At 52.5% G+C, this 70355-nt stretch overlaps 1 protein-coding gene across 1 annotated transcript; it reads right to left on the minus strand.

Annotated features, from left to right (window-relative positions):
• Positions 1 to 4450: 4450 nt before the first annotated feature.
• On the minus strand, positions 4451 to 43043 carry LOC111154914 (von Willebrand factor A domain containing 5B1). Its single transcript, XM_022514870.1, has 21 exons — positions 42905 to 43043; positions 41002 to 41154; positions 39527 to 39797; positions 35903 to 36048; positions 34866 to 34997; positions 34099 to 34223; positions 30607 to 30783; positions 25946 to 26056; positions 23824 to 24026; positions 23236 to 23350; positions 21597 to 21782; positions 19249 to 19432; positions 18189 to 18379; positions 14631 to 14832; positions 13823 to 14137; positions 11870 to 12007; positions 9016 to 9129; positions 7726 to 7800; positions 7061 to 7130; positions 6401 to 6518; positions 4451 to 4957 (listed from the first exon to the last, which is right to left on the minus strand). The coding sequence occupies exons 1-21, from the start codon at positions 43041 to 43043 to the stop codon at positions 4451 to 4453; spliced, it is 3672 nt and encodes a 1223-aa protein (XP_022370578.1).
• Between the last annotated feature and the right edge of the window lie 27312 nt (positions 43044 to 70355).

Consider the following 70355-nt stretch of genomic DNA (forward strand, 5'->3'; position numbering starts at 1 on the left):
GTAAGCTCAAGGCAGCTGGCCACAAGCCAAGGTTTGCAGCATGAACAGGAGGAATCCCACTTTGTCAGGTGATCTGGGAGGCAGTTTAGAGGTCAACGTCAACAGGCGGGGGGGGGGGGGGGGGGGGGGGAGTGGTGGTGAACACGCAGGTCAGGGAGCTCCATGGTAGGGAGTACTGGGGAGCCTGGCTGGGAGATGCTGCCAAGGTCCTGACTTTAGGACCTGTCTCTGCAGATCAGATGTTCCAGCTGTGAAATACCACATATATCCCCTGCCCTGCTTATTTTTATATGATGGTGGGGGGGCATGCTCCCGCTGAGGGATGCACCCATGGTGGTGGGGGGGTTGATCTCCCTTATCCCTGCTAGATTGGTGGGAAAAAAACCTTGCAAATGCCACGGCAGTGAACACACAGCCCATTCCTGGGGTAGAAAAGCCCTTATCTCTCCCTTTGCAGGAAGGATGCAGAAGCATTTGTGTCTGGGGACCACTTGGGAGAGGTTCCAAGATGCACATAGTGAAAAGCAGCCTTTGTACCCTACACGAGCAGGTCCTTGTGTGGTGGGTTCTAGCGGGGCCGGTGAACGGTGGAGGCTGCACACAGATCCGGGGAGACTCCTTTCCTCACTTCCTTTCAGAGGGGGTCCCTGCCAAGGGAGAGAGGAGGTTCCCCTCCTAGCGAGCAGGTGCACCCCCCTCCAACCCACAGCAGGTAGTCTGAGAACTCGTGACTCTATTCCCCTGGTCACAGCAGCAGAGGACAGAGGATGTCGTTTGTTCTGTCCGCGGGCAGGGGACAGATGGAGAAAACGACGCTTATTTTCAAATCCAGTGCAAATCTGCCTAAGGGTGGGACCCAGTTTCCTGGGATCTGGAGTTGATCTCAGCGGAGGGGGCCCCAGAGGGACGATGCTGCCCTGTGTGTGGCGGGAGGTTGGACCCTTGGGACACTTAGTAGCAGACTCTCCCCCCTACCCCAAACCCCGGGGCAAGGAAGCCAACCGCAGGTGCTCGGGCCAGGGTCCCACGCTGCTGCTGGGAACCACTCTATCACACCACCGGTGTCCGAAAGCTCAGGGGCTGGCCTCTAGCGCCAGCGATGCCTGGACAGCTCAGTCTGAAGCCACCCTGACATATGGCAGGTTCAGAGGTTGGGGAAGCAGCAGGCGAAGACATGTCCTCCCCGGCACGCCAGGGAGGGGGGTAATGGTTCACGGACCAGAGTCGCTGTTGCTGCTTCTCACCAAGCTCTGAAAGGACAGGAACCCCAGCCGATGTGGTGCTCACTCTGCTGCCCTGGGATGCCTGGCATGCGGGAGGCTCTCAAAAAAGGCTCTTTGAATGTGAATGTCGGCGCCTGAAGATCCCTCAGGGAGATCTAGACCAGCTTTTTCCCAGCTGAATAACCCTGGGGAGAGCCGCCTTCTGAATCACCTCATGGGAGACTGACAATATACATTTACATATTCATGACTCTGAGTCTGTCTTGACCTAAAGAAATCTGTTTTCCTTGGGTTTCCCCAACATATTTGCCTGCTGGACTGTTTCTCATGAATTGCTAATTCACATATCAACCAAAGAATAGTGTTGGAAATGCTGATTGAGTGTAGCCTCCTCATACTACAGAAGATGAAACAGGGCCCAGAGAAAGCAAGCAACTTGCCAGAAGCCACACAGCATACTGATGGGAGTTCGGACCAGCACCGAGATTTCCCAGCTCTCCTCAGTGTTCTTGCCACGGGAGGCCTGCCTCTGTTGGAGGGGACCACTGGGCAGGAAGGATGCAGATCAGGGGACTCTCCTGATCCTTCAGTCAGGCAGGGCAAAAACGTTTCCTTGCATCACCTAGAAAGCAAGGGCTAGTTGAACAAAAAATCCAGATTAATCCAAGTTAATCCCAATTGCAGGAGCAATGTGTCCCTCCTTGATAATTTCTGGAACCACCTTAGCTTCAATGCCTTCGCTAATTACCTAAGGTTATTTTTTCCTTAAGCCTTTCTCTTTGGGCTTGGCAGTTCAGGTGGCAGTTTCTGGAGACTGTGTGTCATCTCATATGTCTGAAGTTCTTTAAAAAATGTCTCTTATCCAGATGTCCACCAAAGATCTTGGGTTATTTGATATCAACGAGGATTTGTTGCTCTGCTCCTTTGGATGCTAGGCAGGGGAGCCAAGGGGTGTGGAGGTCAGCGGTCCAGATTTCCAGCTGCTGCTCCTGGAGCAGGATCTAAGGACATTCCCTGGAGAAGGGGGCGGTACACCCACCACCGTGCTGGGTTCTCGGTTACTCCTTCTAGTTCCACAGTGGGCCACCTTGAACCTGCTCATTGTCCACACTTGGAGACCCAGAATCAGGTGGCTTGGGAAGCTGGATGGCTCAGTCCAACCTCATCATGTAAGAGGAGAGGGGCCCAGAAAGCACACGCAACGGGTTCAAGGTCACAGGTGGTGAGCACAAGTCCATGGTCACTAAGAGGGAACCATCTCACAGGCACAGAATCTGGGAACGTTGGGACAGGGGCAGCCTCCCAGCTCCGGTGCACCCGGCAACGGGAAGCCACTTACCCACACGAATGCCAGGTGTTCCCACTCTCGGTCTGATAGGTACTTCTGCTAATGGTGGGCCAAGGAAGGGAGGTCACACCCCTTTCTCCTTACCCTGAGGCTGGGACTGCTGGATGCACGTGTTACTTTTGTGCTGGGAGTCACACAGGGAGAGGACAAAGCTGTCCTCACACCTGCGTGAGGCCATGAGCGAGACAGCCTAAAACCCTTATCTCTCTCAGTGGCACTGATTTCAAGCCAAAAGCCCAGACTGTCATCTATGTGCAACCTGGGAACCTGGTGGCCATGGTGCTGGTGGCTACCCGGCTGGGTTCCACCCCAGAGGGTGATTCTAAAGCAGAACACCCAGCCAAGCAGCAGACCGGACTTGATACAAAGCCTCCAGCCCCTTCCCTTCCCTTGGGATTGGATCACCAGGGTTTTGGAGCCTCAGCAGGACCGGTGTCGAGAAAGCCCCTCCTGGGAGACTTTATAGCACAGGGGGAGGGTAGAGAAGGGCCCCCAACCCAGGGCCAGTGTGTGGGGGTGCAGGACACCATATCCTATCCAGGCTGCCTCTTCTCTACGCCTGAAGGGCATTCTGTTGGAGCCCCTCTCCCCCTCCGCCCCTGATGAAGACTGGTCATTTCTCAAGGCTGGGACGTGTGCCAGAGCCCACAGCACCCCCCACAGGTCACTTTGCTCTGTGGGGACCTCCAGATCTCCCTGGAGAGGGACTGGCTTTGTGCCAGGGCCCTGGGGCCCAAAGGGACCACTTGGTGAAGCGATGTTAAGGCCTTGGAGAGGGGGTGTGAGGGTTCAGCCTGGGGTCCCAGACAGCTGGGCTTCCAGAGGAGTCTTCAGGGCAGAGGTGACTGGGCCCCCAGGGTGTCCGAGGCTGCGCCCGTCACCACGGGGTCCAGGTGAGCTTGAGGGGGGAAGCCCCCAGGGGCTGTCTGCTGGACCATTCAAGCGTCCTTCATTTCTTTGAATAAAACCCCCTCCCAGCTAAAGCTGCTGGTCCCAAACGCACAGCCAGGCTCTGTCTGGTTCTCTGTTGCAAAGAGGGCCCCCGGGATCCCCAAATAGAGCTGACGCAGGGCCCCCTCGTGCCCCTCAGCACCAGCGGCCTTCGCCTTGCACAATTCCTGAAACTGTGCAAATTATTTAAGTTGTCGCCTGGTTTCTCCACCGGCTTCTGTGACCATGTCTATTCTGTTCAGACTATTTTAGCACAGACTGAAGCTTGGTTTTAATACCTCAGCGGCAGGTGTCCCTCCTGGGCCTCCCTACCTCCTCCTCTTAGACTGGAGATCACTGACAGTCTGCAAACTGACGTACACTAGGACTTCCAAGCCCTGGGAAAAGGCCCCTGAGTGACTTTGTAGCATGTTGGGAAGGGGAATTCTCCAGTGGGTTTGTGAGTGGGATTTGGGGGTGCCTGACCGTCACCACGGAGACAAGGCAGTGGGCAGAGGTGGTCTCCCGTGCTTGGACGTGAGCTTGCAGGTCTGGTTACTGGCAGTCTTTGGGTTCGCTCATATCTCCCTTTTATTTGCGGGGGGCATTGCCCATGGGATCCTCTTCCAGAGAGAACTGGGATGTAAGCTGTATTTTCTCTCTCCCCACCCCATGGCTGCCTGGGCATTCTTTGGAGCTTCTAGAGATCTCGTCCAACCTCCCTTACCTCACGCACTTATTTTACAGGTGGGGAAACTGAGGCCCAGACAGGGGGCAGGAGCTGGCCTACAATCGCACAGCTAGGTGGTAGCAAAGTTGGGATTGAACTCAGGCCTCCTGACTGCCAGTCCAGGGCTCTTTCTAGCAACCAGTATATTGGCTACAGCTGCAAAAGCTCCCCCGTGCCAGGCCCGCACCGTCCCCTTCCCCTCCGCTCTTCCCACCCCTACTACACGTAATTTGGGTTATAGCAAAGCATGTTGAACTCCAGGTTCTCGTCCCAGTGCCGCAGGAGCACGAATAGCTGGCGGCCGGCCGCCCTGAGGGTGCCCCGAGTGCGGCCCTCGGGGACCTCCTGCTGCTCCAGCCAGGAGTTCGCTTTGGCGGCCACCAGCTCCCACTCCACAAAGTAGGAGGCTGAGCTGTGCTCTAGCCACGCCAGCGCCACCACGGTGGCCCACAGCTTCCCCGTGTGTTCTACCACAGCCCTGGGCTCCCAGCCTGGCTTGCCCTCTGCCAGAGGCTCCGGGGAGAAGCTGTCGCAGGAGGGGAGCCGCGCGGAGGAGCTGGTGCACCCCTGGGGACTCGGGGTCTTAGACTCCGGCTGGCGGGCGGTGAGGGACACTCGGTGGCAGGTGAAGGGTGAGGTCCACTTGAGCTTCTCCATGGGGATGTGGACGGCCTCACAGAAGGCTTGGTTGAGCAGGAAGGCTCCGGAGGCCAGCTGCAGAGACACCTATGTAGGGGGTAGCCCCTCGGGGGGCCTCAAACTTTTTAGACTGTGGAGCCCCAGGCCGTGCAAAAGCCTGGGTCCACACAGCCCGCCCATTCATCCCCCCAGATCCCCCCAGCCTGCCCCTCCCACCTGGGAGATCTGCAGGATACTCCAGCCAACCGAGCATCTCCGAGCTTACCCCATGGGCACTTCAGGCTGATCAGGCCCAACCCAACCTCTTTACTCCACACCTGCCTCATGTCCTGTGTAGGGGGGCCCTGCTTGGGCTCTGGGGTCATCCACTGCCGTTGGGCAGACTCAGGGCAGCTCACCTCCCTGTCCCTCCCTCCACGCTGATCAGTTTCCAAGTCCGGACGGGTGTACTTTCTACTCTGCTCAGCAACCCGCCAGCTGCCTCCACTCTCCTCCCCTGTCCCCCGCTTCTCCTCTTTCCTGCCTTGGAGGGGTTCTAGTAAGGCATAAACCATGGCGCTCTTTGGAAGCCATCAGCTCAGTGACTTCAAGTTTCTCTTAGAATCAGCGATTTCCAGAGCACTGGCTTGTCCTCTCCCTGCCCCCAGACCCCAGTGCTCTGGTCCCCAGGCTCTCTCCTTTCCACACTGCCGGCCATGACTCCTCACCCTTCTGGTCTCCGTCTGACCACTGCCTGGAGTCTGTGTCTCCCCGCCCCCCCGCCCCCAGCCACCACACCTCACCGCACCAAACCCGACCTCTGCACTCACAGCACCCAAGCGTCAGGAGTGTCTTGTTCCTTGTCCATGCCCCCACTAGACACTGAGAGCCATGAGCTCAGGGACTCTGTGCATCCAGTTCAAGGTCGTCTCCCAGGGTCTAGCACCGTGCCCGGCTCCACAAACTCTTAAGCAAGCACAGAGCTCTGTGGCCCAAGAGCCTTGGAAATTCAACGTTACACTATGCCTCGGGCGTATAGGGACAGGGGCTGTGTGGGGCAGCTCACACCGTCCCCTCTCCCAGCACCCTCTGATCCCCAAGCCCCACTGGGCCTCCCATGCGGTGAGACCCCCTACCCCCTGCTTCCCCCCTCCAGACCTAGGCTTCTCACCCTGCCACAGCATGCCGGGCTGTCTACAGCGTCACTTGCTAAACACAGTGTGTGTTCCTGCGGTGTTAATTTTACTTGCTTGTGAGCTATTTCAAGGCTTATTTTTATGTATTGGAAAATAAACACACATAGATGGTGGAGTAGGACGCAAAATTCCTGTGAATTTTTAAAGCCAAGAGAGCAGATTGCAAAGAATATTCGTGATGCTGGCGCTGGCTTCTAGCAGCACTCTTAGGCCCCCAGCCCTTGCCCTGCTGCCTACTTGCGGGGGAAGGTCTCGGTCTTCTTCCCTTTGGGAGAGGGGAGGGGTGGGCAGGAGGCTCCCAGGAAGGCCCCTCAGGGAGTGTTGGAGGCTGAGGTCTGGGGTCTGGGGCACTCACCAGTGGGATGTAGTCGAAACTCTGGGTCCCTGGGCTTGACTCTGGAGCCTTGGTCAGCGGTTTGTTCAGGAAGCCCTTGGCTGCCCGAGTCAGCAACCTGGACTTGCTCAGACTCAGCCTGTGTGGGTGGAAGCGGGGAATAGTGGCCAGAGCTGTCCCCTGGTGTCCCCGGTCATCCCACCCTGCCCAGCGCCCACTCAGCTGCCCCCAAAAGTCAGGGCCAGAAGGGACGTGACAGATGGCTTCCTCCAACTTCCTCATTTGGCAGCTGGGGAAACTGAGGCCCAGGGAGGGAAGCTTGTGCTTCTTGAGTCACTCAGTGAGTTAGCGGCACCCTAGATGATGAATAGGTGAGGGTTCTTTCTGGGACCCTCTTCCAATAGCATACTCTCGTTCAGCCCAGTGGCCAGAGAAGCTTAGGCTAGCTCTCCCGGGGGATTTGCACCTGCACAGAGACCACAGTGGTGGAGGCGGGGGGCTTCCACAGTGCGGAGACCAGAAGGCAGTGTATCTGGGTAAGAGGGCCTTCTCGATACCCTTCAGATTGTTCATTTTTGTCTAAATGTCAAGTTGGGTCTGCTTTCCACCTTCCAAGCCAGGAAGGGTCCCGGGGAAGCAGGTGGTGTGGCACAGCCCACCTCGCGGGGAGACCCCACGTACCTGGATCCAAAGAGAGAGTCTGAGGTCTTGAAGGAAGAAAGGGTATTGGTGACCAGACTGCGCAGGGGACCTGGAGAGCCATAGAATGACAGTTGGGGCATGACAGACGACCCTGTCCAAGGGCTTCCTGCCCAGGGGGGAAACAGAGGCCCAGAGAGGAGCAGGGGCCTGCCTCTCTTGCACCCAGGTGGTGTGGGGAAGGATGAAATACGTATGTCCACGTGTAAGAAATAGGCCTCTGAGTTTCCGTGGCCGGTGGCTGCTGGTGTCTTCTGTTACCCGTGGGGGGCAGTGATGGCTTCACATCAGCCCCTCCCCCATCCCTGAGAGGGGGACATTGAATTTCCTTCCCTGGCACATTGTGGAGGCTTCTGAGCAGAGTTAAGTGGTAGAATGATCCCTCAGCTGGGAATCGGGAAGTCTGATTCCAGGCCTGGTGTTGTCACTAACTTGCTGTGTGACCTTGGACAAGTCACTTGACTTCTCTGAGTCTTAGTTTCCACATCTTTAGATTGAGGGTACTCCTCTATTAATCTCACGCAGGGGTGTTTTGAGGAATAAATGAACCACTGAGGACTTTGTTGAGCTAAGACACTCTCTTGGCCAGTGGGTCAGTCACTGTCCCTACCTTAACTAAGGACAGAGTCGGCTGACCGCCTACTCACCTTCGGAAGCAACGTACTTCTCGCGGCCCGGGGACGTGGCCTCACCAAAGGGTGCAGTGGGGCTTTCTTCCACATCTACAACAGATGATGAAGCCAGTGAGGCCTGAGCTCCTCTGGCTCTCCCTCTCTCACCTCTCATCCCCCAAGGAGAGTGAAGGTCCAAATCCACACTATGTGGGGGGTGGGCTGGGAAAGCCTGCTTGCGTGGGCCTTTGTCTTCTAGAGATAACACCCCTGGTCTCCCTAAGAGTCCCATGCTTGCTCTCTCTCTCTCTCAAAATAAATAAATAAATTTATTAATTAAAAAAAAAAGAAGGGATTTGTGATTTTGATGGAAGCCATGGGCCACCAAGAACTGAGCTATGGACAAATGAAAAGGTAGACAGAAGCTTCCTTTGGACGGGAAGCCCAGCTTACAACAGCGCCCCACCCCCCCAACGCCGCCGCCCCATCCCCAGTTTGGGAGGCCCTGAGGGACCAAAGAGCTGGCAGAGCTTTTTAATTCTGGTGTTACACACTTTTCTACCCCTCACACACTGTTCCTTTTTCACCCCATCAATGTCTGTGAGAACTTTCGAGTTCCTCAGGTAAAAACTTAGTACGATCTGGGTGTCTGGCCTCGCGGCCAGGTGGGACCTCTGATGTACTTCCCATGCACAGGAGGAGGCCAGAGATCCTCACTGAACATGAGAGAGCAGGAAGGAAGAAGGGATTCGGACCAGTGCAGCAGTTAGGCTGTCTTTGGAGGGACCAAAAGACATGCACACATTCAGGACACAGAGAGTTAAAACTATTCCTGTGAATGAGTGCCAGGTCACAAAAGGGTCAAATCATGGACACTTAAGGACCTGACAAAATCAGGCAAAGGCAGAAGGGAAGCTTCACGAATCCTGAAAGAAGCCGAGGGTGGGACCCAGACAGATGGAGCTGCCTCTCTGCTCCTCGCTTTCCCCCTTGCTTATTAGTTTTCCTGGCATTTGGTGCCTGAGAGGACTCAAGAGATTGGAGCTGAGAACAGCCCCGGGGCTGGGCAGACTTTGAAAGGGGAGAGGTGGAGGGATGGTGCGGGCTCGTGGCCTCCCGGCACTCTCTCAGCAAAGCTGTGTTTGGTGGTGGCACACGGAGCCTCCGAGAGTCTGTCTGGGAGGCCTGGTCTCACCTTGGCTCTGCAAGGGGACCCAGAGCGCAGACTCAGAGCCTGGCTTCTGGGAGCCTTGGACACCAGCGCGCCTCCCAGGCTTAGGCTTAGAACACACATGAGGCAGCTCTTACTTAGGTTCTGGAATTTGCCGTCTTCTGCTGCTGAGTCTTCCCCGAGCAGGGTCTGAGACCGTCCGAAGCCAGCAGCCGGGCCCCTCCTCTGTCGGGTCAGGACCTGAGAGTTGACCATCCGCCATGCGGCACCTTCACAAGGACAAGGAGAGGGGGTCAGTTGGGTACAACTGTGTCAGTCCTTTGCCTTTCCCCCAGGTTGGTCACTTGTCCAGAGGCAGAAAGACATTGTACAAGGTAAGACCATGAACTTTGGAGCCAGAATGACCTGGGTTTGAACCTCAGTCCCATCTCTTAGTAGCTGGAGGGGGTGCTAGCCCCTCTGTGCCTCAGTTTCCTCATCTGGAAAAGGGGGATAATAACCTTGCCAGGTGCATGCTATTGCCAAGACGATGCTCAGGAAGCAGTAATATTTTCTAGTTAATCAAAAGGCTGGTTTTCTCAGAACATCCCACTTTTCATTCTCTCCTAATTTGTGGTCTCAGAAACCAAGGTTCCCCTTCCCCTCCCACAGGGCAGGCCCCTGGAGTCGGAGGGCCTCAAACAGCACATGGATAAAGAGAAATGAAGCTATAGCACCCCTAAGTGAGTTTTTGGGAGCCCCACTCTTGGAGAACACAAGTCTGTAAACTATTCCTTAAAAAAAATGAGGAGTTCTACGGGGAGGTAAGTTTGGAAGAAGCTGCAAACTAGAGTCCCTTCTCTGAGCCTCGTGATGTATGTTAACATACTAAAGGCTCTGACAAGTTCTGCAATCAAGAAGCTGTTGAGCTTTATTTAATCCAGTGCTTCCTAAATGTATTTCCTAAACTGGGACTTCCTAGTTTGCGCAGAATGGCTGTGCTCAAGACATGCACTTAGGGTCCTGGTTTCCTGAACTACACTTTGGGAAGTACTGATTCAGGTCTTAGGGGGCTGTGGGACTTAGGTTAAGACATGGACCAGCTCTCTGAACCTTCCAGGCTGTGTGTGCTACAGACGCTAGGAGGATGGTCTGAAACGGGCAGGGAGGGAGAGAATGTCATTTGGGATGACAAAGCCCAGTGAATGAAAATATGCCTAGTGCAGCAATAGTCTGGGCCACTGGCCAGAACCCGAAATGAGAGCAACCTGAGGAGGGAACAGGTCATCGATGATTTTGGTGCCGTAGATAAAAAGCAGCAGGAGAGGAGGGAGACGGGAACAAGGAGAGGCACATTTTGTTTTTAAACATTCTTTCAGGAGATCTGCTAAAAAAAACAAAAAATAAAGAAAAATAAAGGAAAAAAAAGGAGCTGCAGAAGGTAGGAAAATGTAACTCAGGAGAGAAAAAGTACATATAGTTTATGTACCTATGAAAAGTATCTCACCAAAAAAACCCTAAAAAAATTCCCCAGAGAGCGATTCTTCCCTTCCTTCCCTGGAAGCATTTAGAAAGACAAGCAGCACACAGTGTTGGTGCAAAGCCGACCCCCTGAACAACCTTTGTAGTCAGGTCACTTTGAAAAACTTCAAAACTCATCCCAGTTTTAAACGGGCAGGACTTTTGATCTGCAATCTTACTTCAGAGAGTTAATTAGCCCCAAGGAGATAACCTGACAGGGGCATAAAGATGTTCTTTGGGGGTGCCTGGGTGGGTTAAGCCTCTGCCTTTGGCTTGGGTCATGATCTCAGGGTCCTGGGATCAAGCCGAGCCCCGCATTGGGCTCTCTGCTCAGCAGGGAGCCTGCTCCCGGACCCCCTGCCTACCTCTGCCTACTTGTGATCTCTGTCTGTCAAATAAATAAAATTAAAAAAAAAAAAAGATGTTCTTTGCACCATAATTTACAATAATCAAGAGGGGAGTAAAATGAAGGTCTAGTATCTGGGGGGCTCATGGAAAAGGTTCTGATAAACGTTAAGTGGTAATGGAAAGGATCAGGAGGGAGTACAGACTCTGCAGCCAGGCCACGGGATGCCAAGCCTAGCTCTGCCCCTCACTGCTGTGTGACCTTGGGCAGGGAGCTTAGCTCCCTCTGCCTCTATCTTCCCACCTGTAAAATGGGGATAATAATAGCATCTTCTTTGCAGAGCTGTGTTGAGGATTAAGACATTCGATGTAGAGGGGTGCCTGGGTGGCTCAGTGGGTTAAAGCCTCTGCCTTCGGCTCAGGTCATGATACCAGGGTCCTGGGATCGAGCCCCGCATCAGGCTCTCTGCTCAGTGGGGAGCCTGCTTCCTCCTCTCTCTCTCTGCCTACTTGTGATCTCTGTCTGTCAAATAAATAAATAAAATCTTAAAAAAAAAAAAGACATTCGATGTAGATAAAGTGCTTTGGAACCCTGTCTAATTGATGATGAACATAGAAAACCCTGTAGCTATTGAAGTGTTGATAGACATTCACCTTCGTGGAAAGATTTTTTTTTCCACACCCACATTTGGTAGAACACAGCACATATCGGTATAATCCAACTCATGAAAAATTATCTGTCTTTTGACTTCTCTACGTGTAGATATTCATAGAGAGAAGTCTGGAAAGATGGTCACGCCAAGGAGGTAATGAGTTACTCATTTCTGGATGACTGTCAAGTCCAGGCATTTTTATTTATGTCTTTCTATATTTTGGAATTTTCTACGGAGAGCACACACATTGTCCCAATTGGAAGAATACAGTCAAGTCCTATTCATTTGGTGGGAAAAAGGGAGTGGGGGTAGTTTCATTGCCCTTTGCAGAATAGTGGGTGGGGGTTCATGTACCCACCACCCTGTGGTGACCGAACCATTGGCCAGGGGCCTTTTTGCTTCTGGGCCATTCCTGTACCCCTCTCTGCGGGTCTGTGCTCCTTTGTGTCCCAGTTCCCCTCTGCCAGCCAAGGGGGGCTGCTTGGCCCTCAGAAGAGCCCATCTGCCTTACCAGAGTTGGGGTACCCCACCACAGTGGGCAGGTACCGGCTCTTGCTCACGTCCACAGGCATGAAGACTGTATACTTGCTGATGACGTTGCAGGCTTTGCTGGTGTGCACAGCGTTCACCTGATAACGGCGGCTGGACCCTGCGGAGGGAGAGGCTGGGGGTCATTGTGCGGACCCAGAAAATCCCAGCTGACCCAGGAATTCTGGAAGCTAAAAGAAGGACTAGATCAGTGGTCTCTGTCTTTGGGATTCCAGAAGCCCTTCAAATCAAGGGGTCTGTGCACTTGCCAGTTAAGGACATTAACCCCCACCCCCAAGATTATTAACCTCCATCATCATTTCATAAAATGAGGACATTTTAATGTAAAAGAGCTAAGACATCTAGGACAAAAAGATAGTTACACCCCTTAAATAACTTGAGTGTTATTTAAAAAAAATCCTCTAGGGGTACCTGGTGGCTCAGTCAGTGGCCTGAGTGTGCCACCCTCGATCTTGGGGTTGTGAGTTCGAGCCCCAGGTTGGGTGTAGAAATTACTTAAAAATAAAAGCTAAAAATACCCCCCAAAACCCCAAACCCTCTATGTCGCCCGTATTCTCTATTTTAATTTTACAGCTATCCGATAAAAACTTTGCTGCAGGATTTCACAGGTCCCCTGGCAGGGTGGGGACCACTGGTCTGGTCCATTGGGACAATCTTGCAGAGAAGATTGAAAACCAGAGAGGGAGAGCAGAAAACACAGGGTCACAGAGAGAGTTAGTAATGGCCCTGGGATCAGAACTCAGGATGCTCTGACCTCCAAACCCAAGTTCTTCCCACAAAACAGGTGAGCAGTCTCCAGAGGGTTGTGTGTTCTCTGTATCTATACCGATCTATTCTCGGTGTGCACCATCGTGATCCCAGGAATCACGGTCTTAGGAAATTTTGCCCCAATTCCTGAACTCAGTTACTTCCCCACCATCCCTGTTACAGGATTTCTTGGATCCCTGTATTTCTTAATAGGACAATCAGGCCAAACGCAGTCAATTAATTGTGCGCGCAATTATTTGATTCATGTTGGCTTCCCCGCTAGTGCGTGCATTAAGGATTGGAATTGTGGTGGTCACTGCACTGTTCAGCCTCGAGTCTGGCCCCGAAATGATCCAAAATCAATAAATGGCGTTGATGAATGAGTGAGTGGACCAACTAGGTCTAGTGGGTTCTGTAATAAGGTGTGGTCCCAGGGGAGCAGGTCAGGCGCCGATCATCTGGCAGGCCGCGTTGTTCTGTCTCTCGAGGCCTACGGGGGGGCGCTGCAAGGAGAAGCCCTGGGAAGTGAGAAGGAATGGGTACTGCAGCAGACGGGGAAAAGGAAAGAGAGGAGAGGACAGACAACCGGATCACCAGATCACCGGATCACCGGATCACCGGAAGGGATGGGAGGGGTGAAGGAACCCAGGGCTAGCCGGGAGGCATCTGGGGGCTGGGTGACCGGGCGAGGTGTGGGTAGCAGTGATCAAGGAAGGGATGGAACCCTGGGCTGTGTGTGTGTGTGTGTGTGTGTGTGTGGGGTGGGGGGGGGGGGCAGGGGAGGTGGAGGGTGGGGCTGGTTGTGCTGGGACCGAGGGGAGACACCGGGAGGCAGTGGTGCGGGGTGGGCGGGCGGTGGGGGGACGAAGAGATGGAGCACTAGACAGTGGCGGGCTGTGGGAAGAAGGAAGTTTGCTGAAGCCTGGGGAGGAGAGCAGATCACCCGTGGGTGGGCCAGGAGGAGGGTGGGGCCTTCCGCCCGACCTTATGGAGGGGGCAGGGCCCGAGGTGGGGAGGAGGAGAGAGGATCACTGTGGGGACTGTGGGATGGGGCGTTGGGCGGGGCTGCGAGGAGTGGGCGGGGCCCTGAAGTGGGGAGGGGTATGGGGTGGGGCTGCGAGGAGGGGCTCCCGGAGGCTGTCGGGAGAGCGCTGGCGACGGAGGTCACCTGGCTCGATCTCGCCTTCGCGCTCCGCCAGCTGCTCAAAGTCGCGGATGATGGCGCGGGCCGCCAGGTGGTGGAAGGTCTCGCTCCACAGGTCAGCGTCCTGTGCCCCTCCCCGCTCCGGGCCGGGGGGCCCCAGCTCAAAGGTCACTTCCCACTGCAAACGTTGGCTGTCACGCAAGCCCTTGACCACGGCCTTGCCCAGCACCGGGCCTGGAGTGGGGGGCCTGCCGGGATTGATCCGCTCCTCGGACTCTGCAGGGGGCTCCCAGTCCGAGGACGTCTCAGTCTCGAAGGCGGAAGGGTGATGGGACGGCTCTGCGGGCAGAGGGACAACCAGGCGGTGCTCTGAGCTGGGGCACAGAGGGGCAACCCTCAGGGACGTCATTCCTCCCCAGGGCGCAGATATTGCGAAGCAAGTACAGTCTTCTTCCCCCTACCCTCCACCTCGAGGAACACACGACTTCCTCCCTAGGGCAGCTGGATGGTATGGACCTGTCCCCAACATGGGGCAGACCCACCTCCAGGAATCCAGTACCTGAGGTGGCCAGATAGGGTGGGGTGGGGACACTTGGGCAGTGAAGAGTGCAGCCACAGGGACATCTGGGAGCCTCACAGCCAGCCCAAGGGCCAGGTTGATCCGGGAAGATCAGGATTGGTGAGGTTCTCTGGCACGGAGGGGCCTCTTCCCCCCACCCCACCCAAGGGCACAGACAAAGGCGTTTGCCCTCAGTCCTATCATATGAAGCTGGGCTACAGCCAAGAATTCGTCCCTGTTCCCGATCAGGTCCTAAACCCTGTAGGCACTTACCCAGGTCCCCAGGGTTACGTCTGTCTGAGGCAGGCTTCAGGCTAGACCCAAGATCTTGCTCTTTCATGGGGCTCCAGGTCTGGGTCTCCTGGCTGGAGGGCAGGCTGGGCTGGCAGCCTTGGGGCAGCAGAGAGGGCCTTCGGGCCCCTGGGCCCCGGAGTTTGGGGCCCTGGCTCAGGTCCAGACCACTGTTCAGCAAGGGCTAGGAGTTTAAGAGGGAGGGGAGGAAGCTGAGATCCTGGTGGCTGCCCCTTCCCTCCACCCCTAGCCACAGCTCTTTCTCAGGGCACCCCAGGTCCTATAGTACTGCAGGCCACATAACCTACTCTCCACTACCCATGAGAACCATCAACACAGATAATCCCAAAGCATGGATACAGCCCAAACCATGGAAAACTGTGAAAAATCACATACCAGGGATAATATTCTAAACCCACTTTTTTTTTTTTTTGCCATAAAGTCTAAAACTTTGTGTGTGTGTTGGAAGGAGGCTAAAATTATCAGCCTTTTCCTTATGTCTTCTCATATGTCATGCTTAAAAGGTCTTTCCCACTCAAAAAAAATTCTAGAATTTTTATGATTTATTTTTGTTTGCTTAAATCTTTGACTCACATGAAATTTATTTTAGTGTAAAGAAATAGGAACAAACCTTTTCCTTGGTTTTCCCAGTAGTACAGATCTCAACACCACTTATTAAATATGGTTCATTCATTGAGTTTCTAGGGTTTATCAATCCCCCACCTGTATCCTGTCAAAGCTCACATGTACATTGGTTTTATTTCTGGACTTTCTCTTCTGTATTGTGGATTTAATCTGTCTGTTCTTGTGCTGGTACAAAAAAACACCAAAAGGCATGGGATAAACTGGGAAATATAGCTGCAACACACATGACAAAGATCATTTTCAAAAAAAAGTTCTTATAAATCACTGGGGCAGGGAGGCAGAGGGAGACTATGGGTTCAGGGTATCTGTAGGCAATACACAGAAAAAGTATCCAATAAACCCATGAAAAAAATGCTCTGCCTCATGAACATTGCTCTAAAATAAAATAAGTTATATGACTTTTTTTTCCATCTTCCAGATTGGCAGTTATTTAAACATTTGATGACGCCTACTGTGGCCAAACCGGAGACAGGGTTTCTCTTGCGGACCGTTGATGGGAGTATGAACTTGAGGCACACCTGTGGGAGGACACTTTAGCTGTGTGCTGTCCAGCAACATTAAATGTGCACAAGCTCTTTTGACCCAATGATTCCATGTTTAGAAGTTCTGTGGAAATGCACAGGAAGTGAATATCTATGTGCCTGTGATGTAGATTCGTTGCAGCGTTGTTTGTAAAAGTGAATCTTTGGACATTCTCAAAATGCACATCCAGTAGGGGTTGACAAAGGAGTTATGGAAGATCCATACCATGGGATGTCACACAACACGCATTGAAATGAAAGAGTCGGGTTTCTTCATACCAGGGTGGGAAGATGTCCAAGATCAAACGTATCTTAAAAAAGTAAATTGCAACCGTTCTGTATTTTGACTGTGGAGATAGTTACAGAACTATGCGTATGTCAAAACTCACAGAACTGTTCACCAAAAAGAGGAATTTTACTGAATACCAAAAAGAGAGAAAGAGAGAGAGAGAGAGAGAGAAAGAATTAAAAAGACATTAAAAGAGTAAATTAGAGATTTGCATTTGGATTTTGGAGATATCCGGTGATAATTGGATATAATTAGAGATTTGCAATGTGATTATTCAAAACACATATGTGTGTTGTGTGTGTGTGTGTGTGTGTGTGTGTGTGTCTGTGTGTGTGTGTGTGTGTGTGTGTGTGTGTGTGTAGTATTTCTGGAAGGAAACATTGAAAATCAGAGGGTTCGGGCACAGGGAAGGGATAATTTTACTTTTACTTTATACCTGCCTGAACTGTTTGAGGGTTTTCATGGCAAACTCTGAGTATGTATTACTTCTATAATTAAAGAATATTAAATTAATTAAAAATGAATTTTGTGCCTCCGGGAGCACATATGCTTGGTAGGGGGAAGCGGGTGGGGCAGGGGCAAAAGGCACTTGCAAGGTGAAACAGAAAAAGTGCCTCTCAGGTTTTTAGGTCAACAGTTAATCATCGAGGTTTTCTCATCTCTATTAAGTATTTACTGGGAAGAGGATTGTGCCTCTCCATTAGATAGGGGTTCCTTAGGGCAAGGGCTGGGCTCCTCCTTCCTGTCTCCTCTGGGCCTGAGGTCCTAGAGATGGTACAAGGGTGTGGGAGAAGAAAGGGACTGATCACTGGTCGGATGGCCTTGGTAGGAGCTGGTATCCAGCCAGGGCTCCTGGGTTCCAAGGGGGTACTTAATCCCTGTCTCCCATCAGAGGCTGGGATTCCCCTCACCCCTACCTTACCATCATCAACACACTGAGAAACAGACGCTGCTACAGTTTCCATGGCAACGGATTAGTCTAAGATTCAGCCTTTCACCCAGCCAGAGGCTTCAGGGAGGGTGTATGTGTGTGCTCATGTGTGTGTGCGTGCGCTGGCATGTGTGTGTGCGTGTGCAGGGTAGAATTAGATTGGAGAAGAAGCTGAGCAGGCGATTAGAAAGACATGAGCAAGGATGGGCCAGGAGCAAGCAGGAGAGAACAGATGCTAAACTGCCCAGAGTTCTCACCAAGGAGAGTTGCATTTAAAGGACACCTACTGTATACCAGGGGCTGCACCAGGCATTTCCTCTCCTATCAGCCATTGCCTGCAAGTCTTCCACTTAGAGTTAGCTCCCAGTCAATGCCTGCTGATGGCAGTTAGCTCAATCCACTGTACAAACTACTCTCCCCATTTCCTAGATGGAAAAGTTGGGGCTCAGAGAGGGTAAGCAACATGTTTGAGGAGCAGAGTCCACCTGACTCCAAGGTCAGTGTCTTCCAGCTGCTTCAAGTGATTCCTGGTTAAGCACTGAGAAGGGCTTGCAGGGACAAGGTGGCAATGTCTCTCCCCTTGGGAACTATAGGAGCTTATGGAGAGGCAGGGAGGGATGGCGATGGTGGGTGGAAGCGGGAGAGCGAAAGGCTGCTTTTATGGAACCGTGACTTACAATGACAAAGCTACGTGAAACCTGATTCTTAAGAAAGTGGATAAGGTACGCAGATAACAACAAACACCAATTTGGTTTAGGACAGTGTTTCTCCATCTGGTGGTTTTACCCTCTTCCTCAGGGACATTTGGTAATGAGTGCAGACAGCTTTGGTTATCATGCTGGAAGGTGGTATTCAGCTGATCGAAGCCAGGGATGCTGCCAAACATTCTACAATACACAGGACACAGCCCCTTCGAATGAGTGTCAATGAGGCTGCTCCTGGCCAGCTGGGAAGTATTGTGTATGGAGAATGGGTGATGTCACTGAATACTGGATACAGTCACTGAATACTGGATACAAGCAGATCAAGATCCAGAAAAATGAGGAAGAAGACACTCATTTTGCAGTATAAGTAGTGGACCTTGTGGCTGAAGCAGGAGACAGCTCTCTCCCCAGCTATGGTCGCCCCAACTCCAACCCACCCTGCTCAGGTACCTGCAGATCAATCTGCCACCAAGGGGCATCTGTGATGCTCTGGTTGGTGAGGTCCTGCAGCTTTGCTTTCCGAAGTGGGTATCTCTTGGCAGGCACTGTGGGGTCGCTTGCTGTGGGGGCCCTTGGGGAGGGCTTGTGGTGGGTGATCTGGTTGGTGCTGTATGCCCGCCGTCGCTGGGAGAAGTCTAGAGCTGGGTAGGGTGGTGACAAGGGGAGCCAGCAGGGTGGGGAAGAGCGGAGAAAGAGAGAGAGGCTTGCATGCTCCTTTCCTGCTTGGAAACTTCTTGCATTACCCACTGTTTGCCTGCTGAAATATTTGTAGATGTCTCACCTCCCCTGGCATTCAAAGCCTTACATAAACTGGGGTCCTAATCCATCTACCCAGCTACTGTCCTTTCTGCTCCTTTTTCAGGGTACCCTGTGCTTCAAATGTAAGAGATGAGTAATCAATTGCGATGTGTTTTCTAGGTGTCACATTTCTACATCTTTGCTCAGCCAGTTTCTGCAGCCTGGAATATCCTCTCCCTTCCCACATCTAAGAAGCAGTGCCCTCATTATGTCTCTGTTGATATCGTCTAACAATGTGTCTTTTCTTGGGATCTCCCACAGCTTATTAAACTTCACTGTGGTCCCTGTCACTCTGCTTCTATCAACGTTAGAGCCAATTGTATCTCTTCCCCTAGGTAGAGAGCTTCTGAAAGACAAGAATTCATGTTTGCATCATCTTTGTTTCCCACGCTGTGTTTGGTACTTAGCCTTAGTAGGTGATCAACAAATACCCTATGAATGGAAATTAGCACCCTAAAGAGTGCAAGCAGCTCTAGACCTGTCTGTACCTTCCCTCTTGCTGGGTTTCATGAGCTTAGCCAAGTTGCTTAACATCCCCAAGACTCAGTTTCATCATCTGTAAAATTGGTGAACTAGGACCCATCTTCACAGGTGCTAACTATTCAGTGAGATGGGTTCTATAAAGTGCTCAGCACAGAGTAAGTGCTCAGTAAAATGTAGCAATCATGGCCTCCCTGGAAGAAGGAGTGAAGACAAGGAGCAGCAGACTAACCAGGATTAGTGGTGACATCTCCAGTGGTTGGCTGGGCATCTTTGGGCTGCTTGAGGTTGAAGTGTGACCCCATGCTCTTGGCAGAGTTTCTGGCATCTGGGCTGGGCCCCTCATCCTGGGAGTGGTAGAAGACAGAGCTACTGGACCCCTGGGAGTGAAGCATGCTGTATCGTCTCCTCTTGTCCTGGAAGGAGGCAGAGAAAAGAGGGCTGGGAGTAGATGTCAGAAAGAGCATCTGTAGGGGAGGCAGGGGTAGGACAGGAGGTGGGAGACATTCCATCTTTGAGGATCTGGAATAACAGGAAAGTTTTTCTTGCTTGAATCATTTGGGCAGACTTCCGTTTAAGAGATGGTGAATGGAACTGACTCTTCATAACATTTATATTGTTTATATTTTTAATTATCTTCTTTATTTAAAAGAATTTTTAGTGTAATTCTAAATGCCACTGCTGTCTCCAAGTAGGTAACCAAAATTAACAAAATGAACCATCTGTTCCTTCCCTTCCATTCTCCATGATATAAACACACACATATATAAAACATAAGGGCTTTGGGGGTAATTTTTATTTTACAAGAAGTAGACTATATTACCTGCATTTATCAGTATCTTGAGTTTTGCACTTAAAACATTTTGGAAGTCCTGCATATCAGCCATTCTTTTAAACTTTTGACTGTACAATATTCAACCACCATAAAAAATTGCTACAGTGAATCCTTTGACATAAATCCATTGTATCACTTTTATTTCTAGGTGTTAGTTTCTTAGGAGGGATTTCTGGGCTGAAAAGTTATGTATTTCTAATTTCATTAGTTATTTCTAGGTTGCTTTCCAAAGGAGGGAAAGTCATATTTAAACCACAATAGGCAAGGATACCCTTCCCCAAGAGCTGTGTTAGTATCAGGAGAAAACTTGGCCAGTTTCATGGGTAAGGAAAGGAGAAGGCTTTTATTTGATGGTTCCTTCCAGTGGTAGAGTCTGTTGATGATCGGATGCCTCCCAGACCTCCAAGAAGGGTCTAGATTGTTCAAAGACTGACCAACATTCTGTTTAGTATATTCTCCCTGCTTTTGAACTCCCCGCTCTCCATAACATATTAACCATTACCCTGACCATGATTCTTAGGAGATTGTATAACATTCTAAAAGTTGGAAATATCACACACCCATTCTCACTTCTCTTGCAAGATTGAAAACACCTTTAACACAGAGCCCACACTGGGGAGGGGCCACTCATTTGAGATGGCCATGTGCCATCCCGTTCACCATATTCCTCACCACCCCTCTTGCCTCTCTATGGACTCCGTGATAACTGCTATCCTTCAGGGTGTTTTCCCCTTTTATTTTTAGAAGTTCATTTTATTCATTTTATACCTGCCAGTCCCTTTAGGCAATGAGTTAGTGACTCCTGCTTGAAAATGAAGCAAGATGACAAATCCTTCAAGCAGAAGTGGAGAGGCTCAAGAGGAGGATTGGGGGAATTTCAGGCAATCCCCCACATTTTAGCATGAATTCCACCTTCCTTTGAGAAGTTCCTCACTTTTATCTCACTTCTGTCACCACATACAAGAGAATGATTCGTGTGAGTAAAACACAAACTCATCTGAGGAGACATGACCTGAATAGAGCTTTTAGGGAAAGAAACCTGAGTGCGGTTGTTCTGAACGGAGTTGTCTGTCAAAAATCACTTTGGGGAGATTATGTCAAATGTGGGTACTTGGGCCTTACCCTCAAAGACTTTTATTCAGTAGACCCAGGTTGGAGCTTGGGTTCCGCATTTTTTTTTTTTTTTGGTAAGTATTTTTAAAATCAATTTAAAATGTATTTAAATTCAATTAACATAAGACATTAGTTTCAGAGGCAGAGTTCAGGGACCCTGCATTTTACTTTATCTCTTAAAAAAATTTATGTATTTATTTGAGAGAGAGAGAGAGTGAGAGAGCGAGCTGGAGTAGGGATGGGGATGGAAGAGAGAATCCTGAGGCAGACTCCCTGCTGATCACAGACCGCCTTGTGGGATTCAGTCTCAGGACACTGAGATTAAAAACTGAGCTAAAATCAAGAGTTGGCCACTTACCCAACCGAGCCAGCCAGTTACCCCTTGGGCTCTGCATTTTAGACATGTTCTCCCAATTTTTCTTCTGCAGGGGATCTTAAGAACCACATGTTGTGAAGATAATATTTACCCAAGCAGTGTCATCCTGACTGCATGCCCACGGTCAACCAGACCCCACAACTGTAAACCTAGACCCAATTACTTCCTAGAGGCCACCAATAGCCTTTCCAGCTAAGGGTGGCTTTGTGGGCATGGTTCTGGAGCCCCACTGTTACGGAATGTCTAAGATACTTACAGATCTGGGATGGGAGATGTATAAGGAGGCATCACACACAATGCCATATCCCACCAGCCGCTCTCCGGGGAAGAGGGAGCTGGTGCTCACGGGTGATATCAAGACCTCGGTGGTCTCAGGGAAGACCCACTCCACAGTTACATCACTCAGGACTGGGGCCATGGCCTTCTTCAGAGATTTGATCATCTGTTGGGCGGGGTCAGAACACAGGTTGGGGGTATGTTGAACAGGGACGTGCACAGAGGAGGAGTACAAAGACCATAGGGGTATGAGCATGAGGGGATGTAAGCAGAGAAGAAGACACACTAGGTCTTGGGATGGCTTGTCCAGCAGTGAACATGCCTCTGAGCTTTTTAGACTACTAGAATGTCAGAGTTGGAGCAGATCTTGTTTCTCTAAGCTTAGCATTTTATAAGGAGGAGATCTAAGACCTAAAGAAAGGTTGTGACTAGCATGGGACCCACAGAAAATTTGTGTCAAAGCATGGGACTAGATAGTGACCTTGAGCAAATTAATTTGCCTTGCTGTGCCTCTGTTTCTTTTTCTGGTAAAGTGAGTAATTTTCAACTCTCAGTGTAGTTGGGAGAATTAGCTGAGATACTGGATTTGAAGTCGCTACCTCATGATAGGTGTTCAATAAGTGACAGCTGTGGTTAAGCATCACCTAGGCTGATTTCTTCAGATATACTGCAAAGTTGGGGGAAAATGATTTGGGAATTGTGAGAGCCATAAGGGTGCACTCCCACATCTCCTTGAGGAAGACTATGATCTTTTGCTGCAAGGAATGCAGTTAGGTGATAGTCTCCAGATGCAATGCCCCAGCGTTCAAGCCAAGACCACACCTCCCTGTGGAAACCCTCCCACAACGACTGAGCTGCCCAGATACTGGTGCAGGCATTTCAGCCTGATTTGACTGCCTAATGGGTAATCTTTGCTCCCGAGTTCCCTGTTGGGTTGGCTGAGACCTTGCCAGACTTGCAGTGTGAAGCTCTCCCTGCTCAGTCCTGCTTCCCTCCTTTCCTTTCACAGGTATGCATGGGTATTATGGGCTGAAGAGTTCTCCTTCCTGCTTCTTCCTCTTTTTTCTTTCACAGATATTATCCCCCAGTGGACCTCTTGTAGTTATGAATTTCTTAAATCCTGCTCTGTCTGTGGTTCTCTCATTCCTGGAGGATCTGGACTGACCCAAGGATTTTCAAAGAGTTGGGTTATTTGTGCCAACTGTGCAGAAAATGGAGACATGACTATAATTTCCTTGATTTCTGGGTCCTTTAAATGCTTCTGAGTCACCATTTGTCATCATCAGGAATGTGGCCAGAAATGACCCCAAACACAACTCCGTAACCACAGACGCAGTGACTCGGAAGCCCCAGTCCTGCCCAGCCGGTGGCTGGATCATGTGATCCAGTGGCTGGAGACCTGTGGACATAGTGCCCTCTACTGACTCCAGTACAGTGATCCTGGGGACTATCTACTCTGTGGCCCCTACCTCTCTGATTGTCATTGGGGTGTATAGTGGCCTAGTGGGGAGCTCAGACTTGGGTGAAATGAAATCCCAGCCCCACCAATGAGTTGCTGTATGACCAGTCTTGGCCTCTGAAGTACTGGCACCAGAACACACTGAGCTCCTTTTGCCTACCTTGGGTTGGAGCCGTTCCCCCTCCACCAGAAACTCAGCACTGCCCTTGGATACAGTTGCCAGCCCTCTCACCAGTCTGTGGCAGACGTTGGGTCCAATTCCAAAGCTATAGCACCTGGGAGAAGGGAAAGAAAGAGGCTGCTACTTCCCATCCTCTGTGTCCTCTTTGTCCCTTTGGTGGGGAAAGGGACAGAGCATGAGTGAGGAGAGCCATCTCAGAGCTGATCCTAGCATCAGGCAGAGAGTGAAAGAGAAGGCAGAGAGCCATCAGCGGGCACCAACATTCACAATAGCCCATTAAATCTCACCCCAGGACAGAGTCAAAGGAGCAGGAAGGACATCTTCCCCCCTAGGCTGCCCTTTGGTTGCTATACACAGAGGTGAGGTGTTATCGCATCCCATCTGAACTCTTGAGGGAAAGAGGCAAACTTTGAAGTCAGTTACACCAACCACCCTGGAAACAAAGCACTGTAGGAACTGGAATTCTCTCCTTTCCTTCTGGCATCCTCCATGATGCCCCAGTTCTGGCACCCCCCAGCCCAGGACAGCCCAGGATAACCAAGGCCTAGACCTTCAGCCTGTGCCCACCTGGTGGAGAAGGCATGGTTTCGCAGCAGTTCTAGCACCTTGCCGGTGTTGTTGACGGCACCATCAGTGATCAGGAAAAGAAGCCGTGGGTGGCCTCGGCGCACTGGCTGACGGATGATCCATTTGAGCGGGGAAAGGATGTTGGTGCCCCCCATGTCAGCACGCATTCTCTGGATGTTATCACAGGCCATGGCCACGCTCTCCTGCAGGGAAGGGCCATGGACAGGGAAGATAATCCCCAGGATCACCATATGACACCGAGACTGTAAGTCCTTGGAGGACAAGTACTTTGTTTCCCTAGATCTTAGCCAGGTTTCACTGAATTGACTCATGTTCCCGATTTCATCTCTGTCCCATGCACAGGAAGAATGATGGCCACTCATTGGGTGTGATTCTGCCCAATAACACCCCCTACGAATGCCCTAAGTGCTGTTGTCCGTGGTTTGTTAACTTACTACTGTCCTTTCTTTGTTCCTCATTAAAAATATAAACACCCGCAGAAAAGGTAGAATGGCAAGCGCTGACTGCTCAGCACAAATGAGGTGTCCTTTTCTGATGAGCGAGGCAGGAGGTCTGTAGTGGTAAGACCATTACACTAGAAATCTTAAGACTCAAATTCTAGCCCTGCCTGTGGTGCTAAATCCCTATAGTACTTTGAAGAAACCATGCGCTCAATGTGGGCTTCAGATTCCCTTCCTCCTGGATCACCATTGCGGAACCCAACTGTCCAAGGACTCCTGGCACCAGACGGATATCAGATGTTCTGCTCCTGAGTCATGAAGATGCTCTTCCAACATCTATGCTTATGCTAATGGCATGTATCAAAAGTCTTGAAATGGATATTTATCTTCTGAGCCAATAAGACTAAGGATTTATCCCAAGGGAATCATTAAGGATGGGTGTGGAGTCTTCGCTACAAAGATGACTGAATAGAAAAATATGGAAGCAACTGGCAAGCTCAAGTAGGGATTTAGTTCAATAGGTTCCAGTTTATCTGTGTAGTGAAATACTAGGCAGTCACTGAAGTTATTGTGTAGATTAATATTACTTAGATAGAAATATGCTTATGATAGACTGTTGTGTTGGAAGGTTACAGAATGGTATGGCAGATCTAATACTGTCTTTATTAAAAATGGGGGCGCCTGGGTGGCTCAGTTGGTTAAAACCTCTGCTTCGGCTCAGGTCATGATCCCAAGGTCCTGGGATCAAGCCCCGCATTGGGTTCTCTGCTCAGCAGGGAGCCTGCTTCCCCCTCTCTCTCTGCCTGCCTCTCTGCCTGCTTGTGATCTCTGTCTGTCAAAGTGATAAATAAAAATCCTTAAAAAAATAAATAAAAAAATAAAAATGTGTGTAAACACATAGAACAAGGTCTGGAGGGATTTATACTGAGCTCTTAATGGTGGTCTTTCCTTTTTTTTTCTCTGATGAGATCATGGGAGACCTTTTAATTTTTCTTTTTGATTATCTGGTTTTAAAAATTGTGGGATAATCAATATATATTATTTTTGTATTTTAAAAACCTATAAAGTTATTTTTCATGGAAACATGTTCTTCCTTTCTCCCTCCCCTCCCTTACGTTCTTTCTTCCTGTTCCTAGACCTGGACAGAATATGCTCCAGTTTTGAATGTGCTGCTAGGGCCCCCGTCCTCTTGTTCTAAATTGTCATTTGAGCCTTGTGAGTTCTATTCTTAGCCCCCCTCCCCACCCATTCACTCTGTAACCCCTTACCATTCACTCCTTTAGCTCAAACTTGCATGAGTCTATCGTTCTCTTGAAACAGAAGCAGGTATATCCTGCTTCTCTACCCTATATATCCCCTTTCTACCCCTTCCCTGTGCCTCTCTACCCCTTCCCTGTGCCTTCTCGCCGAGCACACCCATAGTTTTCCCCAAATGGTCCTTATTATAAAGAGGAGGGATGTCAGAAGATGAGATGGCAGCTAATGGCCTACCCAGAGAGAACCTCTTGAGTTCTCTGCCATGGGCATCACTGAGTTTCTACAAGGCAAGGGGTGGGGCGACAGCTGAGGCAGCCCTCAGTGCTACCCACGCTTTCTTTTTCTTCTTTCCCTCTGCTCCTCGCCACCCACCCATTCTGGACCCAGCCCTGCCCTTGCCTTACCTCACTGTAGGTCTGACTGGAAGGGAAGAGAGTCTTAAATGTGGATCCAAACCCAATGACATTGAAGAGGCAGGCTGGCATGAGGCTCTTAAGAGCTACCAGCATGGCATCCTGGCAGGCAAGAAAGGGATTTTCAGAGTTTGGGAAGGAGTTACTGGTTTTGCCACCACCCAGCAGCTAGAAGCAGCCTCCACATGGGCTTTCCCCCCTCTGCCCACACCCAACAGTGCCTTTGCCCTCAGATCAAGAAATTTGCTGACAGCAACCTGAGGCTGGACCAAAGCCATCATCATAAAACTTCTCATCCGTGTGGCAAGTCTGACTTCTCAAAGCCCTTCTATTATGCTTGCCAGTTCCATTTCACCTCCTGCTGACCCTGAGAGGTAGGGAGAGCAGGGAGCGCCCACTTCCTTCTGCAAAAACGAAATCGACATCCGAGGGGGGCACGTGGCTGGGTCCGGGGCACACTGTGGATGGAACAGGCTTTCGTCCAGGCCCTTCTGCATCCGACGTGCCCTACCTATGGCTAACGCTCCAGTTAACAAGTCTCTCAGGGGCAGTCTCTCCAGCTCGTATTTGTTAAACACCTGGGAGACAGTTTGCATGCTTTACTTCATGTCATCCTCACTGTGAGCCTTGAGGAAGGCACAATGTCATCCCCATTTTATACAAGAGGAAACTGAGCCACAGAGAGGTGGGATGACTCATTCGTGCACATTTTGAGAGTAGCAGAGCCAGCGCTCTAACGCGGGTCACCGTGCTCCAGAGTCTGGGAACATTACAGGGTGCTAACCGGCTTAACTCCGCAACACCAAGAGCCCTTGATGAGGTCTGTCGAAATAAATAACCACAAAGAGGAAAGGTGGGGGAGATGGCAGGAGGGATGAAGATGATGATGGTGGTGGTGGCGATGACAGTGGTAGAGCGCAACAATAAATATCAAGCTGTTACTCTGTGCCAAGCCCCGTGTTAAGCACTTTCCATTAATTATCTCCTTTCACCTCTGTAACATGTATTACAGCACAGTGGAGAAGAAGATACATTTTGAAGTTAGACATCTGTGGTTTTAAATCTCACTTATACCATTACTAACTAGACCTTGGACTCATTAGGTCACTCCTCGGAGCCTCAGCTTGGCACCTAGTAAATGTTCAGTAAATGGTTATGATCACCAACCCCATGAGAAACATTAATAGCAACACCTTTGTTCTACAGAAAAGGAAACTGAGTCTCAGAGAGTTAAGAAGTTGCACCGGATCACAAAACCAAAGAACAGGACAGCTTTTAAACCATAGCTCCAGGCAGGCACCTGGGTGGCTCCGTAGGTTAAGCCTCTGCCTTTGGCTCAGGTCATCATCTCAGGGTCCTGGGATCGAGCCCCGCATTGGGCTCTCTGCTCAGCAGGGAGTCTTCTTCCCCCTCCCTCTCTCTGCCTGCCTCTCTGCCTACTTGTAATCTCTCTCTCTCGTTAAATAAAAAAAAATCTTTAAAAAACCAAACAGGCAAACAAAGAACATAGCTCCGAAATCATCATTCACGTTGGCTCTCTGCCATGACACAGAGCTTGCGAAGGGCGGGGGGGGACTCTCCCTCATCCCAAGTAGTGACACACGGGGAACGGTGGGGGGGGGCTCTCCCTCATCCCAAGTAGTTTATTGATGGTACCCCAGGGACCTCAGCATGGCTTCCGAGAGACAAACTGTTTGTGTTCCAGAATCTAGAAGGAAGCTGCGGCAACTGGATCTTGGCCACTTCCATAGCATATAGCCTTGCAGGCTGCATAGACCTGCAGCCCCTCTTCCATCCCCCTCTGTAAATATCAAACATTAACATCAATGTTCCCTCAACTCTTTTTGTTGCCTGTGTCAATACATTTTGTTTCTCTACAAAAGAGGTCAATATCTGCTTATTTTTTTCATTAGCCACTAATGTATATTCCTGCTAGCGGGAGACTGCTGATCCATACAGATTGTCTCCACTCACACCTACTAGAATTTTGAAAGCCATGTTTTTGGCAGCCAGTGGCAGCTGGAGAATGAGACCAGCTGTAGGAGATTAAATTGGCTGAACTTTCCCCCTTGGTGTGGCTGTTCAGATTTCTGTTCTCTCCTATCTTCCTAAGCCTAGTTTTTCCTTTTTTTTTTTTTAAGATTTTATTTATTTACTTGACAGAGATCACAAATAGGCAGAGAGGCAGGCAGGCAGAGAGAGAGGAGGAAGCAGGCTCCCCGCTGAGCAGAGAGCCCGATGTGGGGCTCGATCCCAGGACCCTGGGAGCATGACCCGAGCCGAAGGCAGAAGCTTTTACCCACTGAGCCACCCAGGAGCCCCTAAGCCTAGTTTTTCCTTAGTCTACCGGATGGCCGCAATTAATGACCCAAGCAACACACCTATGGCCTCATTGCCAGTGGGGAAAGGAATGTGTGTCCTAGGTAATTTCTGCACCTTTCTCTAAAAGGGGGCATGTGTAGCAGAATGTGTTGTGCCAGAGCAAAGCCATCCATGAAGGGATGACCTTGAGCTCAGTGAGCTGAACTGGACAAGAGAGCAGGAGAGACTCCAAAAGGGAAAGGGACTGAGAGGAGAGCCAGAGGAAGTTATTGTCTGAAAATTCTGGAAGGTAAAGTTGGAAAGGTCTTTAGTTCAGGAAATGGATTTCCATTCATAAACTAACTCCATTTAATGGCAGTAACAGCCTGGAACCCAGAGATGACAAGGATAAAGAGAATGAGTCCAGGCTCAGCATGAGAAAAAAATGCCATGGTCAATTATTGATGTCTGTCTGGCCTTGGGAGAGAGGAACAAAGGGACATGTGACATATGTTTGCCCTCCCTGAATTAATCTCTCCTTCTCATTCTACAGAAAGGATAACTGAATCCCAGAGTTGAGAATCAACTTGTCCAAAGCCACATAACAAATCAGTGGCAGAATGATTCCCAAACCCACACATTGCTCTTTCTACTAAGCCATGTGGCAGAAATGACATAATCAGAGAAGAGAGGTTTTCTCCGTAGAGGAGTATTGTCGTTCCCCATCAGCAGGGTAAGGAAAATGAGCACTGATCCAAGATAGGGCAAGCTTTGATTTCCTCATTAGCCCTGTGATGCTGGGGGAAACAGGCTCTTGGGGACTCAGTTTCCTTACCTGGAAAGTGGCAGGGAAAATAGCTTAAATGCTCTCCAAGAGACATCATAAGATCCCATGATACTTGAGAGCAACTGAAGAGCTATCTTACAAACTGATAACAGCTGTGGAAAGAAATACACATGGCCACACAGGCCTGGAGTGTGTCTCAGCAGGACTATGGACAGCTCCCCAGTCTAATTCTTGTCTTCGAAGAACGGTAGAGGCCAGTCTAGCACTTCAGTGTCATGAGGCTTCAAACGGGGAACTTTGGTCTCATACATGATTGCTCAGTCATACTTCAAGACTAAACCCAGTCATAGCAAGCCCGAGGAGATGGCGGATATCACAGATCCCACCCATTCCCTTCCTTCCTTGCCAGTCCTATTGCCCTGGAAACAAGAGTTTGCTCCAGGGACAAACTAGAGGGATGAAATTTCAGGTGATGGCAGACCCTTCTCTTCTTGTTCCTGCATCCTTCATTTCCTTGAACGATGCGCCTGTACCCAGTTTAATAAACAGCAACTGGGGGCTTTTTATGCATAAGTACAGAGCCAGGCTCCATAGGGAGAGAGAGATGAAAAGTATCTGGTCCTTTCCCTTAATGAGTTCATAACTCCAGAGGAGGAGACACACATCTACACAACCAAACAGGCAAAGAAGAGCTAGATAATGCCATAATCGAGGCAAATAATCTCCTGAGGGAGATGAAACACTTGGGGGTACACGGGGAGGAAGGTTTATCCCTCTTCTGAACTTCCCACTGCAATGAGGCCATGCTCCCAGCTATGGCTGTTTAGCAGGGCTGCCCTCGCACTTGACTGTGAACTCTTGGAGCGCAGGAACTATGTTTACAACCTGCTGTCTTTCCAGTCGGCCAACCACGGCGCTTGAGAAAAAGAAAGAATGAACTAAATATTTTCTACTGGATTATACACACTCCTCAAGGCCATGTGCAATGGATCTCTGATGTCAAGTGGTAGGAATTCGACAGACAAGAGTTTGATCTTAGACCACACCGGCTGTGTGACCTTGGGGAGGTTACTGAAATTTTTAGGATTGGCTTTCTCATGTGGAAAATGGTGACAATAGGGCCAACCTCGAAGGATTACTGTCCAGATTAAACATCAAGCTGTGCATTAAATACCTAGGGTCGTATCTGATACATAGTAAGCGTCAGCAAATGTTGGTTCCTTCCCCTTTTCTGGGCCCCTCTCCTCCCAGGACCTGGTGAGGTGTTTCAGCCAGAGCACGCACTCAACAAAGGTTTGTGGGGTGCCAAGAAGAGGTCTAGATGACTTTCTCTCTTGGACAATAGTTCTACCTCCGTTCATACCACTTCAAAGTTTTATTTTGGGAACAGTTGAGTTTGGGTGTCTCTGGTTAAGTTGTTCCATATAGTCATTGAGGAAAGTAGTTCAGGTGTGGAAGGAGGGCTGCTTGGAGCACAAGAGTACTGAGGAAGCTGGTTTGGGGGAGCACAGCTGATTTAGTCTGGAACCCTAAGTCCCCGGGGGCAAGGGTTCTCTTATAGTACCTTGACACGGTGGATGTTGGTCCCACTCATGCTGCCGCTCCTGTCAATGAGGAAGATAAACTCTCCATGGGTCTTTCTCAGGTTCGGCTGGACTGACTGAAGGTCAGGGCAGAAGTTGAGCATGATGACGGAGTGGTGGGGAATGTCCTTGTGGAGGCGTTTCCGGATGATTTCTGTCTGGAGGAGAAAGGAAAGCTCTCTCACTTGGGCATCCCAGGGGTCCAGAGCCACTCTTGGGGGCCCACTCTTGGGGGTCCCCCCACTACTCACCAAGCTTTGTCAAGACCCCACTCATGCTTTGTAGAGAGAGCCCAGGTCGACTGCACCTGGCTCTTCCGTGTGCTAGACTTTCCCAGTTGCTTGGACTTTGGAGGCAGAAAGACCAGGGTTTAAATCCCAGCTCTCACCATCCAGCTGTGTGATCTTGGGCAAGTCCCTCCTCTGGGTCTATTTCTTCATTTATAAAATGGGGCAAATGACATCCCCTTCTCAGGGAGGTTAGAAGATGACCCTGAGCAGGAAGTCCCTGCACAGGTGCAGGCTGGAAAGCATCTTTCTGTCTTTTGCTCCCAGTGTCTAAGCCGCTGGCCTGCTGCTGCTGAATGTTGTTTCCGGATGCACCCATTCTCATTTCCTCGCCCTGCCCCTCTCTTCCCCTCTCCACCCCGATTTCCTCTCTCTGTCTCTGACTGTGCCTGGGTACCAGCTTCTCTGTGTCTGTTTCTCTGTTTTTATGGGAGTCCCTTCCTCAACTCAATCGATGACATCATCACACATGCAGGTGTTCAAACCCAAGACCTAGGGGTTGTCCTTGGTTCCTCTCTGTCCCCACCCCATAGATCCACCGTTCAGCAAAGGACTGTTAGTTCTGCAGCTAAGATGCATTCTGAACGTGTCTTCTGCTTTGTTTCCACTGCCACCATCCCAGTGCGGGACAGTACCATTTCTTGTCTGGGGCCTGAGTGTCCTCTTTCCACCACTTTAATCTCCCTATGGTCCATCCTTTTTTTTTTTTTTTTTTAATTTCATTTATCTAAGAGAGAGGAGGGGGAGAGAGAGGGAGAGCATGAGCAGGGAGGGGGCAGAGGCAGAGAGGCAAGCAGGTTCTCTGCTGAGCAGGCAGCCAGAGGCAGAGACGGATCCCAGGACACAAGATCATGACCTGAGCTGAAGTCAGATGCTTAACTGACTGAGCCACCCAGATGTCCTTTCCTGTGGTCCCTTCCACATAGAGCGGGAAGCGTGATCATCCATCCTTGTCATCCCATTGTTTAAACAATAGCTTCCCCTCATACTTTGGATCATGGGTATGAGGCCCCCAAATGCCTGTCCCCTGGCTACCTGTCCACCCCATCTTTGCCCACTCTGCGTGACATTTCAACAACTCCGACCACCTGTTTCCTGAACATGTCACCATTGTCCTGCTTCCGGTTCTGTGCATGGCTTCCCGTTCCTCACCACTCACCAGGTCTCATTCTCAGACAGACTTTCTCTAAACCCCGGGCTTAGAGCACCCACACTTATCACTCATTAGCGTATCATCCTGCTTTGTTTCCTTCATGGACCCCAGCCCTCTTCACACTCATCTTGCTCATTCATTTACTCTTGTCTGTGCTAGAATGCAAGCTTCATGAGAAAAAGGACATGCCATTTTTAGTGTTGTCTCCCCAGTGCCTAGAACAGAGACTGATATCTATGGGGGACCTAGTATTTGTTGAAAGAATAAATGAGAGGCTGAATCTGTGTGGGTCTTTTTATCTGCCACTGACCTATGTGTGCATCTCTGGGGTTCCTGCCCCCTCGCCTAGTCTCTCTGTTGTCTCTACTTGTCTCTGCTTCTGTCTGCATCTCTGTCTCTTGAACATGGTGTCTTCCTCTATGTCATTTGCCCCCTCTTCCTGATTGCTGTTCACGCTCCAGATGCTTGCCTCCTTCCTTGGTGAGGGATTGTGCTCTCCCTCCCACGTGGAACTCTCTTGCCAAAGGCCACTGCCCAGGCGGGCTTTCTGGAAGACAGAGCCCAAGGCAGCAACAGCCCCATCTGCCTGTGCAAGAAGACTCTTCTGGGAACCTGATTTTACCTCTCAGAGAGGTGGCGTGGGGGCCCGGCTCGGAATTCTCCAGTGTCTTCTCCAGCTGCCCTTATCCAATTACAATAAACTCATCACTTCTTAGCAGCTTTGAGTGATCACTATCGGTCCTGGAGCTCATGGGAATACAGGGTATTTGCATAACCAACCCAAGATGGCAAATTCTCATTTGCCTCAGGTGTCCTAGAGCTAACCGAGAAGTGCTGGCAGGTAGGGGAGACAGCCCCAGTCCTGACAGCCCCAATGACCCCCACCTGCTGCTCACATGCTATAGTTCTCAAAGCCCAGGGACACCCCCACTCTGGCCCCAGTCTCTTCTCCCAGTTAACTCATCTGGGTGAGAGGGTCCCTCTGGAAAGGCAGGTATATCCCTAAACATGGGATGATATGAGCTACTAACCCTTTATCTCTGCCATCCCTTCTATGCCCCACCAGGCCCCTCCAGTGGGATATCTAACAAGGGGGAAGACATGAGCAGGAAGCCATCTACACATTCCCATACCTCCTCCCCGCCCCCACCCCATGATCCTCTGCCACTCAGGGAAGGGCTCTTAAATCCAGCAAAGCTGCCCCCCCAGATGGACTCTAAGTCCTTAGCCTCATGTCACCGAAACCAACTCCCGAGGGAATAGTCTTCCCTCTCCTCCCAGCTTACCAGTTCTTTTTGGGTGCTAAACCTCAGTGTTCTCATTTAAAAAGGGGAGACCAGAAAAAGAAGTATGAGATCGTTCTTAAACCTGCCTTGGTCTTCAGGGCCCATTTTGGTGTGCAGGGCCATGAGCAGGAAAGATTGCTGGTAGAGCTTACAGCCTGGGTCCCAGCCTCCTACCAGGCTTCCCCAGCCCCCTAGTCTGCTGAAGCCACCTCGTACTGGTACTTCATACGGGAGGGGGCGGGCCGAGAAAGGGTCTTCATCAGGCTTTCTCCACTCTGCCTTTATTCTTTACATAATAGCAGCAAGGATCTCAGAGACAGGATGAGCAAGAGACCCATTTAGCAGGTAGGGAAAGGGAGGGCCAGAGGTAAACACGGGGCTGGGAGGGCACCTGCCTATAGGGTCCTGGGAGCCACTTGGGGTGGATTAACATGGAGAGGACTAAGGTTGTTTCTGCCACCAGCCTAGAAATGCCACCTGGCTTAGGCCCCTTGGTGGCACCAGGAGCAAGTGGCCTGGTAGGAAGTGGGAGGACAGAGTAGCTGCCGCATTTGGATATCCACCTTCCCAGAGGTGCCCCAGTCCATGGAGGGAAACATGGACAAGGATCTGCCACCAGCTCGCTGTGAGAGTGACCAAGCAAGCCACCCCCTTCCCCTGCTCAGTATCCTCATTGGGGCAGTGATGACCCAGTTCCCAGTGTCGCCCCACTTCTGCCACCACGGACGCGGCCCCAGCCACCCTCACCTGTCTCTCTGCCCTGCTGTCCTTCTTCATTCCTTTAATGAACTCCGTTCTTCCTTTCAAGTGCTGCTCAAACTCTCCCAGGGTCATGTCCCCTTTCTCCATCAGGACGTGTGGCATGTGGGGCTCTGCAGAGATGAGATCAACTCTTGGCGGTTGTCCGAATATGAGGGCAATACCAGGGACCTTGGTTTAAGAACAGGATCTTCACAGTGGGGAGGAATCCCGATTGGAAGAGGGGAATAGAATTCTTGACTGTCTGGAGCAGTGTGGGGCCATGGGAAGACTACTGAGCTGGTAGGTAGGAGAGCCTAGTGGTCTTGGATAACTCACTGACCCTCTCTGGGCCTCAGTTGGCCCATCTGTAAAATGGAAGACAGACCAGGCTCTGATCTTTTCAGATCCTGACATCTTAGGAATCCTTAAAGAGACAGAACAGTTCCTCCCTGAGTGTTCAGAGCTGGGAGGGTCCCCTTGAGCTTAGGATTTCAAAGGTCATCTGCTCAGCTACCCTGGAGGCAAAGTTCCCTAATGGGTGAATGAGACCCTAGGGCCTCTGGAGCTAGAATCTGGGCACTCAGTTCTGCCAGCTAGACTCATTTTCCAGGAGTCACTTAGTTGGTCTTCTCTTTCTGCCATATGCTCCTGCGCTCCCCCTGGTCTGGCCCACCGGACGAAGGGCCACCACTGTGTCTGCTCCCCATAGGATCAGCATCTCTTTCCTCCCATAGGCCACCCCCCCACCCCGGGGCCCGCCTGGTGCCCCCTACCGCTGGGATGGATGAGGATCTCCACGGGCCGGTCGAAGGTGTGCCTGTTGGCCAAGGTGATAATGATGCTCTTGGCCGATCGTGCAGACGGGGCGGCGTCGGCTCGGATCTCATGGGTGGGACTCTCCACCCCTGGGTGGCACAGAAATGTGGCAGAGGCTCAGCAGTCTTGGGAGAAATAGGGGCTCAGTGGGGGAACATGGAGACCCAGGTCAGCGATGAGGGACCCCCAACCTTCTGTGTAACCATGGACAGGCCTCCTCAATTCCCCCATTGACAAAATGGGGGCTTAGACGGATGGTGTCAATGGCCTTTCTTGCCCCAACCTCAGGACCCACTGGGGTCAAAGTGTTGCTTCCTCTTGGGGCACATAAAGAAAGAGCTCAACAGTCGATCGCTGGGCACCCTGTAAATGCCTTTTGTGTTGGACCATCATGCTGCTCTGGGAGAGCCCTCATTGACAAGAAACTGTGTCCTTGTATCCCTTTAAATCCTTGAGTGGGTTGGGCGGGGAGCCATCAGAACAATGGTTCCCAACTCTGGCTGCATGTTAGAATCGCCCAGGAGCTCTGAAATATTCCAGTGTCCGGCACACACCTCTGACCACTGTCGTCAGAAGGCCTGCGGTGGTGGTGGGGGTGTGGTGTCTGGGCGGCAGGATGTGAAAGCTCCCCAGGTGATTGGACCATGCAAGGTAAGAACCAGGGAGCACTGGGGGGCTGTGGCCTCTAGGGGAGGACCAAGGATGTCCATGCCCCCATGGACATCGCCTCACGGGAGCCACTGAAGTGGGCATGGGGACAGCCTTGAAACCTGCCTGGGGAGGGGCTCATCTTAGGGCCAGATGTCAGGAGGCAGGAAGTGGGGGGGTCTGTAAGGCTCCATGAGCTTCAGGATGTCTTCCATCTGGACAGGACCGCTTCCCTGCCCTCCTTTTCCTCCCTATCCCTGGCAGGTTTTGGTCTGAAGCTCTCCCTACTCTGGGGCCTCAGGTCTCCTTTCCAGTCCCAATCCAGGTGTGGGCAGCTGTGTCTCACCTGCGAGCAGGCATGGCCCACGGATCTCCAGCTGGAAGTTGAACTCATATTCCATGGGGTTGGACACGTCCGTATCCAGGAGAGTCGCCAGGCACAGTTTGCTCCAGGAGTCCAGGGAACGGGTGCCAAAGCAATGCTTGTCTTTCCTGGGAGAGGGGAGGGGAGAGGAGGAGGAGGAGGCAGGGGCCCAGTGGAAAGACAGAAGAAGATGGTGAGCCCCAGGCAGCCCTGATACCCCTGCAGCCCATCTCTCCAGGGGGCTGATATGCTCCCTCCCACCCTACACGCTTACTCCTCCTCAAGGCCTGCCTCCAGGGAGAGGGGGGACTCAGACATAAGGCGCAGCTACCTACAGTGGTGAGCCAGACGCCAGGCCTGGTGCCCCTCAGCAGCGGTGCACATCGTTCTCACCAGTGCCCCTAGAAGAGGGATCAGGGTCCCCATCTCCCCATTTCCCACATGGGAAAATAGAGGCTCCACAAGATGCAGCAGCTAGCCTAAGTTCCTACAGCTAGGACTTGGCAGAGAGTGCGTTCTTGCTGGTCAGTCTGGCTACACGGTGAAGAGGTTAACACCGCACCACCCTGCGTCTTGGCTCCCTGCCCTATTCTGTGAGCTGGGAGTGCCTGCACGAGCCGCTTCTCCAAGCCTCAGTTTCTCATCCATGAAATGGGGATGATAATGAGGCGCCTTGAATGAGAGTTCAGGGAAGGGTCCCCGGCTGAAGCCTCAAGTTTCTGGGCTCTCTTTCTGGGTCATCCTCACCCTGTCTTGGACCCTGATCCATCCCCCACCTGCAGGGCCACGCCCCCTAAGCTCTTTGCTCTGTATGCTTAATACTTGACAGAAAGGTCTCCTGGTGATGTCCCAGGATTGGGGCGGGGGAGGGGGCCATGAGGTTGTGTGTTTTCAATGGAAGAGAGCACACTGTGTGCTGAATCACATTCTATCACTTCCTTCGTCTCGCTCACTGCTGTGTTTCTGAGCTCCCTCTCTGTGGCCGTCTGCAAACCAGCCTTTGCTGGGACAGGGTATCTCTTAGGAGCATCTTATCTCCTACTTATTTCTTCCTGCCTCCCTGTCCCAACAGATAACACTGCCCAGAAGATCCTTATCTGCGTCCCTTTTTTGGACTTAGGAAAGAATTTCTCTGGGGCTCCCGGGTCAAAGGCTTGTGTGCCGCTGTCTTTGTAGCTGCTGGCGTGGGCAGAAAGTCTTCTGTGTTTGAGAGGCAGGGCCTACCAGAGCTGGGGACGTTCAAGACCTCGGTGGGTCCAGGAACACGAGGCCTGGGCGGCCCTGAGAAGCTTATTCCTGCCCCTCCCGGCTGGCAGAGTGAAACAGATGCTCTTGGGAGAAGCCGGCATCAAATCCCCATGAACCTCGAAGTTGCTCAGAGTGACACAAATAAAAATAAGAATAATAGGTAATGGGGCGCCTGGGTGGCTCAGTCGTTAAGCATCTGCCTTCAGCTCAGGTCATGATCCCAGGGTTCTGGGATCCCGCATTGGGCTCCCTGCTCAGCAGGAAGCATGCTTCTCCCTCTCCCACTCCCCCTGTTTGTGTTCTAGCTCTAGCTGTCTCTCTCTCTCTGTCAAATAAATAAATGAAATCTTTAAAAAAAGAAAGAAAGAAAAATAGGTAATTCCAAATGCTAGAGGAGGAGGAGAGGAGACTCTTCCTTCTACTGGTGGAAGTGGAAACTTTTCAGCCTAGAAAGCAATCTGGCAATACACAGTGTGTCTTTGGTGTTTCTGGTCTGATGATGGCTTGTGCTGCCAGCTTCTCTGCTGTGCCAACAGGTGTCCTCACCCTAGGCTTCAAGATCCTATAATGGGACTCACCATCATCCCTCTGACTTCTTTCTTTTGTGTTCCCAAGCTGCTATAGCCATATTAGCCTTCTTGCTCCTCCACCAACACACCATACCTATTACCACCTCAGGGCCTTTGCACTTACCACTTGCTCTGCCCTCTGCCCAAAATGTTCTTCCTCCAGCATATTTCCAGCCTCCTTTTCTTCAGGTCAGGCTTCACATGTTGCCTAAGTCATCTATTTTAGCTAAAATAGCAACTAACCCCACTCTACTCTAACCTCCATGCTATGAAACATTTAGCATCATAGAACTCACCTAACATATTACATGTTGTGAGGTTATTTCTTTATTGTCTGTCCCCATGTCCCCCCTGCCCCCATCAGAATGCCGGCCCCATGAGAACAGGGACCTTGTCTTTCTAGTTTACTGCTATATTCCCAGCACCCAGAACTGTGCCTTGCACACAGTAGGTGCTTAATTAATGCCCAGGTTGTGACTGAGGAGTGCCCTCCAGGCTGAGTTCATGTGGGAAGCTGCTATAACCCTCTCCCCAACCCCAGCTTGGCCTGAGGCCAGCATTTTAATGGTGGCCTCCAGAACTTTGTTGACACTGTCTTCTGTGTCCTTGGCTGTCCCCAGAACCTCACAAGGGTGTGTATGAAACTTCTGGATACACCTGGCTCACCTTTCCAGTTTTCAGCTTGGCTCTCACTCACCCTCATTAGGGGTGGGGGGAGTTAGGTAATGTAACTGGCCATTAATTGTGAATGTTATTTTTCTGCCAAAGCGATGCAAAGACCCTCTGGAATAGATTTTTAAAATTCACACATGAATGACAAAATACAAGACACCTCCAAAGACATCTGAATGCAGCTGGTAAGGAGGGCGTCCTCTCCCTGCATGGGACACGCTCCCCCTCCTGAGTCCTCAGGTGGGGGAAAGGGACCCAATTTCAGCAGCAGGGGCTCTAGGCTACAACCCAGAGAGAAACTGTCCTGCCCTAGGCCTGTAGTATTCCCAGCCCCACCTTGCTGAAACCCCCTCTTGTACTGGCTTTTCGTGGCTTTGGGAGAGATCTGAAGCTGGTCAGGGCCACAGGGCGTCCTGTGTGTCTATAGCCCCATCTTCTGTCACTCTGCTTCAGTTTCTCTCTGGAGTCCTGTCCTTGCTACCTCAGGGCCTTTGCCCCTGCTGTCCTTCTCTGTCGGAACATTCTTGTCTGTGCCTACCTCCCTGTCATGGCTCAGCTCCCAGCTAAAATATGACTCCCCAGAGAAGTCTAGTTGCCCCCCAGCATGGGTCCCTCTTTTATACCATCAGCCCAATGAACTTCTCCTTCATTGCACTTTTCACATCATTAATTATGCATGCAAGCACAGAAACAATTACCCACCTATCACTAGTGCTTTCTGTTGGATAATGATCTCTGCCACCCAGTTCCACATAGGAAGGAGCCACCATGGCTTGGTGCCCTCTGTATCCCTAATGCTCAGCTCGGTGTCTTGCACCTAGTAGGTGCTCAGAAAATACCTCTTGTGTGCATTATAAAATAAAGCCTGGATATTCTCATCCCAAGCTGCCCAAATACTAGAGTTTCTGGCCAATAGTGACAGGGGGGGCATTTCAGGGAGATTCTTAAGTGTTCTAAAAGTGAGCGGAAGGGAGTAATTATGTGGATGGTGGTCACTTTAGCACTGAGCCTCGTCTTCTTCTGCCTATGTCTCCCACCCCTCACTCTCTTGCCTTCATCCAACTGACTCCCTGCGGCCACCCGAGGTTCTACCCCTGGTCCAGGCTAGGCTCCTTACCCTTGGGCCTGTTGGGTGGAGGGGCCGATGCTCTCCGTGCAGAACTGAGGCACGGTCGGGGCGCAGACAGCAGGCAGCAGGACCCGCACAGCCCCGCTGGGCAGTGTTGGGAGCTCTGAGGAGGTGCTGACAAAGACGGTGACATTCTCCATAGGGGCAATGGTCCCCAGGTTGACCACAAACAGAATCCGCTCCAAATCCTCATCCAAAGCCAGCTTCCCTGGTGTGCAGGAAGGAGGGATGACAGATATCGCCTCCTGCAGAGCGTTCCCTGAGCGACAGGCCTGGAGTCAGCAGTTCTGCATATGTTATCTCTGGTTTCCTGTAACTGTGGTAGGTTTGCGAGCCCCTTTTGCGGATGGGAAAACTGAGGCTTCACGTGGGGGTGCGACCTACCCGAGTTATTTAGTGAATAACTTACTCATTGAACCGGGATCTGAACCCACAGGGGTCTGAGGCCAGGCCCCGTGTACTTTTTGCTGGGAGTGGGAGGCTGGGACCCACAAAACCCCGACAGAAGTCACATCCCCATCCCCGGACTCTGCTTCCCCTCACAGAATCACATTTAAGCACCCTCCCAGCTTTGAGGCAAGTGCGTTTGTTCATTTCTCTCCTGTTGTCTGAGAGGCCCATTTCCTCACCCCCACTTAGCTGGCATCGCTCAGCCACCAAGCCCTCCATGGAAACCTCCCTGGTCCCCACCTGGCCCTTCTCTCCCTCCTCCGACATTATCCAGACCCCTTCCTCCAGAGCCACTCCCACCTCCCACCTCCTGTGGTGGTTACCCCCGAGCCTGTCCCTGCTCTCTTCCAGCCCATGAGCAGCCAGAATAATCTGCAGGCAACTTGGTATCTCACACACGCTACTTGCTCATTAAAAGATCCTTGAACGTCTTAACGATCAGGCGAACTAACCCCATTTGATCACACATCCAATGGTAAGAATCTCTAACATCTAAATCCAAATCCTGCCTGTCAGTAACACCTGTGTGAACTTGGGCCGGTCACTCACCCTCTCTGTGCCTCGGAACCTTCAATAGCGGGCCCAGTAGCCATCGTATCAGAGACTGTCATCTCTGCAACCATGGCTCTGTTGAGCTTTGGGTGGATACAATTACTAGTTCAATTTTACAGATGAAGCTTAATTTTTTATTTAAGCTCATACCGTTTGCAAAAGATAGGATGGGGAGTCAAGCACTGGTGTGATTCATTCCACAGCCTCCAAGCTTAATGGACTTGCTAACTATAGAGATAAAGGCCACAACTCATGGGGTTGTTGCCTTTGATCTTCATGATGCTTTTGAGGTGAGAGCAGGAACGAGGTTCAGAGAAGTTAAATGATTGGCCTGAGATCATACAGCATTCCTGACTCCCAGTTTAGTGCTCTCTCTACCTTATCCCAATGCTGTCCTTTCAGTCTGCTTGAGACCCTAGCCAGGCCCGGGGCCCCTGCCACCGCCCTTCTCTCCTCCTCACCTGTGACAGAGGTGGCTCGGACACGGGTGCCCTCAAAATGGGCATTATCTATCTTGGCTTTGTCCTTGATCTGTACTGTCACGACCCGGTCGGCAATGACCGCCTCAAAGCCGATCACCGTGGTGTATTCATCCAGTGGGTACACGAAGAGGCCTGCAGGGGAAGGGCCGGCATCATGCGGGGCTCCAGCCGCACCCCGCACACTCCACCCCTGGGAGGGAAGCCAAGCCTTTGACCTGCCAGATAGATGGACGGGACTCACTGCCATTTAAAAGACAGTGGGGGACCCCGGCTGGGACCTCATGGCTCTGGGGCAGTTCATGTAAGTGCACCAGAGGCCCTGTGGGAGCAGTGGGGGCGGGGCTGGCAAAGGGACAGCTGGTCGTCTGACCTGGCCGGCTCTCACTGTGCAGGCCTTTGAGGCTCATGTGGCCAGGGTGTCTGAGTTTTCAAGAGACAAGAGAAATCTGGGTTTTTATGTGACTTTTTTTGTGTGCCAAGGAGCTGGGGCATCGGAGGAGACAGATGAAGGCTCTAATCCAGTCCCTGCCTCCCCTCCTGGCCTGGTGACCTTGCATAAGACACGGGGCTTCTTGAAGCCTTACAGCCCCATCTGTACAATGAGGCCAAGAGAGCCAAATTCACGGTATTGTCGTGGAACTGGAAAAAGAAGTCACCATGATTTAGCCACGTGTCCTGTGTTTTTATACATTAGTGCTTCTCAGAGTCTAAGAGCCCACGAGTCACCTGGGTTGGGGGAGGCGGGTCTTGTTAAAATGCAGATTCTGATTTAGCAGTTCTGGGCAAATCCTGAGACTCTGCATTTCCACTCAGCTCCTGAGTGATGCCGATGGCTTTGGGACCATTCTCGAGGGATCAAGACAGTACCTCATTTGAAGTGCCCACGAACCCTGGGGCAGCACAATGCCTGGTCCATGGCGAGCCATCCATAGACCCTGGCTCCCATCCCTCTGGGCCTCAGCCTCCTCATCTGCAAGATGGGGACACTGGTTCTCCCTGCACATAGAAAGCTCAAGGACCTTTCCCACATTGGCCAGTCCTTTGGTTTCCTGGGCCCCTAGCAAGTTCCATTTTAAGTTGCCCCCTGGAGATTTCCCTGGACAGCCAGGGTGATCTGTCCTGTCCAGAAGTTTTCTGAGGAAAAGTCAGTTTCCCTACAGTTTCCTTTGGGGACTGAGATGGTTGGGAAAGAGGGTGGTACCCCAAGACATGAAACCTGGGGGTTAGGAAGTCCTCATTGCTTAGATCGAGGAGGAATCCTGGCTGCAACAAGGGTTTACGCAGCCCCTCCCAGCCAGCCTTTCCGTGACCCCCTTCCTTAAGTGGGGAGAGAGGCAATGGGTTGACAGACTTCTGCCGGCCAGCTTCCCGTCCTCTCTGGACTGCCCCGCACGGATGACTCATAGTCTCATGCTGCTTTTCATTCCGCGCGGTCCTTCCTCGCGCGTTACCTCATTGACTCCTCCTGCAAACCCCTGCATCCAGATAGGCAGAGAAGCATCCCTATCTGGATAAGGACAGTGGCTTCCCCAAGGTCACAGGGACAAGAGCGGGAGCTGCTACTTCTCTGTGGAGTTTGGTGCCTCTTCTACTGGGAGGCTTCCTGAGAAAGTGGGGGGACCAGCCATTTGAGGAAGGTGGGCCTGCTTGTGGGATGGCAATAGTCCTGGGACAGCCGGCTGGGGCTGAGCCCAAATCCTGACCTGGTGTGTTACTGGCTTTGAGGCCCGAGGGGCGGAACCGCCATTCCCATTTCACAGATGAGCAAACTGAGTCTCAGAGAATGAACATAACTCGTCCTGTGGATGGGCTAGTACTTGTCAAGGTGAGGATTACATACAGTGGACGGGGGCCCTGGGGAAGACGCATCAGGGGTCCTCACCCTGGAAGGGCTGGGCTTCCAGGTTGCCATAGGTGAGAGAGGCAGTCAGACCCAGAGCATAACCACTGACGAAGGACGTGACGTCAGAGGCGGTGAGGGGCAGGGCTGCCCCTGTGATCTGGTTCAGCAGACCTGGCATCCCGCTGGCTACTCAGCCTTTAGGGCCTGTAAGAGACAGGAAGGGCGGGAAGTGGGGAGAGGTCCCCCCATCCCTTTCCAGCCCAGGCCTCCCCTTCCATCCCCACAGGCGGCCAGCATTCTCCCAGTTCTCCCCACCCCCTTTGTGGGAGTCATTCTTGCTTGCTCTCAATCATCCTTGAGAGAAGTAGGAATTCTGTTTTTGTCCATTTCACAGCAGAGAAACTGAGGCCCGAAGACAGGGGACCTGTTTGGGTTCACTCAGCGGGAGGGAACAGAGTCAGGGCCAGAGCCCAAGCAGGTTCACAGCCAACCTTCCCAGTGGACAGTGCTCCTAGAGCTCTGGGTGGGAGTCCAGGGACTCAGGCCCTGACCCCATCCCTTTGTCAGTCTCTTAATCCCTGAGCTGTGGCTGCTTCCTCAGCAGAATGAGGGAATGGGGCTAGCTCACCACATCCCTCCTTCTCTGAGGGCATCTAGAATAATCTACCCACCACGTCAGCACGGGTTGTGAGGGGAGTGAGGGTACCCCCAAAAGATACTCAAGTGAAAGGAGCCACCTGATTCCTCCAGGTGTGTAGGTCAAAAGGCTGGGAGTCATCCCTGGCTCCTCTTTTTCACCACTCGCCCCATACCCAGTCCACAACTAAAGCTTGTGATTTATCTCTGCAAACGCCGGGGCACCCATCCCTTCCCCACCACAGGCATGATTGTCTCAGCCGCCACCATGTCTATCTGGATGGAGGTTCCCAATCGACCTCTTAAAGCTACCGTCCCTCCCACTCCCATCCATTCTCTCAGTGGCCAGGCCCCCAGAGAACACAGCCACTGGAGAGTCTCCATCCCCTGCTGCCTGCTCCTGGGGTAGAGACCCAAACCTGGAAGTGCCTGTGAAGTCCGGCCCAGCTGGCTTTTCCTGCGGGTCACCGCATCCTCACACAGGCCTCGTGGCTCTCCCAGCTTCCAGTCCATTCCTCAAACGTGTCCTGTGATCTCCCGCCTTTGTCCCACCATTCACCCCCAAAAGGCTCACCCCTCGACCTACTTTCAAACTAGTGACTAGTAACCTCCTTGTTGTCCTTCAGTGTCAACCAAGGGTCACCCCGATGGAAGCCACACCCCCCTCTCCTACTGGGCCCAGTGTCCTCTCCTTCCACAGCCCTCAGAGCTCCTCCCTCCCTTTGTAAGGATGCTGTGTGTTGTGCGAGATTATTCTGCTGCCGGCCGTCATCCTGTTTGCAGCCTGTGCTCCTGGAGGGATGGGCTGGGTCTCTCCTCGCTCCCTGTCCTATCCTCGGTGCTGATTAAATGGATACGGGAATGGATGACTGGACTTCTCAGGACAGGGTTGTGTCCACTGTCTCTTGGGGTCCCAAGACCCTCCCTGGGTCATCACTGTGCTTGAAGGGTGCACTGGGAATGGGAAGCGAAGCCAAAGGGTGGGGAATACAAATTTGAGGTCAGACTTGCTCCAAGTCCCCCCGGCCCCCACCTGTGGAGCTGAGTTGGGCCAAGCTTCTGCTGCTTTTGTTTGCAAGGCTGTTCGATGTATGCTTATTACTCTGCCTTTTCTCAAAGAAGGGAACTCATCCCCTTCAGGTCCTCCTCAGGTCCCCGCTAGGATCCTCTGGTGCTCCCTCGCTCTCTGTCTAGCAGCAACGTCTTTTTAATTATGGTCTCCCTTGGGGCTCTGGCCCAGACGGCTCTCAGCCCTGCCTTATCTGGGCAGGCTGGCTGACAGCGGGAGGCAGATAAGGAGCTAGGAGGGGGCCGCTGTATCCCCAGCTGCCTTCTCTCAGGAGCGTTCTGTCCCGGTGGTGGCCCAGCAAAGCCCGCCTTCTCCCAGGGGACAGAACGAGATGGCGGAGTTCATTTCCTCAGCCACGCCTGCTGCCACACACCCTCCCCCCCCACCCCTCCTCCTCAGCCTGGGTCACCCCTGGTCAGAATGCTGACCAAGGAATGCAGCTTCAGGGAACCAGCGCCCAGCTGTGTGGGGAAACTCGGCCTTCAGCTTCAGTCCATCCCAGGATGGAGTCCATCCCAGGAAGACGTCCCTGGGGCATCTTCCCACACTGTCCCTGGAGCCCACGCCTAGAGCACCTTGCCCAGGAGGTGGGGGAGGGTGTGGGCTCACCTGGGAAGTGGGGCTTACATGAATGAAGTTGGTAACACGGGGACAGACTCACTCAGAATCGACCTTTTAACAGTATCAATACCTTCCCTTCTTGGGAAGAGGAAACTTGAAATTCTTTGGGCCCTAAACAATGCACATTTTCCCCCAATTCATCCACACTGATAAAGACTTACTGTATTCTAAGCCCTGAATTAACCACTGGGGGTAGGAGGGTAAGACGCAACTCTGACCTCAAGAACCTTACAACCAATCTAGCGGCAGAGGAAGGGGAGTAGGGGGAGGCCTAGTAATGACAGCTGGGATCTATCGATTAGGAAACACCCCAGTTGTAGGAGGTCCTCGGGGTGACTGTTGAAACCAAGACTGTCCTGGATGGTAAATCTCCAGCGATTTACTGTCCTGTAAATCTCCAGCGATCCGTGTCCTTTGGGGAGGCCTCTCTGGAGCCAGACAAGCCCAGACGTGAGTCCCAGTGCATAGCTGACTGCTTCGCTCCCCAACGTGGGGACGTGTTAGTCCCCTCATGCCAGCTCCCTCATCGGCAATACTGGGTGAGCAGAGGGGCCACTGCCTGCCACCTCACCAGCACCGTGAAGATCACAGTGAATAATGTATAGAAAGTACCCAGTCCGGTGCCTGGCACACACTAGGTGCTCAATATTTACACAGTGAAATGAATGAATGAATGAATGAATGATAACGCCAGGCCGGCAGTTTCTGTGTTCCTCATTCGCCCGGCTGAGAGAGAGACGTCCTCTGACCACCAGGCCCAGGACGGCTCTTCAGGGAAGAAACTGATGTTAAATCCATTAGGCTTCCATCTCATTTTCATGTCAAGGCCTCAAATACGGTGTCACTGGCAACACCAGGGTCCCAGCTTCTTCTACCAGACGGTCTGTCTACAGGGGACGCCATGACTCTGTGTCCCTGGGCCAGACTCTGGCCACCCGCCCCGCCCTGAGCCTCCCACTGTGCCTTCTGTGACCACCACACTGGAGCCACCGGACACCCTGTATCTTGGGTCTCTCCTGGGGTTCCCTCTGAGTCCTTGTCCTAGGACCTGCTTCCCCTGCAGCCCTAGACAGGAAGGGCTGCTGAATCCTTGTCACCCCTGAGTCAGGAGTTGGGAGAGATGCCCTCCTTGGTCTTAGCTGCGGCTCCAAGATCACCACTTTTAATCTGCTTATAAAACCCATTCTCGGGGCGCCTGGGTGGCTCAGTGGGTTAAAGCCTCTGCCTTTCGGCTTGGGTCATGATCCCAGGGTCCTGGGATCGAGCCCCACATCGGGCTCTCTGCTCATTGGGGAATCTGCTTCCTCCTCTCTCTCTGCCTGCCTCTCTGCCTACTTGTGATCTCTGTCTGTCAAATAAATAAATAAAATTAAAAAAAAAAAACCATTCTCCATGGTGGGGATTGGGGGGAGGGAGAGGGCTGATGCCCTTTGGCTAGGCACCCCCCACCATTGCTTGTCATTCCCAAGGTTTTGGTTACACCCTCCTCATAGCAAACACTTGGCCTCTGACTCCTATCTTCCTCCGCTCCCCAAGCCCTGCCATGAACCTGGTAACTTCATAGTGATGGTGTGTCCAACTCCCTGTGCTTTTATCCCTTGCCCCCGCCCCTCCAAAATCTTTGCTCCCACTCCAGCTCAGCTTGCCACTTCCACTCCCACACCGTGAGCTTGGGACGCCACCCTGAAACCGCTCTCTCGGTCACATAGGTCGCTCTAAAAATCACAACTCCCAGCACTTCTGAGCCCTCTTTCCTTGATTTCTCCTACACACTTGTCACCGTCTGGCGTGTTGTGTATGCTGGTTTGACGTGTCTCCCCAGCTCTCCAGCGCGTCATCCCCAACGAGGGCACGGGGACGGCTTCAGTTCCTCCACTGCTTAACCCCGCTACCAAAAGAATAATGCCTGGCTCTAGTAGATGCTCAATAAATACTTGTGTTTGAATGAATGAAACGTCACTCCACAGGCTTCATCTATAAAGTCTGGCAACGGCCCTCCAGGGTAGGTACTCCTAGCATCCCTGTTTTATAGATGAAAACACCAAGCTCAGGGAGGTGAGGTAGACTGTCCAAGGTCACACAGCCTGTAGGTAACAGGGCTGGGAGCTGGACCCAAGCAGAAGGACCACAGAACCCAAGTGCTTGCTTCGCTGTGCGGCTGTGCAGCCTCCTGCTTAACCTGCCCCCCGAGCTGTGCCGTTTCTGTCCAGGCGCTCTCTTGACATCCTCCTCTTCTCTCCATTTCCACCACTGCTGCTTCCCTACTCTGTCCTGGACCATCTCCACCATCTCTGACTCGGTCCTTCAACTTCCAGGCTGCATCCCTTCCAGTTCACTCTGTCAGCTCAGGCACGTGTATGTGCTCGCGCGTGCGCTCGCACACACACACACACACACACACACACCCGGCACGCACCAGTCTCCCTTTACGCCGAGCGTCATGGCCCCTCATCGCTTTTCTCTGTTGGAACAGGTTAAACCTTCAGCATCGCATTCTGGGCTCATCCCCATTGGGTCCCCATCTCTGTCCTGCGTCACCTCCTGCCTCGTTCTGCATGGTCACTTTGTTGCAGACACCCTGACCTTGTCACTGTGCCCCGGACGGGGCTCTTTCTCACTCTTGGGGTTTTCCCTGAAAAGATGGTTTCCTCCTTCTCTGCCTTTCAAGGACCTGTTCAGCCTTCAAGGCCCAGTTTCACAGCCACCTTCTCTCTGAAGCTTCCCTCCCCGTGCGGTCCCCAACACCCCAGTCTATCAGGCACGCCCTCCTCCGGGGCTTCCACAGCCTCTGAGCACCTGTCTGTCGCAACTGTCATCCAAAGCACAGTAACTTCTCATCAGGGTGCCTGGCGACCCCAGGTGCTACAAGAACGTGGGTTCCCTTCCTGTGCCTGGGTCCCCGCTCCCCGCACAGGGCTCAGTTCAGAGGAGGAACTCTAAATGGGGCGCCTACCAGGCTGTGGTGCTTTACAGGCATTCCTAGTGCTCACACCCAACATCCTTTTATGGGTGGGGGAAATGAGGTGCCAGGGACGTCTGGAAGTGTGCTGTTAGTGGTCAGGCTCGGTGGGATAGGAAGCAGCCTGCCCCCAGCCAGCACCTGCCCTTCCCCTTCTCCAGCTCCTTCCCAGTCCAGGAGAGGCTGGCGAAGGAGGGAGGATGAAGAGGAGGGAGCATCAGGAGCCTGGGGAGCCTGGGCTGCAGGACATGGGGCTTCCCCTGGCAGGGATGCCCTCGAGCTGCTGCTCTGATTCTGAGCACATGAGCTCACCCAGCTCCTGCACACAACCGTCCCCTCCCCGCAGCCGCCGGCCCCAGAAGATGTCTCTGGGTAGGCCATGGTCTGGGCCCCAGTTATTCTGGGATAGCCTGGGGTGCAGGGCTCTAGGCTGAGAACAGACTGGACCAATGGGAACCCACAGCAGGCTTGGTTTAGATGCAATGTGGGGCCATGTCCAGGGAAAGGAGCTGGGAGAAGAGAGAGTGGGAACCCTGCTTGTCCTCTGTCATCTCAACAGGCTGGGGAATGCATGCATCAGGGTCCTGGGTTCAAGGAGAGGGGATTGGAGCGGTGGGAAACTTGCTAGTGGCTGGCAACCAGGCCCCAGGATCTGGAGCCCTGCCTGGGTGAGAGTCCTAGACCGCCACTTCCTGGTGGCTACTCAGCTGGGCTCTGCCACCTCCATATTGTGTGACCTTGAGCAAAGTACTTAACCTCTTTGTGCCTTAGCTTTCGCATCTGTAAAGTGGGACCACAATAGTGCCCACCTCCTTAGAAGCATAAAGGACAGAATGCCTGCAAGTGAGTGGACAGGAAGTTAGTGGGTCCTGGATGGGTCTGGAGGCTTCTCTTCCGTGTCTTTTCCCGTAGACCCTCCCTGTAGGGGCCCCCTCTTCCTGGGCTGGAGGAGCTTGCACAGGGACCAAGTTCTCACAGCTGGGATCCCTGGGATCCCTGGGAAGCTGAGAAGGTCCCCACCCAAGAGCCCACCTCAGTAAAGCCTCTGATTCGGGCCTTGCTGCTGAAATGAGCCCTGTCCCCTCTCCTCTCCAGTTCCAGTTTGTCCCAGAGACATCACGACAGCCTTCCTTTCCCCACCTGGGAAGCCATTCTGGAGACCTGTCCCCCACCCCCTCCCCCGGCCAGATGCCCCCAGACTGTGTCCAAGGGGCCGGGGCTCCCCAGCTCAGTGGTCTCGGCCAGGCCCGGGCCAGACATAGACTGTGAGCCCACCAAGCAATTCAGGCCTTGCCCCCTGCCCACTCACCTTGGGCTGGGGGTCCTCATCCTTTTCCTTGTCACCGAGCTGTTTAGAAAGTCCATACTTTCATGCTGCCACTGGGAACCTGGGCTTCAAGGACCATCCCCCACACAGAGCAGAACCAGTGCTCCCTGCAAATTTGGGGCAGAGTCGATGGGTTCTCAGGTCTGGCTGATTGTCCCAAGCTTCTAGAATTCTGAGGTTTTCACATTCTGGTCTCCTTCTCTCCACCTCCCCACCCTGTTGGGCCCACATCCATGCTTCCGAACCACCCCTGCCCCTGCCCCATCTACCCCACGCTCCAACCTGTCACGACCACTTGCTTTGCTCTTAAATAAGCCTGATTTTCCTGTTTCCACATCTCTTCTGGTGTTACTGGCTCTGCCAGGAAGGCCATCCCCGCCCCAACCTTGCCCTCCCGGGGAGCACTCACCCATCCTTTCAGACCCAGCTCAAATGCCACCCCACCTCCGTGAACTTTCCACCCACTCTCTCATCGGCCATGTGTTCTCCACTCAGTGCATACGGATGGGGGCCGCCCATGTACCAGAACTCGCCGGGGCCCCAGAGGCGAGCACAATGGACAAGAACTCTGCCCTGAGGCCCTGGGTCCTGTTCCCTTGTGTCCCATCAGCTCCCAGCGCTCAAGGCTAGGACTGTCCCCCTCACTGTCTGGCCCATAGTCGGGGCTCACTGATGACCCAAATGGATGCTGGCCGGTGCTCCATTTGTCCAGTGATTGAACGAGTGAGGGAATGAATTAATAAATGAACAGGATGGACGGTATCGTGGGTGGGGACAGGCCTTGGCTATGGGTTCCTTTAAAGCAGGTAACAGTGTGAGAAATCTCTTGATTTTAGCCGAAAGCCTGTAGGAGTCCATCCCAGGGACAGACGTAGTCTTCTTCTGGGTGGGGGGTTGGGAGATAATCAGGCCAGAAGATGCCCAGGACGCTCAGTGCTTGGTGTGCTGGCACTGCCGAGAGAGACCTGGAGTCTGGCCAGTCCGGATGTCCGCTCCGCCAGCCTGGCGGGTGGCTGAGGCCCAAGCCTCCTGCGGCGGCAGAAGTTTCCAGTTAAGAAGCCTGCTATAGGAGGGAGAAGAGGCACAACCACACCGAAAAGTGCGCGTCCTCCAAGCCCTCCGTGAAGGCTGTCGGGCTTCTGAAGACAGTCTCCGTTGTCCACCATCGAGAAGGTGGTGTGAGTCCTCGCGGGCGGCTCTGGCTGCCAGGTGCACAGATGCCTGTTTCCAGGGGACCCCGTGAGGGCCCGGCGTTGGGGTCTCTGCCCACGGAGAATCATTCAGAAATGAGCTACCCCATTGCTGGGAAAATTGCACTCCATTGACATAAACGCAGTTTGCGCCCATCTTTCTGGGGCCACATGTGCAAGGTGAGCCCCCTGCGCGGAGCCACCAGCGTCCCCGCAGCCCCAGGAAAGGCACTAAATGGTCGTCTGTGGCTTCAGGCTTGTCCATGCCTCCCTGGCACTAAGGAGTTCCCGGGAGGACGGCCCCCAGGGAAGGGCTGTTTTCGAATCCACCCCTCCCCCCGCAGTCCTTTGCCTTCTAGAACTGATTTCTTGCACAGGGGGGTTCCTAGGAAATTGATGTGACATCCTTGAACCGTGCCTTCCTCAAACGCATGGAAGGGATGCAGTGACAGGCTAGGGAGCTAGCTGCTGCTTCGGGAAACCGCCTTTGCTCTTTCTTGACAATTTTCTCGCAGCAACTTCTTTGTAACTCAGTTTCGCCCTCTGTTTAAGGAGCACGTAGAGGGGGAGTCTAGTCCCCCAGGCTTTTGCAAGGACTGCAAGTGAGACACCGCATCTAGAGGACTTGCTGACCCCAGGGCCGCCTCCTAGATACATGTTGGCGGGACTTTCACTTCCTTTCCTCTCTGGGAGTTTTTCCTGGTCTTGCTCTCCCACCAACTCAGCCTGCATCTGGGCACCTGTGTTTCTGGCATTTCCCCATGGTGGTCGTGGCCACCCATGGCCCCCACACCTGCCATCCAGCCACCCCAGGGACCCCCTCTCCTACAGACCCAGCCTGGGTATAGGAGAAGCGTAGATTCATTGTCTTAACTCTCTGTGAGGTCCCAGGTCGGTTTGTGCCACGCTGCGAGGAGACCCCCCCGTACATGCTGTTCCCTCGGATGGCAGAGACAGGCTGCGTGGGACAGTGCAAAGGCGCTGGACAAAGAGACAAATTGTCCGGGGCCGGAGGGCCAGCTCTGCCAACCACTCTATGTGGGCTGCCACCGGGGACCCTTCTGTCACACACTCTGGCGGTGCCCATGGCTTGGTCCCGCACTCAGGGCGCCTGGTGGGATGCAGATTGGGTGGGGTGCTGGCTTAGTGTCTGTCCTTGCCTACCCCATCCCCAGGGGAAGAGACCCAAACTGTCTCATTCCTTGTTATGTTCCCCAGCGCACAGGGAGTGGCTGAAAGAGCTCTTTAAAAGTACGAACAGCCAGAGGTGCCTGGGGTTAAGCATCCAACTCTTGATTTCGGATCAGATCATGATCTCAGGGTGACGAGTTCGAGCCCTGCGTCAAGCTCCATGCTCAACATGGAGTCTGCTTGAGAGTCTCTCCTTCTGCCGCTCTCCCCACTCGCTCTCTCTAAAAATCCATAAATAAATGAAATCTAAAATAAATAGAAAAATAAAAGTAACACCAGCCAACGCATGTTAAGCAATTAGTATCTGCTAGGCCTTAGCCCCAGGAACTCTCAGGACAGCCCTATGAAGAGGAGGCAGGTCTGTTATCCCCATTTTGCTGATGAAGAAACTAAGGCCCAGAGAGTTTACATCTCTTACTCAAGGTGATACCCTCCTAAGTAATGGAGCTAGAATTTGGACTCTGGCTTCAGAGATCGTCTGTTAACCACAAGGCCCCTTTGTACTTAATGCCGTGACCTGGTGAGGGTCACCTCCCAACACTGACCCAGTCTTGGCATCTTTATCTAACATGAAGAGAGGGGCCTGGAGAATTTAATCTTCTCTCCTCTCTCCCAAGTTGAAAGTCCAGGGTCCACCCAGAAGAAATCGAGTGCTCCCAACTGCTCTAAGGGAACAGATGTGTATGGGTTCCCCATCTTTTTTTTTTTTTTTAAGATTTATTTATTTATTTGAGAGAGAGAGGGCATGAGCATGGGGAGGGGCAGAGGGAGAGGTAGAATCCCCAGTAGACTCTTGGCTGAATGCAGAGCCTGAATAGGGGCTCGATCCCACAACCCTAAGATCATGACATGAGCCAAAATCAAGAGTAAGATGCTTACTTGACTGAACCATCCAAGTGCTCTGTACGGGTTCCCCATTTTAAGGTTCCTATTTTAAGGGGGCCCACGTGTGACTTTCAGGCTCCATTCAGAGGCGTCACTGTTTCTGGAGTTCCCCAGGGGATTAACTCACTTAAGCCCCCGACCCCGCAAAGGCCTTATGAAGCAGATCCTCTTCACTTTATGGCAGAGGAAACCAAGGCCCAGAGAGGTTAAATAAAGGTCACACAGCAAGCTGGTGGTACAGTTAGGGTTTGAACCCCAGCGGTCCGGCTCTAGAATGTATTCTGTTAACTGGGTCCTTCTGCTGCCTCCTTGTCAGATCCAGGTGCCAAGAGCCCATCCAGGTACCCGAGAGCCTGCTTGCTCTTATTCAGAGGGGCCATCCCTCGCATCAGCTGGGACAAAAGCTCCAGGTTCCACAGCACACTGGCTCCCACCCTCTGATGTTCCTTCCCCGGGCTTCCAGCAGCAGGGATGGCTCTACATCCCGTCCTCCTCCTACCCATCCGGCATATTTGAAGCAACTCCTGCTGGGAAATCAGCTGAGCTGAAAGGCAAACAGAACATTGTGGACACACAGAGAGGCGTCCAAGTGGGTCTCAGGGGGTCCCAGTGCAGGAGAAACTCAGAAGAGCTTTGCAGGCTCCCTTTTCCCGGGAGGACTCCAGCTGCTGGGGAGCTGGCTGAAGGTTAGCAGGGAACCTGGGGAAGGCGTGGAAGGAGCTGGGTCCAGGAGACAGAGTCCCCACTGCCAACCAGGCTTAAGGAGATAGGATTCAGAGGCTCCCGACACTTAAAACAAACTGTCATCGTCGACTCAGGCACTGCGCTAAGTGGTTTACGTGGATTAGCACACGGATTCCTCGTGAGCTTACAGCGCTTCTTTGTTCATTCGTTCTTCTTCCTTCTTTTTTTTTTTTTTCTTGAGCTGATCTGGGTACACATAAGACAGGTTAAGAAACTGGCCCAAGGTCACAAAGCTAGTCCATGGGAGGTGTGGGGCTAGAAGTCTGGCAGTCTCCTTCTGGGGCCTCTGCACCTGTCCTCGAGCCAGTGTAGAAGCCATGACAATAGCCCCCATGCTCAGAAGCAAGATAAAAGCCTGCTCTTAGAATTCAAGATACAAAGTGGGGTGGGCCGCAACAGAGACTAGAAGACAACCAGCTGGGGAAAAGAAGGCAGAGAGAGGAGGCCAGGAGCAGGGTCCCTCTGGTCAGCCAGCCTGAGGGTCCAGAGCTCAGGCTCCAGAGTCCCAGCAGTTAGGTTGGAAGCCAGACTCTGGTACCTCTGAGTGACCAGAGCAAGTCAACTTTACCTCTCTGAGCCTCAGTTTTCTGATCTGTAAAATGGACACAGTAGAAGGCCTGCTTTGGGCATCGTCATGACGTGGTGGAACAATCGGTGCCCGGCCCGGAGTTGGGGCTGATCGTATCTGTACAGGCGTGTACAACTCAGCCGAGGTGGTCAGCGGCGACCCAAAGCTGTGCGAACGACGGAGGGTTGGCTTTCAAAGGTGAACAGGCAGCTCTGGCCTGTGTGGGGGAAGATGGACGGAGGGGCAAACCTGGTCAAGGTCAGAACCCCCGACAGGCTCTCGAGGAACCTCTTAAAAAAAACTTCAAGATTCAAAGAATTGAAAATGATGGAATTTAAAGTAGTGAGGGGGTTCTAGTCTCTGACCAACTGACCCTTCCGCCTCGACCACAGTGCCATGAAAGTATGAATAACGAGCGTCCCTGCCTCATATGGAGCGATTTATAACAAATATTTGTGAATTAACCAGAGCTCTGTGACTTGGGGCAAAATAACGATTATTATAACCGTTTTGAGGATCAGGAACTGAGGCTCAGTGGTGGAGGGACCCAGAAGAATTGGAGCTCCTATAGCAGAGTGGTCTCCGTGCTATGGGCTGAAGGTCTGTGTCTCCATGAATTCCTATGTGTCTGCACTAGTCCCCACCGTGATGGTATTTGCAGATGGCCTTTGGGAGACAATCAGATGTAGCTAAAATCACGAGGGTGGAACCCCAACATGGGCTTATAAGAAGAGAACACGAAGCCAGAGCTCTCCCTCTCCCCACCCTGTAAGGACACAGCAAGAAGGTGCCCAGCACCTACAAACCAGGAAGAGGACTGTCACCAGGAAGCCCACCATGCCTGCGCCCTGATCTCAGACTTCTGGCCTGCAGAACTGTGAAAGGCAAGTTTCTGTTTGAACTACCCATTCTAGGATATTCTTAGGACAGCAGGCCAAGCTAGCTAAGACACTATGAAGACTCTCCAGTCGCCTTGCTAAGGCTGGGCTTGAGGATGACTGGAGATGACTCCGCTGGCCACAAGGTATTCAGCAGCTGGGATTGGGGGCCAAGATGCCTGATGGGATTCAATGCAAGGTAAACCTTCCTCTTCCCCCCATTTTCTATTTGCATCATCATAAAGACTATGATGTCTCTGTCTTGAAGAAGCCCACATGCGATCCTCACTCTGTTGGGCAGACCTTTCCGATTCTCCTCCTCTGGGTACTTGTAGACTGTCCTCTGGAGAGGACCGGAGGGTATGGCTGTGTGTCTTGCTTTGGCCAATGAACTGAGAGGAAGTGAGGTGTCACTTCTAGGAGGAAGCTTTCCAAGCTGGTGCGTACTTAGCCGTGTCATGTTCCCTGCCGCTGTGACCGTGGGGCAAGTGTCCATAAGGAGCCTATGTTATCCTGGACCTAAGAGTGACTGTGTTATGTGACAACATGCATGACCCACTTTGGGTGTGTGGCAGGAGCAAGAAGGAAAGGTTGCTGCTTTTTCCTGCAGCACAATCTGATCTAACTTGGCTAGTAGAACCATGACGGTTTGGGTATCTGAGCACAGATGACGGTCCAGGGACAGAAACCACAATATTAGGAAGGGAGTAAGAGGTGGGGAAGGGAGCTTGGCCAGTGGGTCCACTAGAATACAAATTGTACAACCTTCACAAGATTTCAGTTCCGTTCTGTGGTCCTTCACCACTGTGAGTTTGGCTGCTGACACAGGCCCAAACCCAAAGACAGCCTGATGGGTGTAGGTGTTAGTGATGGCCAGAGATGGATGCTGGCATTGAGCAAGGAGAGATGTTCAGTCGGGAACTACTTAAGTTGTCAGTATGAATGAAGTGGTCATTCAGAATGGTCAGTCATTAAGTGGTCATTGAGTGGTCAGTCAGAATGAAGAACATTCATTAACGTTCTTCTGTTAGGGTGACTTTCTTTAAACCTACAATCTCATATCTGTGGGGTCTCAGATAATGATTACTGGGACCGCTGGATGGGATCTGAACAAAGAACAGGGAAGATACATGTCCAACCAGGTGGACCCACCCCCTGACCTCCAAACACTCTCACCTATGGCTCCTTTCTAGGCTGTACTGGGAGCATCCACTCCAGCTGTCCGTCCTGACCCTGGGTCCTTCCCTGTCTCCAGAATGGCACCTATGGAAGGAACTGCCTCGTGTCCTGGGCCCAGCAGTGTGATCCCTGGTGTGGCTCTAAGAAGAGGGAGAAGACCTTTGTACTGGGATCGCCTGGAATTTAGGAACATTCACAGTGCAAAATCTAGCACAGAGTTTCACACTGAGGACCGGGATCCTCCCAGATCCCGGTGACTATTCAAGGGGTGAAATTTAAATATATATATATATATATTTTTTAGATTTTATTTATTTATTTGACAGGGAGAGATCACAAGCAGGCAGAGAGGCAGGCAGAGAGAGAGGAGGAAGCAGGCTCCCCGCCAAGCAGAGATCCCGATGCGGGGCTCGATCCCAGGACCCTGAGATCATGACCTGAGCCGAAGGCAGCGACTTAACCCACTGAGCCACCCAGGCGCCCTCAAGGGGTGAAATTTAAATGCTTGGGTTCGTCAGTTTGTCTTCCTGGGGTCACCACCTGACCAGTGCTTCCTTGCTTCAGGATTGCCAGTAGTTTTGGCTGAAGCCTGACTCCTTTGTGTCAAATTCAGCCTCCCTGATGGTCACCTGTCTATCCACTTCTGCTGCCTGATCCCATAGCTCTCCTTTCCCCTTAATTCTGTGCTCCTGGCAAAGCAGTACTTATGTTTCTCCCTAAACCCCCGTGAGCCCCCAGATCCATGTCCTTGTTCATATGCTTCCCTCCACCAAGAGACCATTGTCTCATCTACCAGTTTCTAAGCCTCCTGGTCCTCTGGGCCCTTCCAGGTCCCGCCTCCTCCTTGAAGACTTTCCTGATCCCTTTATCTGGTATGAGGCTCCATCCCCCAAACCCCCTGAGCCATATCCTGCCATAATCATCCCCCTCCGTGATGGTTCTAACATCTTCAAGAGGATGGCAGGGAGACCTTCTCATTCCTCTTCTCTCCCAGCACCAGGCCCATAACATGTGCTCGGGAACATCCCTTGCTTCATTTCCGGTGCAATGGCTCTGTCATTTGCTAGGTGACCTCAAACCTAGTGCTTGGAGGTCTCCAAGACTCAGTTTCATCAGCTATAATGTAGGGATTAAATAAAATACCAGGGGTAAGGTCCCTGGCAAGGGGACAACGCAGGGCAGGGAAGACACGAGGTACTGGTCCTTCTCTCCGGCTGCCCCTTCTCTGTCTCTTTTGCAGATTCATCCCCCTATGAGGCAAGTGACTGGGCATGGAGACAAACATTCCTCCAGGGCCCACCTCAGGCCTTCTCTGCTGTCCCAAAGCAGTGGACCCCGGCCCCGCTGCAATGTATGAACAGCCAACTCCTAAGTGTGTCTCCCCAGCCTGGACTCATCCCTGTGCCTCAGGTCCAGAGAAACCGCATTGCCTCCTCTGCTTGGCTCAAGGAGATGTCAAGCACCCGTCTCCTGGGCACTATTTTACATAATCTTGGCTAGTTGATTAGTCTTGGTCTCCCTCCTGGAGACTGCAAACTCCTTGAGGACAGGGACCCAGTACTCAGTACAGAACCTGGCATAAAGTGAGTATCAACTACCCAGATGATTGGCGTGCTTTCCCCTCTTTCCACCCTACCTTGTCTGTCCATTCAGACTGGCCTATCTGATGCCCATGGACAAAGCCCTCTTGCCCCTCCCCACCTGTAGGCATGCCTCCGGTCTGTATGAACCCTCCCCTGCCCCTTTCTGTCCATTCATAAGGCCACATCCCCCCTATTGCTGCCTCCAAGTCCCCACTCCAACACCACCTTCTCCAGGAAGCCTTCTTAGCCCCACACTGAGCACCCGTGATCCCAACCCCTTCTCCCAGAAGGCTTCCTGTGTCAGCCATGCTGCTGGGTGAGCCGCCCACCACCCCCCCCAGAGCACTGGTTAGGGTTTTCGTGATGGAGTCCCCAGTGGTCACATTCTCTTAAAGGAGGTTTTAACGAGAGGATGTGTTCATCCCTGCTGACCTAGAGCCACACTTTGCTCCTTGAGCCCACTGAGCAGTTCCCAATGCCCACAGAGAAGTCTGTTGATTTTTTGTTTATGGTGACCCTCTACTTGGCATTGCCACACTGGGGACACTAGGGAGGCCATGAGAAATCTAGGCTGGTTTGGCCTTTGATTATCCTGGCCATGTAAGTGGAGGGACTCTCAAAGAGATGCACTCACCCAGCAGAAAAGACAGCTTGAACCCCAAGGTCAGGGTCCTGAAGGAGTGGCTGACCTAGAGCCTCTGGCTGGGATTATCTCACGTCCTCAGTCCTCCAGGGCTGCCTCCTTTCCCTGTGGAGCCGGCCTCCTGCAGAACCATAGACAGCATCATTTGCTGGCGAAGGAGAAGCCAGGGGACCCGTGCAGGTGTCCACTCAGAGCGATGTATGGTGAGGGACACCAACAGGCACAGAAATTCTCCTTCTTTCTTTCCTCTGGCTCAGGACAACTTTACTAACAGACTGTTCCACCGCCCAGCAAAACAACAGCCAATGGCTGGGATCTCTACTAAGAGCTTAGTCTGGCTTGGATTTAGGGTTGGTCCTTGCACTATTTTCTGCAAGGTCACAGACCCCTAGTTACCCACCCTTCCGGCTGGGAACCTTGGGTTGTCTCACATCCAAAAAGCAGTGGGGTGTGCAGTCCACCCATCAGAACACAGAGCCCGTCTCACCTCGGGCCCCGGATGGCCAGCTGCAGGAGGGCCGGATGGAAAAGGGCAGCCTTCCTGGAGGGCGATGCTAACCGAAGTCTAGTGAGGCCTCAGGGACCCTACCCAGAAACCTCTGGGTGAGGTTTAAGCCACAATTATCTGTGCACGTGCATGTGTGCAGGTGCGTCACACACACATACGCCCCATGCTCTTAAAACCCCGCAGGCACTGTGCATCCCACAGAAGTGCCCCGAGACACATGAACACACTTATACATGCGACGTGCCCCCCGTTACCAACTCATGGAGCTCACTCCATATGTATCCCTACCCTCCAGGGACACACTCCGGCACACACATGCCCTATACACTTCTCAACTCACATCCTATATACCACATATACACGTGCTCAGCCCCCTCCAAGCCCAGCTAACCAAGGGAGCGCCCTTCACCCCCACGCAAGACAGCAGGAGTTCATGGAGTGCCCTCTGAGCCCAGTTCCCTGGGACCTGCCCGGGTTCAGACAAATGAACCCAGGGATTGAGCTTTTATGCCTGCAGAGGAGAGGAAGAATGCTCTGCTTCCTCTAAAGACTTCTAGAAAGAAAGAAAAAGAAAAAAAGCAAAGAAAAGGAAAGAAAGGAAAAAGAAAGAAAGAAAGCTAGAAAGGAAGGAAGAAAGAAAGAGTAGGAGCAGAGACACAGGAAAGTGCCTGTTGCTCGTGGAGGGGAGTAGAGGAGGGGAAGCTTCTGGCCGCCACCCGCCACCCGGGTGGCCAAACCTCCACCAACCACCCTCCACCAAGCCTCCCTCCACTGCGGTTGCCCGTGCTGGTGCCTTGTGGAGGGAGCGGAGGGAGCATAGCGTCGGAGGGAACTGTTGGGGCTGCGGGAGATGTAACGACAGTGACAGGGCTCCAGCATGGCTTGACATGTTAGCAGAGGCCACTGCCGCACTCGGGACCAAGTCCCCCGCACCTGCTGCCTGCCACCTTCCACCTTCCACCACCCAGCGCCCACCTCCCACCGCTGGAGGACCCTTCTCAGTCCTGGAGCCCTGCTTACCTGGCAGGAGGTGGGGGACATGTGCCGCACTCAGCCGGTGGCTAGGGGGACAGTCCCATGCCGGGCACCTGGACAGCAGCCGGCACGAACCAGGCAGCCAGGGATGGAAAGCCTGCAGACTTCCTGGTAGCCCCAGGGCTCCGGGGGACAAGACACGAGGTGATGGGGACCCAATGATGGTGGAAACAGGTGGCTGGGATGGGGGGTAGGAGGGAGGCAGAGACAGAGAAGAGAGACACAGAGAAGGAGATCAGAGAGAATCACACACAGAAAAGAAGAGAGAAATAGAGAGCTCCAGAGAGAGGGAGAGAGGGGGAAGGAGTGGGGAGAGAGAGAGGGAGGGTGAGAGGGAGAGAGAGAGGGTGAGAGAGAGAGAGTGGATGAGAGAGAGAGAGAGAGAGGATGAGAAAGAGAGAGGGAGGGGGGGGGGGGAGGAGGATTCCAGCAGCAACATGTGGTAGTAGTAATTCTCACTTCTCGTGCTGGAACATCCTGAATCCCATCATTTCTGACCCCCTCCCCAGAGCAAACACACACCGTCTGTCGGCACACAGGCGCTAGTAGAGCCCCCCACCGAAGTCGTCCCATTGACACTCCCATGCTCGCCCTCCGCACACACACTCAGGACAGCCCAGCAGCCGGCCCCTCTCCCCCAGCAAGCTGGACCAGCCCTGACCTGCCCCAGAAGCAACACGTGCCTGGGCAAATACTCCCTTTGTCCACAGCCCCCGAGGCTGCCTCCCCCGACACAGACTTGCTGGAGGGGGTGCCCAAGCCCAGTGCCCAGTGCCCTGGCCGCGGGCATGATGGATGCCCACGTGGCCGTGGCGGGTTCGGTGGCCTGCAGGAAGCAGAGCCATGGTTTTGTCAGAGCGTAACCATGACAATCACCCTATGCGCACACCGCGGATGCTGCTCCCTCCTCCCCCATTCCTCCCCCTCCTCCCGACCACTGGAGGAAGCAGGAGGCCACTTAGCAGCTCTGTTAATTCCCGCTGGGGCTGATGGGAAGGGCCTGGCCAGTGATAACAGGCTTGTGGGTGGCCCCTCCTTGAGGGAACAGGGGCACTTCTGGCCCTTCAGCCCTATGCTGGGCCTGCCATGGCCCCAGGACCCCTCTCCTTGGGACTGGAGCAGAGCTGGGTCCCCCTGCGTCTCCTTGTCCTCCAGCAAGTCCTGGCTGTGGCTCCATCACGGAGTGCCCCCCTCACCACCTGGGGCCGTGATGCAGCGAAGCAGGTGGCTCTACTTACTTTGGCCGTGTCTATCTAGCCCTAGAGCCCCCAGCCCTCGCTTCTTGCCCTGGGTCATGCCGAAGTCACAAGAGAAATTGCTAGGCTTTTTGGCGCAGCTCCAGGAGGCATCAGACTAGAGGTCTGGCCTCTGGGGTACGAAGTTGGACCACCCAGAGAACCAGAGGCTTATCGTGTCAAGGACAAAGAGATCTGGAAGCTAGAGGTCTGCCAGGAGGGTCTGTGAAACCTAACGTGGAGTCTAGAGTTCAGGAGCCCCGGGCTGAGAAGGTAAATGCGCAGGGAGAACAGAACCAGCTAGCAACCCTTCCCCTGTGCTTCTCATTTAGTCCTTCTAAAACCCTGAGAAGAGGGGCTTCATCCCAGCGTGAGAGGGGCATTGCAGCTCAGAGAGGTGACATGACTCACCCAAGGACACATGGTAGGAGGAGATGGGAATGGACGCGAACTCGTGCCTCTCAGACTCTGCCGAGTGGGGACTTCCCATGACACACCTATGTGCCACACACTATGTGCCACACACAGCACGAAGGGCCTGGAAGAAGGGCATGCTCACTTGCTCTGTACCACACACGGGGTGGTGGAGGCTATATTCTTCTTCATGTCAAAAATAAGCCCAGAGAGGTGAAGTAACTTGCCCAAGGCCACACAGCAAGTGGGAGAACCAAAATTCAAATCCAGGTCTGTCTGACTCTGTCTCTCCACCCTGCCTCCTTCACCACCTATCAGGCGACATCCAGAGCCTTTTCTGGAGCCTCTGTCTCAGGAGGGTGGAGTCTGAGGGTGGGATGGGGACAGTGGGCAGATGCCCTGGGGCAAGGAAGGGGTGTAAGAAGCAAAGAGGTCACGTGGGATCCAAGACACGCGATCTGAGTTGGAAGCTTGAGAACAGATGGTTCCACCATTAGAGAGTCACATCTTAGGGTTCCCTGGGGACTAATGTTCCCCCAGACCTTCATTCAATGTCTACCTGGAACCCCAGGTCTTTCCCAGCACTGCAGGTATCAGCCAGCTGACCGGGAGGCCCCAGAAAGAGAATTTTGGAGAATAGTTTAGAGGGAGAGAAGGAGGGACTTGGGAGGGTCCTGTTGGGCAGGGGGAATGGAGGGGTGAAGAGGGACGGGAGCTAGCCGGAACAGAACTTCAGCCTAGATTGCAGATACAAGGCAGGATTCGCTGCAGCGCCGTCGCTCACCCACAGTGAGCAAGGCTTTGGGTCCTGTGCATGGAGAAGGTGCTGAAGAGCGAGACACAGATGCCAGGACCCCGCTCAAGTGGGAAGAGGCACAAGGGTTCCCAACCAACTTTCCTTCCACTTGGCGGTCCCCTGAACACTTACCCCCAGACTCTTGTCTTCTCGAATGCTTGCATGCTCGTGATCCCCCAGGAAGCAGGCGAATCTGCCCTGCTCTTGGAAGGGTGGGGGATGGAGTCTGGGAGGGGGGTGGGACTGGCACCTGGAGTCCCCCTGAGCCACTTTCGTCTGCAGGTAACAGACTGGGGCTTAAGGGGCACAGCCGTTTGGAATTCCCAGCCTTCCCCAGAGCCCAATTCTAAACTCCGATGAAGTTCAAGATTTCTGCCCCATCCCAGCCCACCTCGTTCAGGCCACTTCCAGAATGATCCTTTCTACTCAGCCACCCCATGCCTGGAGATTGAATTAGAGGACCCGGGTTCTCTGGGATTCAAGGTCGGCCTGGGGGAGGGGCGATGAGGCCATCAGGAGAAACACAGGTGGCAGGAGACGGAGGAACTGAGCCCAGGTCTGGGTGGGGAGAGAAGCCCGCCAGCTTGTAGGTGTTTTCCAGAACTGCCTCTGCTCGAAGCCCTGAGATTTCCTTACCAACCCTCTCAGGTTCCCAGGGCGGCGGGGATAAACGGCCCCCAAGTGAGTGACTTAACAGAACAGACACTTTTTCTTTCACAGTTCTGGAGGCTAGACATCCGAAATCAAGTGTCCGCAGGGCCTTGCTCCCTCTGAAGGTTTAGAGGAGAAGCCTTTCCGGCTGTGTACACCCTGGGGGGCTCCCGGTGATCCTCCGCCTTCCAGCCTTCCCCTGCTGGCAGCTGCATGACTGGATCCTGCCTCTGTGTCACGCAGCCTCATACAGGTGTGTCTCCGTATCTTGGTGTGTCTGTCTCCAAACTCCCCTCTCCTTTCCCTTCTACAAGCTCCTGGCGCTGATCAGGACCCATCCCCATCTCCACCTGACCACACCTGCAAAGACCCCATCCCAAAGAGGGTCATGTTCACACACCAGGGGTTAGGACTTGAGCATATCTTTTCCTGAGACACAATTCAACCTTCAAAAGGCATTCGGGAGGTAATAAAGATGTGGGACTGGTACATGACTCCACATGGTCAGTTCTCTGGACTTCTAGAAATTCAGAGAGGAGAAGAAAGCACGTGTCAGTATAAAAGGTGGTTGAGTGTGGACTTGGGCATTGGACTGCCTGGCTTTGAGCCCTGACTCTCTTACTCCCTGGCTGTGCCCCCTTGGGGAAATCACTTAACCTGTCTGTGCCTCAGTGTGTCTCTTCTGTAAAATGGGATACTCCAAGTGTTATTATGATAATTATATGAGTTCACATTTGCAAAGCATTTAAGAAAGTATGGCACTTAGTAAGCATCCCATGAGTCTTAAAGTGAGCATTAAGTGTTCCCTAGAGCAGTGTTACTGTTTCATAGGTGTGAACACTCAGACCCGGAAAGGGGAGACGACATCCCCTAAGATCACCTTGTTGGGTCAGCTAGGGTACAGGGTTCCCCTCAAGGGAGATTCAATCTCTTTCCCATTTCTTGTGCAGTTGGAGAAATCTGGTGGATGGTCCAGAGGGGCGGCAAGAGAGGAGGAGGGGGTATAGAGGGGAAGAGGGGACCCCAGTGAGGACAGAAGCAGTAGGTTCCTCCTGCCCCCAGACACACACCTCTTTTCCCACCCAGCCCTCTGTTTGCAGAATTGGAAGCAATCGTGCAACTGTTTCTGCCCACACAGAGGAAAACAAGCCTCCGGAATGTGTAATCAACACAGGCTGGGTGAGAAGGGAAAGCGAGTCCTCCAGCAACACAGCCTGGGGGCCCAGGGCAGGGCTGGCAGGCAGATCGGGAGTGTCCAGCTGGGGTAATGGGCAGTGGGTGGGCTCTTTCACCAGAACCCCCTGGGCATGGTAGCCAGGCTGCACGCATAGAATGTGGGAGACAGCCCCTGTCTCAGGCTTAATTCCTGTGGCTATATGGCTTGGGGTGCAAAAGGGACCAGGTCCCAGTTTTGGAGGCAGTGGACTGACATGGGGTACATTCTTGGCAACAATCTCATGACCTCTTTCCTTTCTTTGCCTTCCCTTCCAGCCCCTCCTCTGCTGCAGGAAATGGTGAAATCCTCCCAGATCATCAGTGCTTCTATATCCATGTGTCCTCTGTGCCCCATGATTTGGCTGCAAGGTGGCTAGAGCCCCGCCCCTTCACCTTGACATCTGCCCTGTGACAACCAATGGGATGTTGGAGGGCATGACGTAACCAAAGGCTTGCAAAGTGCTCACCTGATTGGGCTTGCTCCTGCTGGCCTCTGCCCTGGTCGCTGTGAGAAGAACAAGCCTAGAATGATGTGCTGAGGCCAGGAGGAGGAGGAGGGGGAGGGATACATGGAGCAGGATCAAACCACCCCAGTCTAGCCCAGCTGAGATCAGCCTACTCTTAGCTGATCTAGAATAAATGATTGTTGTTGTAAATCACTGGGATTAGAGTGGTTTGGTTAGCAGCATTTTCTGGCAATAGATAAGTGATAAGCCACCTTTTGCAGATTTTGGCTTCCTGATGTCTTCTGAGCACACGCCTCCTTTCCACCCCCTGCCTCAGTTCCACCCTCCTAATGGCTTCCTATCCCACACCGTAGCCAGTTCTCTGGCTGGTCCCTACTTACTATCCCATTCTCAGCCCAGCCTAAACCTTTTCAATGTCCCTCCACGGCTTTCGGTAGAAAGTCCCCTTCTTAGCTTAGCATTTAAGGCCCTTTATGATACTGCCGCGCCCTCTCTCTTGCCCAGTCCCCCAAATAGACCCTCCCCCAGCCACATAGAACTACTTGTGGTTCCTCACATGCTGGGTTGTTTCGAACCTCTGGGGTTGAACCGACCAACCGTTAATCCCTTTGGTGCTCAAAGATGCCCTTCCCTGTTTCTGTTTAGCTATCTTTCACTTGTCCCGCTAAGGTGAAGCCCCAGCTCCTTGAGGAAGCTGACTGTCCCAGCTAGATCAGCTGACCAAGGAGCTATAGTAGCCTGTGCTCAGTGCACAGCCCAGCATACAGTAGGTGCTCAACTAATACCATGTTGGATGAATAAGTGAACGAGGGCGTGGACTAATGAGTCTCTCTCACAGGCAGTCCCATGCTAACATCCCTGCTGATCCTGGGGCATGTAGGGCTTCACGAATATTTGTTGAATAAGTGAATGAAGGAACATGACCGCGTCCCTTCAGAGAGTTAAGGCAAACCGCTCCTCTCCTCCCCAGAGAAGGTGGCAGTGGTGTGTGTGTGTGGTGGGGATTGGCATTGGGCATAGCGGGATGAAGGTGGGAGGGGCCTTGAGGGACACGGGGAGCCGTCTGCTCTGAGTTCAGGTGAGAGAAGTTGCATTGTCTGCAGAGAGCTCAAAACCATCAGATAGACTAATCAGTCTGTTTTATCACCGTGCAGTGCTAAGTTAGAACGCTGTCAATGGTCCAGTCGTCCTCCCTACTGGGCAGACCACTCCTGCCACCTCTGCCTTGAAGTCTTGCTGGGGGGAGGACCTCTTTTCTCCGTCTCTGATGCTTACCACCCTCACAAGAGTCTGCACTACACCTCGCTCAGGACATCCTTGGAGAGATAGGGCCACTCAGTCTCTAGGGAGAGGGACACTGGCAACCTCAGTGAGCCCAGTCTGGGTTTCAAACGCTTGTAGCTCAGATTACATGCTGGGAGTTACTGGCAGGGCCATGGGGCACATGGCTGAAAGGGGGTAAAGGCAGGATTTGCACCCAGGTCTGTGTGCATCCAGAGCTTGTCATCTCCACTCTTTCCAGGTCCTGTCTCCAGCTGACCCTCAAGTTCTCTCCCCCTCTCCCGCCCATGGCTGGCACCCTTGGGCTTTGGCTGAAGATAGAACCAGTCAACCCAGAGGTTGCCCTCATCACCTTTGACAGCATGAGCTTCGGGAAAGAAGTCAGCCCTGGCCTTGGTTACCAGTCTTCCCCCAGCCACTCGGTGCTCACCTACATGATGATACCTGACACTGGTCTCCTGGGGATTGAACCCCTGAGTTGGAAGACAGGCCATGAGCCTGGTCCTATCACTTCCTATTTGCAGGGACCACTTCCCTTTCAGAATCTTGATTCTCTTATCTCCAGAGTGGCGATGGTAATTCCTGTCTCCCCCTGATGAATGGCAACCCCTTCCATCCCACTGTGCAGCCCTCGACTGGACATTCTCTCTGGCTCTGATGCCACCACTGTGCCAAATATCCCTCAGCCCCCCCCCCCCGCCCAGGGTGACTGCCATAGCCTCCAGGCCCTTGCTTCCCCCAGACCCCTCCAGTCAGTTCTCCATGCGGCTGCCAGAGTGAATCCTGCAGAGCATCCAACCCTGTTTAAGTCTGCAAACACTTCCCGTTACTCTCAGGATAAAGACATAATTCCTCTGTACCTCGGCCAACAAGGACCACCCACAGATCTGGTCTTTGATGACTTTCCCACTTCATTTCCACTCTGCACCCTCCAAAGGCACTGTATTTCCTGCCAGGCCCCCCTGGTCTCCAGGCTACCTTCTGACTCAGAGCAGTTCTCTTTCTCCGGAACGTTCTTCCCTCTTCTCTTAATGAACACCTCTACTTCATCAGATGTCAGCTCAAGGATCACTTCCTCATGGGATGCTCGAGGTCAAATTCCCCAGGTCAGTCTCCTTACCCTGAGCACCAGTCCTTTGTAGACTTTATGATGCTTATCAAGACCACACTGAACGTCTTACCATGGGATCACATGGTGCATGTCTTTCTCCCCTATGGCAAAGATACCTCCAGGAAGGCCAATATCTCATCTCCTTTGGCAACTGTATACACTACACCCAGCGCGGTGCCTGGCACAGGGCAGGCACTCAGTAAATATTTTTTGAACAACTGAATAAATGAAATGGAATGAAACCCTTCAGGAAGAGACCTTGATCAAAAATATAAATCCTGGGTACCCATTTGGCATTATTATTATATCCACTTTACAGATGAGGAAATGGACGATCACAATAGTGAAGGGACTTACCCAAGTGTCCTGGCTTAGTGGCACAGCCAGGGCCGGAACCCAGACGTGGCTGGTGCACTTGGAGGGGCTGGGTCCCTGCGTGCTGAGCTGAAGTGTGCTCTGCTTCCACTTCCAGGGTGTGTCACCTGTACCCTCCCACCTCTCCAGAACGTGGGCTGCCTGCAGTTTGCAGATGGCAGCTGACCGAGGTCAGTGCTGGCGGGAGACAGCTGCTCTGCCATCAGGTACCTGTTTCTTATTCATGCTCTGTTATCCTACATGGTGACTCGGTACAAACAAACAGGCAGCGACAGCTCCTGGCTTCAAAGCCGTCCCGGAGGCAGGAACACAGACACCCTGGCCAGGGGTCCAGGATGGCTCAGCGCTGCAGGGACAGGCAGGCGCCTGGACAGACGTGGGCGGCTCGGAACAGGTGGCTGTTCAGCAGCGATGGGAAGGAGGCAAGGGGGGATCGCTCAGGGGATGGAGAAGGGCTGAATCCCTGAAGCTATCAATCTCGGACTGCGCTCTTCGGCTTTTGAAAACCGTAGACGCATCACAGAGAAGGAAGGAAGGAGAACAAAGGAGCATATATCGCTTCAAGTGTGGGCTGGAGCACTTCTTATGTTTCTTGTCCTCTCGTCTCTTCGTGCTTTTTCCTGGGAGTAGAGGAGAGAATGCATTTCAAGTCCCTACAATTCTGCAGGCCAGCCTGGGACACTCTGTGCATGGAGGACCTACAATGAGCCTGGCACTGTGCCAGGTGCTTTTCCACGTGCGCACGTGCACACACACACATACACACACTGTTTCACATAATTCTCAACACAGCTCTGGGAAGCTTTTTCTGTTGTTGTTTGGTCTGTTTCAGTTCAACAACTATTTGAGTGTCTCCTCTGCCAGCCTTGGGGCCACAGTTGTGAGCAGGGACACTGCCCCTGCCATCATGAATCCTACATTCTGCAGTCATGAGAACATTCAAGGTTGGAGAAAAACCTCAGAGGGGACAATTTGAGTGACGTGGCACAGAGCCACTAGGGTGAGGGGTCTGATGTCGGATCCGGAAGTCAGGGGAGGCTTCTCTGAGGAGGTGACATTTGAGCGGAAGCAGGTGAGGAGGGATCCAGCTGCTCAGAGAATGGGGTGGGGGAGGAGCAGAGATGCAGCAGGTGCAAAGTGTGGGAGGGATGCCAGGGGCTCCAGGAAGAGAAGGGGAGCAGGCTAGCTGGAGCAATGTAAGAGTGGCCCACATAGTGGGGGAGGGGCAGTGGGGCGACAGGAGAGCGCCTGTCCCTGCGGAGCAAGAATTTTACTCTGAGAGCAATGAAAACCCATGGAGATGATAAAGGGGGAGAAATAGGTCTTTGTTTACATTTGATGGGGTCATCCTAGCCACTGTGTAAGGAATGGATTCGAGTGGGGTGAGCTGGGAGAAGGTCAAGGGGGAAGCTATCATGGAAATAAAAGTAACGGAGGGTGGTGGGGGGATGGTGGTGACAGCAGTGGTGGCTTGGGTGGGGGGGTGGTACAGGAAAGAGAAGAACCGAGGGCACTTCCTAGGTTATGGGCTTGTGCAGTGAGATGAGTGCCCTTCACAGAGGTGGGGAAGGGGGGGAGGACGAGGTCGGAGGCAGCATGGGTAGGAATCTAGAAATTTATGTTGAACATAATGAGTTTATGGCAAATCAGGTATCTGGGGAGAGTTCATAGTTGGATATATGAGTTTGGAGCTCAGAGGACACTAAGCAGAAGACAACACTTGGGAGTCGTTAAGCTTGAGATGGTGTTTAGCACAGCACAACAGGACCCTCTGTGGGCTGGGAGTTGGCTGAGCTGTTGTCAGTCCCATGACAGCAGCCACCACGCCATCATCGTCACTGCCCTATGACTCCAGCATCTATAATCCAACGCATAGAAAGCGTTTGTTAAGTCATTATTGAAGAAGGAAAAATGAAGATGCAAAGAAATCCAAGGTCATAATCTCTTCCTTCAAGGAGCTTATGTTACTCAGGGCGCCCCGGAAGCCAAGGCAGCTTGACGTGCGTAGAACAATAGCCACACAGTTTGGAATGTGGGACCATTCCGATGAGCCAAGGATGACATTTACCTTACCCTCTGAGTCTGCTTTCATGTGTGGTCCTAATGAAAAGGCTAAGCACAACTTGTAAGGAAGACGGATAAAGAGCTCGAGAACAATATTTCCACGCCCTTTGGACGTATGTGTTCTATGTTCATACTGGATACATGTTTACCAGGTGGCTGCTCCATTTGCCTTCGCTTTTCTGTAGGCTGTTGGAGGTGTCTTTGCTACCGTGTTCCTCTATTGCATTCCGCCTCTTTCCTTTGGAGACATCCTCAGTGTCCTCCCCCCCAACATCCACCCCCCCCAAAAAAAACAACAGGCTTTGCAAGGGCAGGGGGCTTTCTCTGATTTGTTTTTGAAACTCCAGAGGTTGCCTGGGTGCGGGGCCTGCGAGAGTTAATGAACAGCCAGTGTTCACAATAGATAACAGAAGCTCGATGGGCTTATTGAATAAATGAATCCTTAGCTATTTACTGAAGCAAATTCTCTAAGGATGTCTCTTAGGTAAGTAAGTCTTTTAACCTCTCTGGGCCCCAGTGTCTCCCAAACACAGCCTAGAAAGGAGCTGCTGTGCCTGGTTTCTTGCTTGCTTGGCCAAGATGAACTCACACATGTTCATTTGGGTGGCGTGGTGCTCCTGGCTGAGCCCACTGATGTTGCTGCCAGCTCCGCTTGGGGCTGGGAGACTGAGTGCAGGAAGACTTGGGGGCCAGCACCCCAGGCCAGAGGGGGAGAGGTGTATAAAGTGTGGTCTGGAGCACTTCCTGGTTGAGAAAGGCATTGAAACGAAGAGTATTGGTTGTTTTTATGATACAAAATAATCGAGCTATCTATCTGTGGTTAGTCCATCCCCAGGCATAGCAGATTCTCTCTCCCAGATATCTC

This window comes from Enhydra lutris, unplaced genomic scaffold (genome assembly GCF_002288905.1).
Source record: "Enhydra lutris kenyoni isolate GAN:26980312 unplaced genomic scaffold, ASM228890v2 scaffoldscaffold38, whole genome shotgun sequence".
Lineage (NCBI taxonomy): Eukaryota > Metazoa > Chordata > Mammalia > Carnivora > Mustelidae > Enhydra > Enhydra lutris.

What these genes read in the sequence shown, in the direction of transcription:
- LOC111154914 (XM_022514870.1), bottom strand. Translation starts at nt 43,043, where the DNA reads ATGCCAGGTCTGCTGAACCAGATCACAGGGGCAGCCCTGCCCCTCACC. An exon ending in ACGTAACCCTGGGGACCTGG is followed by an intron (nt 14,138 to 14,630) that starts GTAAGTGCCTAC and finishes CTCTGCCCGCAG; the next exon opens with AGCCGTCCCATCACCCTTCC. An exon ending in GTTTCGACTACATCCCACTG is followed by an intron (nt 4,958 to 6,400) that starts GTGAGTGCCCCA and finishes CCCCCTACATAG; the next exon opens with GTGTCTCTGCAGCTGGCCTC.